The sequence below is a fragment of the Rhipicephalus sanguineus genome, chromosome 4, assembly GCF_013339695.2.
Source record: "Rhipicephalus sanguineus isolate Rsan-2018 chromosome 4, BIME_Rsan_1.4, whole genome shotgun sequence".
NCBI lineage: Eukaryota > Metazoa > Arthropoda > Arachnida > Ixodida > Ixodidae > Rhipicephalus > Rhipicephalus sanguineus.
In genome coordinates this window covers 172,098,249-172,169,786 of record NC_051179.1, presented here as the reverse complement: position 1 = coordinate 172,169,786, position 71,538 = coordinate 172,098,249, and the positions used below count along the sequence as shown (strand labels likewise).

Here is a 71,538-nt window from a genome sequence, read left to right as displayed (position 1 = left end):
CAGCACTGTAGTGGTTTCGTAATCGGAGAAATGATTCTTGGCGTGTTCTTAGGCGTCTGACAAAGGCAGAGTAGGTCAGTGAGTGAACAAAGGAAGTGAAAAGTAACAGCAAGGTCGTGTTGGTCTTGTTTCCGTCTGTCTTGGCGGAGCCGGCACTTCGGGAGTTGGAGTGAGTGAGGCGGGGAGCGTCAACTCAAGTTCGCGCTCAAGTTCGCTCGCTGCCTGGTGGTGATCAGGATGACTTCCAGGCGAGGCAGCGTAGCGGAACTGCCGTGGCTCGCCGCGTTATTCCGCTAGACGCGAAGGCGGTGACTAGTGGTTTTGGGCGCTGCTTCGGTGCTTATACTACACAATTTTGCGAACAATGATGTTGCCTGTTTCTCCTGAGGATTTTTTATATAACGCTGTCCTCCATCTCTTCTCCAAAGGTGACGGCACGTGATCCGCAGCATGGAGGCGTCCACCTTACGCGTGCGCTGAATGTAGTTTAATCTTCGTACGGACGCGCACGTTGCATTTTTTGTAGAAGGCACGACTGCGAAAGGCAGGTTACCCTATTGTGGTTTAATTCAGTTTTCTTTCTCATTTTTGTTCACTTGCATTGCCACGCGGCTAAACATTCAAAATGAGTATAAATACATGCACGAAAGAGCGTTTGAGGCAGATACGACATAAGCCATTTATCAAAAGTGTAGTTCATGACCCCATTAACCTGGAAACTGTGTATCTTATTGGCTTTTGTATTTAGACCTTCTGTCTTCTATGTAATGTGAAGGAAAGAGAAAAAAAAAAACTGAGAACTGGTATAACAATTTACTTACGTCGGCGGAGATGAGAAATCCACTGCGGTTTTTTTTTGTACACTATAATTTTATGTGTACAAGTCGTCTAGCTTAAAAACGCGAAAGGCGTTGATAATCTATTTTTTCTTCGATTTAATCTCGAAGAAAAAAATAGAGCGTGAGTGCACATTATTGCACAATTCTAGAGAACGGGAAAGTAATCTTAATGAAGTAAGATGTGATCAGCATTACCAGCTGAAAAGGCAGTATGAAATTGTCAAAATTTAAATAACTCATCGCGTTGGCTAGTAAACTAGCTGGTATCCATGTACATAGATGTTCGCTCTGGCATGCATTCGTAATGCAGTAACGTCTCCGCGTGTTGCAATTCTTATGTAGCCTGCTGTAACGCCTTTGGGCAATGCGGGGTAACCTTTGAATAAAGAATAAAGAATGAAATGGAAAATTCAGCGCTCAGAAATATAAGCTGCACGGCTATGCATGGGAGATGCTGCCAAGCGCTCAAATTATTAAGCCTATTCAATTGTTCCTGAATTGATGATTTTTTTCCATGAAATTTATGAGTATTGCTGCGAAGTTGAATATGGCTAGGTGAAACGAAAAGTAGTCCTTCCTGTGTATATATGTACGCAAGAACTGCTGACGTTTATGTGCCACAGAAAGTGGGCAAGCTATAGTCGCCACTGGTCCGCTGAATACGAAAAAGGGAACACACGGGCGTCAAACGCCAATTAAAATTTCTGGACAGACGGAAATAATAATGAAGAAAGGCTTTAACGAGTCGAAGGGATTAGCCCCGTAATATACATCGGGGCCGCACGTTTAAGGTTCGCTGGTTAACCATCTGTGCCGAGTGCTTGGGTGGGGATCTTTACCACACGTGTACGTATTCGTATTATATCTGATTATACCTGAAGTATACGTTAGGTGTAACATGAGGAATTGCGCATGCGGTCTCGGGGCACACCACACTGGTCGACTCGTCACGTCCTTGATTAAATTCTACACACATGCGCATTAAGGATATCAACGGAACACGAGATCCAGATACGACGTTAATACAGCGTCTTAAGTGGAACAAGTGGCAAAGCACGCCATTCGTTAACTCCGGATAAAGCGCGTGAATCAACCCAGTTCCACATAAGACCTATGTCTGTTACGGTTAACTCACCTCGACACTGTGTTAAGTGGAACCTATGTGGAACAAGATTAAGAGTGTAGCATAGGAACAGATAGGACGTGCGGACGTACAGCCCTTGCCACTTTCACCGGATGAAGTCATGAACTGCGTTGAAATGGATATGAGGCAAATACTTTCCCAAACCATGGAAAGTGCAAGGACTCGCCACCTAATTTGCTGCGGTGTGAAAGGTTATATTTCAGCTCCGTTACCATGCATAACGATGCTTCGCGAAGTCCTGTGCGTGCTACATAAAACTGCATGATCTAGAATTGACGTATGAGCTGAACGGCACTCCGAGGTATAGTACGTACCGAGCCTGCCTGACGGATTTGCGGCAGTAGTAGGCCGCCAGCGAGTAGCGCCATCGCTGCTGCACAGGACCACACGTTTTACGTGGTGATGGTTTGCAAACATAATACGCCGTCGTCATTACTTGCGCAGTCGGGAACGCTGAGTTACGTCTTCAACGGAACACAAGCATTTAACATACCATTCAGTAGCGCTTGTGTCACAGCCATGTTGAGACTCTAGCCGTGTGCAATTCACTTCACTCGCATGTTGCAGGTTCGATCAGCACGATCGAAACATGAATATCGAAAAGAATGCACACGTATGCTTTTCGCAACGTCGAAGAAGTTAGCCGAGAGGCGTGGATTGTGGCCGTGAATGCACGTTCTATCGCTCAAACCATTTCGCTTCGCTGGTCGAGCTCGAGCGTGTTGGTGGCATGCGGCGCTCCATAATATCCACAATAATTGTGATACATGCAATGCACAAGAGGAAGTATGGTTTTATTTTGATGTCGCTCAAGAATATTATACACTAAATACAATCAAAGTGACTTACGAGCGTGAAAGAACATTAACGCACGAGGGGACGTGAAGTGCAACTCGCTCCTCGTGAGTTCGCAGTTGGGGTTCATCGTCGCTGTCACTCTCGGTGCTTTCACAGTCTTCTACGTCCAGTGAAAAATCCTCGTCGTCAAGATGCTTTCATTCAACATCACTGCTGAAAGCAATCTGAAGAATTTCCTCCGCCGAACGACGACCACTCCGCGTCACCACGTTTACAATTAGAGAGACATCTGGGCGCGAACATTTTGCTCTCAAACCGGTCAACAAGCAAATCACTTCCAGTGTGCTGCCACCTATCAACAAACGTACAAAAACAAGCGGCGCCGCGGTGGCTATGAAACCCAACACTACCAACACACTGGCGAAGGACGGCGTGGATGGAAAGCGTTCGCTCCACGAAAGGCGTCGAGCAGACGGGTCCTCGAAAGATTGAAACGTCGCACGCACGATTCGATTCGTAACAGCGCTTTGCTGACAAAGGATAGAGGTTCTATTTTAATGTGTCGCCAACTTGAGATCGCTCAGTTATACAAGAGCAGATCGCGAGCCCGCGCGACCGCCCACGTAGTGTTATGGGACTCAAGCACAACAAGAAACACTGACGAATGCTATATGCAAGTAAAACAGGGTGAGCTTCAACTGAATATGTCAGACGATAACATTTAACTAACCTACGTGGCTACAGAAAGCCTCGCGAAGCTGATAGTATGTGTACGCTCTGGGCCACACTGATTGTAAGCGGGCCATTCGGTACATACTGATCGCCATAATAAATTCACTTGTCAGTCAGACCTGTGTCTGTGTGCTTCTTTTCGTTGTCCCGTCTTTGCGCGCTGCTTTCCACGTTGAGGACGTATTTCTGTTCGCCTGCTAGTTGCGCTCATCTGCGCTTCAGTTGAGGTTTCACCAGTGAATTTGGTCGAATTTCAGTACTCCGCAACAATTAGCAGAGGCCGCATTTTCAAGCAGCAAAGCGGTGATGGGCTCTTCGCAGGAAGGACTTCAATTCTCCCATTTGACCCGAGAGCTTGGCTCCACCAATTTAAAACTTTTTTAATTCAATTAGTTTTTTATTTACAGACAAAAATATTGTCTCTTTCCATCTCAATGCATTCTGAAGACCTCAGACACATTTCTTGAAACGCTGTGTATGGTACGGTATATAATACTTTGTCCATCTCCTGCACTACGCGGTGCATCAAAATTACGCAAAGTAATAGTACCAACTTTGGTTTCGTTCGTGCAATCAGGTTTTTGAAGCGTGTTGCATCGTGTTATATTTTAGCAAATAAAAACTCCACACCGAAACAACAACAAAAGAAAAAGAAGTGGGCAAGCAATATGCCGTATTTAAGTGTCGATATATGGAAGACATGCACTGTATATCTGCGTGTGCTCTGCTGAAGTTATATGCTATATTTATATATTGGCAGTGACCAAATGTGAACAAGTCACCGATGCTATTAGTTTCGCCGGAAAAAAGTTGTTAAACAAACTTTAGTAACGATGACGTAGTAATCATCAGTGTCAAAAAATGTTATAATCATTAATATTTGGAGTCATACCGGCTATTCGTTCATTACTTGGCATTCTGTCACAACACTTCGGACGAGACTTACAGCGAATGTCAGGCTGCACATGCTTGTAACCCTCGCGTAGAGGAAAAAAAAAACATTTAATAGCAGCAGGCATTAAAAATGTCAATAATTTTGCGCGCTGCATTGGAATCGATGCTGTAATGCAAGAATGATCATTCGACAATTTATTTTCAAGCCATGAATTCTTTTATTTTTCACCGCTGAGAAAATACTCTGCCATTTCATATTGTGGATGCTCCATACTGTTATTAAAAATATTTAACAAGCAAATATCACAGACGTGCCGTGAGCTTGATGTTTCATTATCAAGTAATGGCGAGGCAGTGTTTAGCCTTAGCCAAACCCGTATTAAATAAGGTGGTTTCGTCTGCAATAAGCAGTTAAACATCCTGTTCATCCCTTGTAGCCGTAGCCGCCGTATCCGTAACCACCGTAACCTCCACCGTAGCCGCCGTAGCCGTAACCACCGTAGCCTCCACCGTAGCCGGCGCCTCCTCCGTAGCCGCCGCCATATCCTCCGCCGAGACCAGAATGAGCTAGAAGGGCTCCTCCTCCGCTAACCTTGTTCACGTGATGCACAGACCTGACCACGAAAGCAGGTCCAGCGACAACCTTAGCAAACGCAGGTCCTCCACTCAAAAGGGCCACACTGCTGCCGACACCCACACCACTGACGCCGTAGCCACCACCGTAGCCACCACCGTATCCGAGGCCACCACCATAGCCCAAGCCTCCTCCGTAGCCAAGGCCTCCTCCGTAGCCAAGGCCTCCTCCGTATGCTCCAAGTCCACCCGCTGTTGCAGTAGCCATGATGGCACAAAAGGCGATGACAGTGCACTGCATAGATTAACGACAACATTGTTGCTTTGCGGAGTACATTAGGACGCGAGAATTCTAATAGAGAGACTCATGAGTAGGAAACAATACTTTCAGCATAAACTAGGCCAAGAAACTCGTCTATAAAATAGGCACAGACTGTAGAGTAGCATTGTTGTCATTATTTGATATGTTGGGAGAAACTGGAAATGTACAGATATATCGGCGACTAGTGAACTCCAGTGAGCTAGCCTGAAAATATAAACCCAGTCTTTCTATAAAAAAGTGCAGTTCTAAGAAACTGCGCGAGATATATTTAGCTATATGCACTATTTCTTGAAGACATTACTTGAAGTTACTTGAGTTACTTGAAGACATTTGCAACGCTAGAATTCTTCCCAAAATATTTCCATAGGCGGCCGAAGTTTGAACTGTTGTCGCACTTGATTTCTCTGAATTCATGTCGCTCTCTATCAACCCATGTTGCACAAATGGCTAACGTCAGTTGTAATAGGATCCGGGAGGCGACATACCCGCCTCCGTTCTTAGCATTCTTACCAGGCAGTTCATGTTGCGGCTGCTGCTTGTTGAGAGCGGATGACTGAACCACCGTTACTCTGCGGCTTATATACACTTCAAAGTGCTCCACCCACTCTCTCGCCACATACAAAGTGTCACGATCGAACTAGCTGCACACAGCGTGCGACGAGAAAAAAAAAATTTAAATCGGTACACCTTAGGAAGCCGCCTGTGTCCGTCGTGCTATATCGCACTTCACTAAGTGCTATATTGTCTTCTATCTGCCTGTATACTGCAGACACGGAAACAAAAGAGCCGCTCGCTCTCGTCCTGGAAGATAAGGGAAACCAATATCTCGTGTCTCAGCTACCCGGGTGGTTCTTCCTTCGAGAGGCGAGGAAGCCAAGGAGCACGTCTTGAATACCGGTGCTACATTTAGCCCTAGGCGCAGCGGTGGGGGACGTTGCGCTGTCGTCGACGTCGCATACAAATGTTACGAGAGCTGCTACACTGCACTTACTTTTCTTTTTTTTTCTTTTTCTTTTCTTTTTTTTTTGCAAGTGACCCGCGGTGACAGAGTGCTGCAGTAGTAAAAACAAAATCCCCCTATTGCCTGTGTGTGTTATCACAGTCGCCAAAAATTTAATGCGGTTGCACAGCGCTATCGCATTTTTCTCATGCAAATCTTGCGTTCATGAAATTCGAGTGGTTCGACAGTATGGCTTATGCAGCATCGACTGATTTATAGTTAACTTTGATAAGGAAGACACACAGTATTGTCACAAAGATAATATCCGAGGCAGTCAACGAGGTTGGCAATGAGATTCCTACTGATTTTAAAATGTCAATTTACGGTCACGCTCTTATTCTTATTTGCATGTGGTGGTTAATAGCTTGTTGTTGGGAAATGTGATGCACCTGGAATTCATTGACAGAATCTGCCTGTGGCATAAAAAACAAAATTGGCCGCGTATCTGCGTACTTCGCTGGAAATGTCGCCGAAAGACGATAGTCTTCTGCCGGCCGTACTGCATGAGTCCTGGTCTCATCCGCGGCTACCCGTGGTGCTGTTCCCATGGCCACTGCCAGGTGGCCGCACCATATTATCGGCAGAGGGCTTTTCCTTGCGTAGCGTCGTATTTTCAGCGCAGCCTAAGAAACACCAGTGTCTTTAGAATTATGTATCTATGTATTTTCAAGTAAAGGAACACACCATCTAATACTTACGTATTGATTTTGCGCCTCAGATATGCGTAATATTTGCTTTTTGACCGACAATGTTCACAAGCATGAACGGAGCTACAATGTGAAGATGGCTGGGCGTTCAGCAAGTGCTTAAATTTTGGCCGGGTGGCTGAATCGTGTGACAGACAGACAGACAGACAGACAGACAGACAGACAGACAGACAGACAGACAGACAGACAGACAGACAGACAGACAGACAGACAGACAGACAGACAGACAGACAGACAGACAGACAGACATTTCTGCGTTCAAGTTTCCCAAGAAAGACCATCGTCTTTACAACTTCGCATTAACACATTGTGCATTACCTGAAGACATGTTTCCTCGCACAACAATTCGCAACACTCCGACTGGCTAAATAAACGCGGTTCTCTAGTTGAATATAGTTTGATTTATGGCATATGAACGGGAATATGAACTTTGAATAGCGGAGTTTTACGTGCTACAACCACGAGATATCGTTACGGGGCAAAACATGCGAGGCATGACGTGCGTCTCCGGATTGATTTTGATCACCTGGGATTATTCGAGGTGCACCAAGCTTTGAGTGCACAAGTGCTTTCTGACTTCACCCCCTACTGTGACTATGGCCTCTACCATCACTTGAGCCTTGGGTCTTAGGAGCACTTTTTAAGGACAGCGAAGTTCTAACGACACCGGTTGTGATTTTGTGATTGCGTGTGTGTGAGCATCGCTTGGCGTCTCGTTTCCCTCTCCATTTTAATTTTCTGCACATTACACCTTCCTCCTCTGTAGGGAAGCATTGTAGGGTGCCAAGAGAGGTGCACAGTGGCGAACATCGCTGTTTTAAATCGAAATAATTACTTCACGAATCTATCTAGCCTTCACCGTCTGGGTGCTCTCATGGTAACCTCCTTAACTTGGCATATACCAATATTAGCCAAGAAGGGCATGAGTGCATTACAAACACGGCTTTCAGGTTGTGACATCAATAACAGGACGTGCCTGTACAGTACGTCATGAAACCGTTTGCCTCACTCAGATGTTGCGCATACCCGCATACCACGACGGGTCTACGATGCAGGTGATTGACTGCTTTATCACCGCAGGGACAGATAAAACCTACATTATCCACTTTATGAGACACTTTGTGACGGTTACTTAAGAGGAAGACATACCGTTCTTAATAGCTGGCCTTTTTAGCGTAGCAGAGAAACGCTGAAAAATGTACGGCACCGACCTCTAGACAGCAACCACGCGGTACGGATCGTGAATAGATGTATGACATCGACGGTTGCCTAACAACCATAATGATAGTGGTGCATGTCTATGGAGAATCGTGGTTGCAGTGGAATCCAGCCCTTTCATATCAATATAATAAGCTTTACGTGTATAGCACCGCACAGAACGCTGCTTAAGCTTCGTTTCTGTATAAGTGGGCGATTACTATGGGCGATGCTTTACACGACAGTGTAGAAAATGTGCCGGGTAAATTCAGGATATGCACACAACTACTCAAATTACATAAAGACCGCCGCTGTTGCTCAGTTGGTAAGAGCATCGGGCGCGTAATCCCAATGTCGCAGTTTCGGTCCCTGCCGGCGGCAAATTGTCTTTTCGTCCACTTTACTTTCTTCACGTTTGTATCAGGGTGTGTTCAGATAAGAACGTCGGTGCACGTCCGCGGACCCCCTTTAATTTCGCTGAAAAAAAAATATATATTGCCGCTCGAGTCCCCAAGTCACGAAACGAGTCTTAGTTCAAGGAAAAAAAAATGTGCCTTAGTCAAAAAACAAAATTCGGTAGTCTCCACTCTGCATAACCGCTTTCTGCGAATTGCGTGAAAATGGCATCTTGACTAAGTCCCACAAAATAACTATTGTAGCTGCGAGTCTGAAAATTTTTCTTTGCATACAAGTAATATGTGTTTACCAAATATTGTGATCTTGCAGTTAGGTTGCCCATGTGTTATGAAACGAAATCGGAAATACGGCACATTTTCAATCAAGCTCTAGTTACAGATTCTTTTTCTTTGCGTCTATAATATTCAGAATTACCAAAACTTCCCAGAGTGTTGTCAAACATTAATTTAACAATTCTCTAAATAAGATTACCGAGAACGATCTCAAACGCAAACCAAAAATGCATAAGCGAAGGTATGTTTCTAAAAACGAAATATTTTGAAATGCAATTAAAAAAAAGCCATATTCGATTTCCTTTAAGCTCCCCAGAATTTTGCTCCCCAGTTAGAGCATTTTGCTCCCCAGAATTTTAAGCTCCCCAGTTAGAGCACGCACCCCAGTGCGTGCTCTAACTCAGTCTGTAAAGACATGTTGCATTATTTTTGTGAGCTCGGAGTTACAAAGCCGCCAAAGTGCCCAAATAGACGCTCCCGCGCAATCACTTAAATGAGCGAGCATATACCTATTGTTGCCATTGTCATGATTTTTAGGTGTAAAATATGTTTCTCGTGTTCACGAAACATCAAATTGACAGAAAAATGTCACTGTTTCGATGCAAGGGCGAAGCAGTGAATACGATAGCAAGAAATTGGAATGTCACACGAAGAACGAGAAGCAGCTCGATACTCGCAGCGCGCCGCTGAAGCACAAAGAAGGACGCCCGAAAAGAACCCACAGGCATGCACAGGGCCAGCGTGAACTAACAACTCTCACAGTTGTTGCGTCTTTCTTCTTGAGCAACGCGCTGCAAGTGTCGACAATGGAGAATCATATGCTCTTGGACATTTCTTTTTCTTTCGAACTGTGGCGCGTGGAGTGACCCCCTGCATATCCTGCCACACGGGGGAGTCTGATGCAAGGTGTGCCCGGCGTTCTTTTTTTTTTGCTTTCCATATCACGAGTGGGTACAGAAAAGGGCCACATCAGGCCCGTAGTCAGGGGGGGGGGGCGGCGGAATATTGGCGAAATATGTGTTTTTACCAAAAAGTCAAGGTTTTCAGCAAGTGCTCCCCCACCCCCGAAAAACATTCCTGGCAACGGGCCTGGGCCACACTGTCGTGCACGTCTCAAGGGCAGTTTTCAAATTGAAAGGAAATTGAAAGCGTTGCACCTGCAAGTGTCAACAATGGAGAATCAGACACTCTTAGATATTTCTTTTTTCTTTTAATGGGACCGACAACCAATTTTTATGCTGCCCATTTTCGTTAGCGCAACGGAAAGCTTACCGCTGAGAGTGTCTAATCAAGGAACGATAACGTGGAAAACGCCGTGAAACATTTGTAATCAGAATTTTTCAATCTGCGGCGAATATGAAGTCGTAAACACAAGTGACAACCCATGCTGCAAACAGTGAGTGCGAGAGCGGTTCGTGTTGGAGCGCGGCGGTTTGCTGCGCATGTGTGCACTCCGCGCGCATGCGCCGCTGCTCGACATTGTCCACTGGTTACCGCGAAGGCGGCGCCGCTTCTCACTATGAAACTCCTTTTACCTTGTAAGCAGCACAAAATAGAGCGGGGATAGATAATATACATACTTCAACTTTGAGGACCAATTATGGCGCGCACGACAACATCAGACTACGCACAGCAAAGTGGCCGTCTTCATAATTCTGCTTCAAGGCTCTTCCGCTAGGCTGCGCCACATACCGGTGTTTGTTACTTTCAAGCACGATTTGAACATATAAATCCTACTCACAAGTAGAAAAGGATGCTGGAATCTGTCACTATATGCCACTGTCTTTTCATTTTTACCAGGATCTAATCACACGTTGTGACCAGCTGTCGGTCCCTTTCTTTTAAACTATTGTGCGTGTAGTGACCCCCTGCGTCTCCTGCCGCACGGGGCGTCTGATGTAAGGTGTATCCGGTGTTCTTTGTTACATTTTTAGTTCCACATCAAGAGTGGGTAGAGAAAAGGGCTACTTTGTCGTGCGCGTCTCAAGGGAAGTTTTCAAACTGAAAGAAACTTAGGAGCATTGCGAGATAAAAAAACACGCTCAAGCTCCTCTGACATTTACTTACCACCAGCGGTAAATGGTGTATATAAAATAGCTCGTCGTTATTTCGCCGGCGCATGCATGGGGCATGGTTGACTTGTCCCCCCCCCCGCGCGCACGCCTCTACGTGTGTGTGTGTGTGTGTGCGTGTGCGTGTGTGTGTGTGTGTGTGTGTGTGTGCGTGCGTGCGTGCGTGTGTGTGTGCGTGCGTGCGTGCGTGCGTGTGTGTGTGTGTGTGTGTGTGTGTGTGTGTGTGTGTGTGTGTGTGTGTGTGTGTGTGTGTGTGTGTGTGTGTGTGTGTGTGTGTGTGTGTGTGTGTGTGTGTGTGGCTGCGTATTCGTGCGGTTCAGCTACGCGTCTCCGTGGCCTTGTCGGCATAAGGAAAAGTGGGAGAGCCGACTTACCACCATAGTCGAGGCGCCTGCACGTGGTTTCGCGGAGTCTTCGAACGGCGCGAATCATCGTCGCGAACCTGGTGTTTGACGCGCATGGGACAGATTAACCAATCACAACATTAGAGGCTGTAGAAAGTAGGTGAACCACCAAAGTGCTAACCACCGAAATTCTGCGCGGTGGCCTCCCACTGCGCATGAATGATTTTGGACACCAACGTAACTGTGGCGAAGTTACACTTCTATCACTTTGGAGTGAACGCCTTACCGCGTACAGCATACGCTTCCGACGTTTTATTGGTTCATGTTCGCGCGCTCGCCGACTGCGAAGCTTCGGCCCAATTCCTAGGATTGTTTTTCTCGTCGCTTGGTATTTAGCGTCTCTTTAGCATCCCGTGCATGCGGAGCCAGCAGCTATGCACAAATATTTCTTTTCACACCCGGTTACGTGGATGGCGGGGAAGAGGACCGAAACGCAGTGGACGCTGGTGCGGCTGTGGTGCCTATCGATGACTTCGATGGTTGCGCATGGGCACCAATACCTCCAACATGCGAGTTATCTCGGCAGCTATTGGTCTATAATTTTTATTATAGTTCAGTACGACAGCCGCCGCGCCAATAACGTCTGTCATGCAATGAACGATACACGTGGTACATCAAGAGCTGCATTCTCACCCGCTGAGCCTGCCCTCGCCCCTAGGACCTCGATTGACTTTGTGCCTATTTGTGTACAACAAGGCAGTACCCTCAAGCGCTTGGTGGAACGGCTCATCAGCATTGGCAACGAAATGCTGATGAGAAAACAGGTTCGTCTGTCGGATGCGAACATCGAGATGCTACTCTTGCTGAGTGCGAACAAGGTACTTTAATAGGTTGCGAATACGTATCCAGCACATTATTTTCTACTCACACTGTAATATTGAATGAGCACTCTTTAAGTGCCTATGTATTGTTCCTTTCGATACGGTTTCCTGTGCAAAAAAACTTATGAGAATTTCTATTGAAATATTTGGAGCGCAGTATTCTGACTGTGCATTTGAAGAGTGACGTGGAAAGCGCCACATGTGTTGCACTTGTAATAGACGAGCACGAAAATTGAAGTTATACATGTCTGTAGTATGGCCGGTGGTCTATAAAATGTTCGTCTAGGAGGTTTCTTTAGATCCTTTTATCTACATGTATCCTGCTGCTGGCGATGTCAATTTTTTAAAATTTATGTAGCTCGATTTGAGCTTTAAATTGCTTACTTTATTTCGCCTCAGAATTTGCGGCAGTGATGGGCATAACAATATCTGGGGTTTAAAGTCCCAAAACCACGATATGATTATCAGGGACGCCGTAGTGGAGGGTTCCGCTAATTTTGACCACATGGGGTCAGGGTGTCGGAACGAAATGTTTTTCGTTTCGGTTTTAGTTTCGTTCCACCGCAAAAAGTTCCGTTCCGTTTCTGTTCCGGAACGAAAAAAAAATGTTCCGTAACGGTTCGTAACGGTATTTTTTATGGAAAAATTTGAAAAGGTAATCATTACGAACATTGATGTAGTTACTTGCCCTGCTCTTAGGAAAGTGGGACAAGGGTAAAATACGTTCTTCAGAGGAGCGGAAGTAACTGTACCACGAATTTCTACCAACTAGCACAAACCAGTATTAATTTCAAAGTCATAGTATTTATTTTCTCAAAAGACAAATACGAATTTTTCAGTGGGCTCAATGCTTTGTGTCAAGGGAGTGAGCACGATCTCAGAAGCAGCACGTCATTGAGTGTACTCTCTGATGTGCGAGACCGTTGTTCTGATAAAAAGATCGCCAGGCCTGCGCGACACACGCAGCACAGTCACAACGAAAGCTGGAAGAGCGGGCTTCGTAGAGCCCGCTGGAGAGTCTCTTGGGGCAATAATACAAGTACACATGCAAGGTACCAACTACGCCATAAATCATCCCAATTCTTCGGAAGTAGAGAAGTTCTCACTATTCTATTTTTCGCCATTCTTCGGAGTTTCGTGGTACACGCTACACATATGTAACGCATTATGTGCACTTTGCGCTGTGACTGATGATGATAAAGAATTATGGCTAAGCACTTTGCAGTGGGTGGGAAGCAGTGTGGCGGAATGGGCGCCTCCATTCCATTTCAATTCCATTGCGGGGAATTAGAACTTGCCGCAGTTCCATTCCTTTCAATTCCTCGGAATGAAAAAAACTTAGCGCATTCGGACTCTGAGAATGGCCGGGCAGTTGAATTCCATCAATGTAATTCCTCCACGTAAGAAAGACATCTTGATAGTTTTATCGAGTTAAGAATGAACGCCCCATAAAGCTGGTGTCATCAGATGCATTAAAAACTGCAAGAGTACGCAAAACAGGTTACCAAGATCGAGGGATAGTAGCTTGGTTACATATCTCGTGCAGTACAACCACCCTACTAATTCCCATAGGGGCAGTTCTCCCGCTACCTATAGTATTTGCATGGTCAGCATGTTTGAACGAATGGTGGTGTTTTAATATTGTTTATGCTTAAATGTGTTAACGCTAAAATGACGACGTAGCCTATTTTTATGCTGACAAAAGTAGTATTCAAGAAGACTAAGGAGTTTTACCACGCGTCTGGAACGGTCGTGAATATGGAGAAAACTAAGATTTGATTAATGGGAAACAAAGCCCTCTAGATCTGCTGGTATTAGTAGGAACAGTACACCTCTCGGGCACCTTGTGCCTTTGCATCGAATACGGAACAATGGGCCGCACTGCTCGTCAGCACTCTCGCTTGTCTAGCGCTCCTCGCAAGCATAGAAGCACTAGTGTGGCACTGTGGTGGAATACCCGACTGCCACGCAGAGGGCGTGGATTGGAAGGCCATCCGATCCTAGAAATTTGTTTCTCATTGATTTTTTTATATCACGCGTTAGCGGTCATGGACACCAGCGGCGGTGGACAACTATGGCGTCAAAATCAGCTGTTGTGATCTCATAACAGCTTTCGCTGTAACAAACTTCGGCGCCTACAATGCCCTCTCTACGCTGGCCTGCGTGACAGGCGCGCAAAAATTCACTTGCGTTAATATAAACATCTCTGGTTGCCACTGTTCTCGTTTTTCGCACAATTTCAACATATCTTTGCTTTGGAATTCCTGCCTGAGGTACGCGCTAATACCGTACCCTAAGATATGCTCACATTGCACGAGCTCAGTTGCTCCAGATTGCGATGTTTTTTCGTGAACCGAAAAACGATTGAAAAAATTTCGTTTTCACTCCGGAACGAAATAATAGATAAAGTTTCGGTTACGTTTTCGTTCCGGTCCAAAATATCGTTTTTTTCGTTTTTCGTTTTCGGTTTTCGTTCCGTTCCGACACCCTGCATGGGGTTCCTTAACGTGCACCTAAATCTATGTACACGGGCTCAAACATTTTCGCCCCCATCGAAAATGCAGGCACCGCTGCCGGGATTCGATCCGGCGACCTTCGGGTCAGCAGTCGAGCGCCACAACCACTAGACCACCGTGGCGGGGTGACGGGTACTATATTTTGAAGAGAAATTCAAATCTAACGTTAATGTAACGACACGTTCCAATTTTCGAAATGGAACTGTAACGAGTTCCTTTCTCATTAGAGGAACTTGTAACGGGAACTCGCTCCAGTATTTGGAAGGAATGAGGAACGAGCTGTTGTTCCTGTTTTAGAGGAACGTGTAAAACACTGCACCTAATACATCAATGCTGCGACTGGCAGAAGAGCAAATCATGGAAGCAGTGATTTTACACTGCAGGATATTGTGGCAAGCGATGGTGGGGTATGAATTAAAGGTGGAGTTCAGTAAAGTGAGCCCACTTCTAAAACACGCAATTTAAGAAGTGGCATAAAATCTGCACAGACATGTGCAGAAGTACAAGATTGAAATACCTTCTTATGCTGGGAAATGTATGTGCTAAATAACTTCTTATGTTGCCCTTACATCTATTTTGCATTTAAAATTGATTTGCCCCGGTGAAGCTTCGCTAATAGCGGAGAAGAGGATACATGAGATTGTAAATGGCTACACGATAAAGTACCCTGAGCACGCCACAACCGACAAAATTAAACTAACGATGCGATGAAAGAACCATTCCGTGGCGCGAGCACAACATTGTCAAGGACTCGCAATACAATTAATCCGAAGTTCCTTGTCGTCTTGTCTAGTTTATTTTCAGCAATAAAATTAAGTGGCTGTAATATACAGCAAACGTGAGGTCACAACATAGCATCAAACATGTTTAACCCTTATCAGTTTGCTAACACAGGAGAAGAAGAAGGCGCTGAGTTTACAAAATAACCTTGTGGCCTTGTGGTAGGACGCCTGCTTGCCACGCAAACGGCCCGGGTTCGATCCTCAATGGGACCGAAGATTTTTATTGTTTATTTTATTTGCATCTTTCTCGATTTTTCGGTCACGGACGATTTTTCGCTCACAAGTGACGTAGCGACGCCGACACCGACGGCGGCATTTCTGCGAAACGAGCTCTCTAACGCTATCGCGTTAATAGCATGCGACCGCCGCTCCAGTGATGGTGCATACTATTCTGCGCATACTATTGTGTGTGAGCTCGCAGTGAGTCACAAATGTGGCGTCCTCCAGGCGCCGCTTTAACCTCATCGAACCAAGGACGGCGTCACCTTTCCTAGGCGTTGCACAGCTTCAGGTGTATGTCGGGAAGAGCATTCGAATGTGAGGCGGTTGGTGCGGTTGTTGAAGTCGCGTTTGTGCTGCTCTTTGTTTCATCGATTCAACGAGGTTATACGCTCCGCGCTTTGATGACGTACGTGGTATTCTCGTGTTTTGTACGTGAGTGTCATGTAACTGGTTATACAGTAAGTAAGGACACTCGTAAGCATGCGCGATCCGCTGCAAATCAGCCACGAGGCATTGCAAAGGGGCCGTTCAGTGCGCTGCGCGGCCGTTGCAACGAGCTGCATTGCTGATTCTTCGCTTCCCTGAGACTGGCAACTGTCGAGCGTGTTGCATCCGTTGTTACTTTGGCCAAACACAGTAGTAAATGTGATCTACAGGTAAGCAACATTCTCTTCTGTACGTTGTTTGCTTGTGTACAGGTGTTTATGCCGCGTCTTTACCTGAATTCATGCTCATGCTTACGCTACTGTACGATATGGGTCGTGTCAGAAAAATAAATCGTGTCATGCTTTTATGCAATGCAATGTTATTGGCAGTATTTGCTCTGCGTTTGACTTTACAAGATGGGTGTTATGGCGATATTATCAAACGTCCGGACTAAGATCCTTTGTTATGATACCCGTTTATGTGAGAAGCGTCGAAGGAAAGAAGTTTAAGCTTTCTTGCTGTCGCCGACTTCGTACCTTCAACATGCTCGATGAAGGCTGCAACCACTGTGTGAAATACTGAAGGCGGCATGAACATAGTGCCACAGATCAGCGTTGCCCAGACGAGCTCTGAGTGCGCAGTAACTCGCTCCTCTCCATGGCAATCTGGGCTGTTTGCCACGTCTTGGTCGCAGGTAGATGATATCTCGTGGCGTACGCAAAGTGTCCGGTAATTCGTCTAAATAATGTCCGATAACGTCTAAATGCATTGCTATTGAAAAGGGCAACTGAGAATTAGATGTTACGCAATAAGAGATGCGCTGTTGCTTAACAATTTTTCGATAGCACGAATGCCAGCAATCGTTCAAAGTAGGAGACCAAAGGGGGACATGGTCGGTGTGGTTGGTATGTCTCGATGTTCTTAGTTTTTGGCGATAAGCATTTTTTCTCTGATGACACTAAGATAACTTTTTTTTTGTTCTCATTCTGTTCTAGGGTGGAAGCAACGTGTCATTGTGGTTAGAATAGACGAATCAGTATACATGTTATATAACTCTCAAAGCCGGAATGTTTAAAAGCACGTAGATAGAAAAATGATTTTTTTTCATATTCGATGTGTTGTGTTGAACTGTTTACAGCATACGTCTGGCCCAGGGCATTTTGGGAGGATCTGCTATCAGGCAGCTTGGAAACTTCCGGACGCCGAAATGCCTTAGGTTCGGTGCAGCCGAGGTTATCAACTGTCACGTGGAATATGCCCCTTGAGGAAAACAATTAGGTAGGAGAATATTCAAGCCCCACGTGAAATGCTAAGTATGTTCACTGAAAAATGTTAATGGCAATATTCCTGTTTCTAATCACCTGCTGTCGTGTTTCTGCTACTAAGCTGGCACTTATATTATTGTATTGCTGACTCTTGTGCCAAACAGAAGCAGGGGCGTAGCCAGAAATATTTTTCGGGGGGGGGGGGGGGGTTCAACCATACTTTATGTATGTTCGTGCGTGTGTTTGTACGTGCGCGTGTATATATACGCAAGCAAAACTAAAAAAATTCGGGGGGGTTTGAACCCCCCCCTTGGCTACGCCCCTGAACAGAAGTAAATTACATGTGGGATTAATGTGCGTTTTCAAATCAGATTTTTTTGTTTTCCGATAAACGTATTGCACAGGCTAGTATACTAGATGTTAGGAGCGCTTATGTATTGGTCAAGGGTCACCCTTTTGTTTGGGAAGAGGGGGACGGGGTTAGTGTGTGACTCACATTGCATGTTATCGGCAGTTGTGTGCAATGTGGCAATAACCTTTGCGATAGTGTAAAATAACGGTTCTCTCCTTTTAGGATCCACTGTCCAGCAAGGAGATTGCAGAATCAGCAACTGACATATTGCCTGATGAAGCATGATTATGCGTGCAGCAGCAGAGGATTTGATTGCAGATCCCGACCACCTGATTCTGTCAATTTGTACGAGCAACAGTGAAAGCAAGAAGAAATGCTTTGAATACCGGCGGCCTTCTATCACCTAGACAAGTCCTTGAAACAATATTCATAAAGGTAATCAATAAACATATGTGCACTGATGTCTGTAACGCTAACTTTGACGTCTTCTCCTTTGGAGGTCTAATAAAATATAAATTCTTTTTGAATGGTGCATGCTTTTTCTTTTCAGAAAGTTCCTTGTGAGCAGCAGTTTTGTACAATGCTTGATTTGGACCTCTCTTTGTGTGTTTTCTCTAACGTAACCTTTCCTTTAGGTACACAGTCTTGTACGCCTTCACAAGCCGTGCTCTAAAGCGCATGCTCAGGAAAATCGAACATTGCCCCTATATTGCAAAAGGTGTTTTCACTATCAGCATTGTGTTTTGCACCCACGCCAAAAAACAAAATAAAACGAACTCGTAGTTTCAAAATGCAATTACGTCTGATATTGTGGGCAGAGGTTTCTGTTTTTCGAACTATGCCACAGTTACCTGTTTAACCATTAAAAGCATATCACTGAAGAAAATAAAGAAAGCGCATTAGGGTTGCAGCAAAGGAGAAAGCCGAAGTAGTTGCACGTGTATTGTTGTGCATACTGCACGAATGTGTTAGTGGTTTGAGTGACTTAGTAGCATTACAGGACTGCAGACATTCCACGCACAACCCGAGGGACAAAAGTAAAGGACTGAAAATCACCCTCTTTTTGGCTGCCCACCGGGTTTCATCGTCCTGCTTATGCGCAAAGTGCCAGCAGTTATGGTATGCCGCGCACGTGAGTATACTTAAGGACAAGCACGACTCTGATCATCTAATAATTTCAGGGGGCTCCACTCAGTATAACCGCTCTACCCGTGCTCCACCAACCCAGGTGTCGCCTTACAAAGGGTATGTGCCTCTTTTTTCTTTCGATCTTCTTTCTGCGACACATTTCGGACCACTCGCTACACGCATTATCGGCCCAGCCAAATGTCCTCTAGCAAGAGAAGCGTGGCTCTTCCTTCTTCTTTCTGTGCACTCGTAATATTTCCTACTTCTTTCTGCGGCTTTATTATGCAGCGTACAAATATGTACACAGTGTGATGAGAACTTTCACGGAGGATGTCGTCGCAGTAACTGCAGCGCAGTTTTTATAATCATATCATATGGCCTGCCCTTACTTGAATAGACGCGCTGGAGCTTTGGAATAAGTCTGGGGCATGTCTGGTTAGAGCACGACAGTTGCGGTGTCCGTAGCAAGAGACGTACGCTTCCCTCATCGCAAGAAAAGACACAAAACAATGTCCTTTGGAGTTGGCTCGGAGCTTGCATGCATCATAGAGTCACGCCTTCGAACACAAGCATCGTGTCGTTCAAATGTGGTCTGCCACTTAAACGATAATTAAGAAGAACAGGTGATTGACAGATATTCTTAATCATGAGTTGTGCCATGTGTATCACACAAGTATCCTCTTTTCGTTCAATTACGTAGATGTTTAAGCATTACAGTTTCCATCTCTCGAGAAAACCGGGTTCCGGTTCCTTGATATGCGCTCTTGGTATTATTGTATTTATGCCTATGCATACATTTACATTTACTGTGTGATGCAGAAAACCGGACGTATTCCACATTGAATGCGTTAGACCACGTGCGAGAGAGCGAAGCTTTGATGCTGCATCGGTTCGTCATAATGGAATGTCTTCCTGCACGCCACCTCCATGAGCATTCTTTGCAGAATTTTCGGCATGTTCGTTACCGTCGATGCCACAGTGGCCTTGTTATGATCAGACTTCACGGCTTTGCGCCGCTGGGCCGTTGGAATGGTACGGTGGCATCTGCCCTGCTTCTTTGCCCTCAACGTTCCCCGAAACGCACCAGATGAGGCGACGACCCTGCCGTAGTGTCCCGAACTCTTCAAAGCTGTCAAGTCCCCTCGTCAATCGCCTTGGACACGCTTGGCTGAGTTTGACGCTTTTATAGCCTGAAGATGAACTATTTGCAGTCCATGCTGCTCTGAGGAGGCAGTCGCTTGTGCACTGCTTTGTTCAGGCTTCTGCGAGATGCACCGAACAATTGGCCGAGCGCCGGAGATTCCTCATCGGGTGCCTTTTTCACATTACGCGGTGTCTGCGACTTTGGGACCCTGCCGGCAGCTGGCCGTCACCTGCACCGGCGACGCATCGACGCAAAGAAAGACTTGCAACTGACAGCACACCTGACGTCACGGCCAATTTAATGTGCGCCACAGTAATCCGTTCATTGTGTGTATAGTTCCTTTGTGGCATGGTGACCCGACTGGGAGCTGGCAGTCCGCTGCGCCGACGGCGATATCGAGGCAAAGAATGACTGCACCTGACAGCACACCTGACAGCGCAGCCAGTTTCCAGGCATGATCCGTCGTCCAGGTGCACCGCCTCTCTTTTTCCTGGAATGCGAAGGAGGCGGCGCTTACTTTTCGTTTAATGGGTGGACATGAAGACAACGTGTTTGATTGGACTGTCCTGGACCTCATTGTTTTCTCCAGCAGGGAATCATGGGAAGGTCTAGGCTTTAAAACGCGAGCGTCGGGACGCTCCAAGCACGCTACGACGATGCTACGACAGGCTACTAGACGCCACCACGAGGCTTCTACACGCTACCAACTCATCATGTAAATAAACGCTCCTGTTATCAGCTCCGGCTCCTGATGTCGACTTCTCCCTGAAGCCTGGCTGCTCCCCGGTCCTATGGGCAGACCCCCGATCACATCAGCCTGGAAGCCACTGAAAAGTTATGTCATGCCCTTTGTCTTGCCAGTGCAGGGTAGCAAACCGGAAACTTCTGGTTAACCTCCCTACCTTTCACTTAACCTTTTTCTTTCTCTCACTGTTGAGGCTCTGATAATATCATTCAGCATTCGCATATAATATGCACATACATACCAGCCACCTACTTATTGATGATTTCAGACATTTCTTTGGGTTTTGCGAGAAGTACGTAAAACTGACTTAGCACGGCGTATGGAGAGCTGTTCGTATATCAATTTTGTCTATACTGTTCGCCGCGAGGAGCAATGTTAATTCTCCGCGCACTTTTTTTCCGCCTTCAGCTGCTTCCCTGCTTTCTCAACTTCACATTTTGTCAGTATCCACGTTTCCGTTGCTGATCCCACATTTGGAGGTGAACAAAATGGCAAATAGCCCTGTTAGAAATAGACGACTGATATTACCACATAACACATAGTTTGATAATCACGAATCACACAGTCAATGAAAGTGCACGAGTAGGAGAAAAATAATTCAAGTGTTATAATCACGCAAACCTATGACACATGTATCATGATACTGTTATAAAATCTCTGGTCTTCGTTGATATCGATGGCTTGACCACATTTTATTAATAATCGCGGTTGATCGTTATTGTAGTGCATGATAACTCCAAGTCGCCTCAAATATGCGAATGTTTTGTTAGCTCTCTCTACTAATGAGCGAAGGCGACGCGTTTGGCCTCGGCCACCGGAATTGAATTATTACAATGCGCCAGCGCGTGTGTTCCGAGGAGCACCTTTTATGTGACGCCTTCCGCAAAGGTTCACATTCCTTAACATACGTATACTTGGTATTCACGTGACGTCACGGCAGAGCAGGCTGGCGGCTGCAGCAGCGGAAAGGGCACGACCTGCGTTGGCCACTATGGTAGCGCCATATTTTTGGGGGGACGGTGCCAACGAGAACGGTGTTTCTGCAGCTCCGCGGCTGGTGATCTCTGCCTTTTCATTACTTTAAAAGAGTTGCAGTAAAGCACCATTGCTTTGCAACCATGAATGCGGGCCCCTCAGTAAAGTTGAGTTGGTACGCGCAGAATTTAGAGGCGAATGCGAAGAACCGCTACGTTAAGAAAGTGGAGCTTTGCAGTGGCGTCGATCCACTTTTGCTTACTTCGAAAGAAACGTCGTTCGATCTCGCGCTCGTGCGTAAAGTATAACTTTCGGACATCAAGGATTACATTGTGCACACGACGAGTTTCATCACCCACGAACAACTGAAGGCCAAAAAATCTCGAGTCGCATAATTACCTGACCAGCGGATTCGTGCAAAGAGCCCCAGCTGCGAAGACACGGCGATCAAAACATCGCGCGCACCAAGGTAAGACAATCTTTGACTAGGCTGACTGTATTTATGGATCGCATTGTAACGCTAACGGGTAGTGCTTGCCGATGTGTGTGACAGTGGTGTGATTAATGTTGGAAGTTTGCTTCGCTGCGCAGCGAGACCTCGTGAAACATTCACAAGTGTCTGCGCGAGGTCCTACATATTTTCGCTTCTGTACCGTTACACTACGACGCTACGCGAAAATTCCAGGAGTGCCTTTTTGCACAGCACAGTGTCAAGTAACACAGTTCTCTTCGGAGCTTAGGGAGAAGAAAAACGATACTAAAATAATTGCTTGTACACGTCATTTCCCATCGCGCTGCTGCTTTAGAAAGTGACAGTGTAACTGCACTTTCCAGCGATTATCTTGCTGCGGCATCTTTTTCTTTTTAGTTTACGAATACTCGTCACCTGCCTAAGTGAATTGCGTTCTACAAATTGTCGCTGCCAGCGAGGTAGCGGATGTTGCATGTGTCCGCGCAAGTGTGCCTAGAATGGACTACATGCATGAAAGATGCTTGCTTGCGTTTTGCTTCTGTACTGTTGCGGTGATACCTACATTAGTTTCACTCATTGTTGATGCTGCAATTTGCCTTGCTTTGTGTGCGTTTAGGTGGCCTGTGTTTTCTGCGTGCGTAAAGCCAGCAGTTAAACGACTTCATCCTTTTGCAGTTTAACCACTCTCAGGCGATTTCACCTCAGCCACTAGAGCCGTGGCTTCTAGTCAAGCAGGATGGCATGGTTAAAGCTGCGCATTGCACCTGTATGGCCGGTCTCGGTGAAGCCTGCTCGCACATTGGGACACTGCTCTTCTATTTAGAAGCAGCTTGTGTTGTGTTGCAGTGTTATCCCTACCTTCAGTGCTGCACATGTCTGGTCTTTTGGGAGGTTCTTGCTTTGACATGCGTGGCTTGGCATGTAATTTACATTACAAAAAACATGGTTGCTTAAGGCAAATGTAGGGGGCAAGATGAACTTTATTCCCAGCAGTTTCATTTCTGTTGGCGCAAACAGTGGATTTTTAGGAAGATTCCTGCTTCAACATAATGGGCACAGCACGTGCGTTATGTGCATGAGAAAACATATGGTCAATTAACGCAAGAAGGGATACTAAGGACTTAAAAAAGCGCTTTTGAAAGACAAATTCAGGTAGAAAAATGAACTTTATTTCCTGCTTTTGTCCTTACTGCATCGGTGTCTGAAACTTCGTTCAGATTTCGTACAAGTTTCAGAGGCAGAAATTACGGTCATTGAAGACCCCCGTCAATGCTTCTTCAATGGACGCCAGGTCCTGCAAGGCCACTCCCAATCGCAGCCTCATTAGTGTGAGTACAAATTCTTGGAATTTCGCAAGAGCATTGTTTGGGCTGCGTGGCACACTACTTTCGACAAGTGTGAACAGTGAAATCAGAACTGTGAAGCTTGGCAGGCCCGTGTAAAATTGCACACGGGTGTTGTCATGCTCCAAAGAAGCTTTCGACAGCCGAAGTGTGTCCAGAGAGCCCTTCACCTCCTGTAACTCGGTGCGTAGGACCTGGTTATCAGCTTCAAAGCTCTTCAGAACACTGCCTGTGATGTCAGTTTGAGTTTCAGCATCCTTTAGCACTGAAAGAAATGTATAGGCAATACATTACTACGCATTTGCCAGTCAGGTGCAGAGTGCTTGAAATGTTTGTCACATTACTTACATGAAGTGGTATTTACTGAAGCTTCAGCTGTCGAAGTGGTGGCTTGAACACCAGCTTCAGAAAACTTTACATCTGATAAAAAATGCAGGAATGTGACTCTTAGAATCCCTTGTGTTAAACACTTCCGGTTTGCTCCAACTGAACGAATGCAGTACTCACAATATGAGGCATCCACTACAACTCCAACTGGAGAACCCATTTCAGCTGAGGCCCTGCCTTCCTCGGGTGATTGCACAGATGGTGGGTCTGCAATGAAGTGTTTTCAATCATTGAAGTTATGTTCCTAAATTAAAGTACTCGGGCCATTTGAACTGTGTAAACACAAATCACTCAATAAACGTCAGCAACAGTATCATCAGCATCTTGAGCTACGGTTGAAGCTGGTACTTGTTGCAGCATGGATTGACCTGCATTGAAGTGTTGTCATTGCTATTTCACAACCACCAATTTTGTGCTCACATAATGGGCCCACTACTCCAGAGAGAGGGAAGCACCAAATAGTTTACGCTGTAGGACTGTTGGATATATGACGCTGTTTACTGCAAGCAACAGGGTAGAGGATGAGCAAATAGTGAGGTTTTGTAATTTTTGTCAGAAAGACCAACCATGCAAAAATTAAAAGTACACAACTTGCCACTGCCTGCTAGCTCAAAGACCATCGGGAACAATATAATTCCATTACAAGCACACTGTGATGTAAAATCCAGCCTGTATGAACAGCTTATCTAGGGCACTGACCTGAACCGCTGTTGAGTGCGCAATGTGGCTCATCAGCTTCCTTGTTATGTGCTGTAACAGGGCGTGCAAGTGGTGTGCCTGTATAGAATCAAGGTGCTATAAAGATACTGTATGTCATTAAAGGAAATAGTCCCCATGTATGAATAAGCCATTGTACCCGTGACAGTTCTGCACACAGCGCTGTGCTGCACGTTCAACACATTTGAAGGCTGGAGAACTCTGCTATTGCCCTCTTGGATCTCCTTTGAGGTCGCAGCCCTCTTGCAACGTCGCTGGTGCCTGAAATAAAATGTAAAGCCTTTATGTGAAAATGTCTATGCTGTAATCCTTGGCACTACTTAAAGTCATGGTTGGATCTCTGCAATTGTTTGCTATTTTCGACATTGCTGCCCCGAGTTCTCACGACATCGTAAGCTACAACCTGTCTGCTCTCTCCTGACACAACTAATCTCAAAACAACTTGTGTAAAATTGGTGCTCATCACTCGATGATTGCATAACATATGCTGCATAACTCTTGAGTTGTGTCACAAGCAACCTGAATAACAAACAGATAACCTTCAACAGAATAATGCAAGAATACGTGCCAGTCTCTTAGACTTCTGCTGTTTGGAGTGCAACATAAAATGTGGCTGCCATCAACAAGACTGTATTCACTAGCACCCACTGAGGTCTCATTGTCTCATTAATATTTTCCTTGCATGCACACCATTCACTTGCTTGGCAGTTTCGAAATCTTAAATTTGTTCTGCATTACCAGCACGGGCGGCACCAGGGTTTTTTGGCTGAGCGGCAGCCATGACAAGTGTGTCGTTTTGAGGGAGGTCAGAAGTAGCACATTCAAACATACCTTGCTTCAGATTTAGCAGCTGAGTTTCTGTCATACCCCAAGTGTAAGCTGGGTGCCCAGTCTGGGTTTGTAACGTCCATCAGGTAGGATGGCCTTCCTGCAAGTGTAAACAAGACTGTTTGCAAACACAAATTCGCAGAAAACTGGCAGATTTCTAACGAGCTACTCGCTGCGGTAGCAAGAAGTTCAGTCATTACTTGGAGTCGAGCCACAACTACACGAAAAGCAGCTTTTACGCAAATGAATTAGGCACTGTTCTAAGGGGTCGTGCGCAAGATAATTTGAAGCAACGGAATCGACAGCACAAGTGTCGCTCGTTTCCAGAACAATGATAGCCATTTCACAAAAACCAACAGGAATAATTTCTGGTGTTGGCCAACATCACTTCGAGCACGCCGCAGTGGGGGATTCTACAGTAGCTTGGGTTCATTAACCAAACACACGGGCACTTTTGCATTACAAAAACGTGAAAACGCTGCCGCTGTGACCGACAATCAATACCGCGTACTCGCGCTTCTAAGCGCGAGTTCGCGGTATGAAGTCAGTTTGATTTAAAAGAAAAACAAAAGGTGAATGGGGGAACGTGACAGGGCAGCACCCTTTACTAATGTCCATTGCTCTCCCTCCACCTGCTATCGAAATTTAATGACAAGTGGCCCCAATCTGCCACTCTAAGCGCTACAGTAAACGGTAGGATACGTCCACGAACTGCATGACATGACAATTACATTACTGCGACGAGACACAGGCGCCAGCACTACGGGGAAAAGCAATGAGCACATAGCAAATTGATTCCGCAGCTCTTGTTTTCGGAGTGCACGCGTGCCTTTTTAAAGCAATGACGCTTACACAGCTATCTTTAAGCTCGCTACCTCAAACAAGCCAACAAACGTTATGCTAACTACAAACGCTACAGCATTACTAGCGTCGAGCAACCTATGCAAGCCCAGTCCATGATATTTATGTTGCGCTATACGTAGCAGAACGACAAAAAGGCACTCACCAGAAACGAAGTGCTCGCTGCAGACCTTGTAGTGAGTAGCGTTGGTATTAATGTAACCACGGTTGAGGCGACGAAACCATTCCGCCCGACGTTTCATTGAGACCTCGAGGGTCTGGTTGCACTGCCGACGAACAACAGTCGGAACAGAAAAAAAACTGACTTTCGTCGTGTTTTCACCACAGTCAGCTTTCCGCCTTGACTCGTTGTTGCATCCCAACACAGCACAGTTAACCATATTTGGAATTATTGTTGATGACGCCTGATTACAATGCCCGGTCAGCGCATCTGTTACGCTTCACAGCAGCACGAAACGAAAGCACTCCCCCAAAAACATGGCGACAGAAAGCGGAAGTCTCACCGCGCCGGTTCGAGCGCTTCCCGTCATGCCGCACGAGAGCGCAGCGTTGCTTACGCGTGAATACCACCTATACAGACAGTGTATTAAAACAGCACAAGGAAGCACAAAAAAAGAAACACGAGGCACGCGCAGCAAGAAGTGTGAGATGGTGTAAAGCTGTGCTTCCATTGCTGCGGCACACCTGGCTGATCAAAGCGTGCGATGAGCGTAACGTCCTGGAGAGTGTCGAGGAAAGAAGAGCGAACGAAAGAGGCGCAGAGCGGTGGCCGTATAAGATCTCCTGCAAGCCGTTTTGTGTAAACCGTATACTGTCTACTGTACAGCGTAACCTCTTTTTTTACGTGAGAAGGCTCGATACTGTGAACGGGCACTAAAGGTTATTCCCGTAACTTCTATTTTAAACGTAAACTTGGGCATTTTTAATAAAGGTTAACTTTGCAAAGGTTACTAGATAGTCTATTTTATAGGTACACAAATTTGTGAAAGTGTGCACCGTTAGTAAAGGTCACCGCGCTCAGAGTGTACTCTTTCTCCTGCTGAGCGAAATTACTGCATCACCAAACAATAATGCCTCGCCATCGTGTGGTCGGTACCATAGTTTTGCCCTTATTTATACTGCCGGCATTTCACAATCGTCACTGACCATCCACTGTAGGCAAAAAAAAGCTGAGATGGGAGTAAATGGACTTGTCCTCTAGCGCACGCCCTGATGGGGGTTTTACATACTCCGTCCAGGCGGAGTAAAAAATTTCCCCCTCTTAAGGACGGTGGCTTTGGATGGACTGATGGGAGTATTTGTTTACATCCATCGGGGAGCTTTTCCAGGTAAGAATGGGAGTAAATTTTTATAACCATTGAAAAAAAATGCTCTTCGCTGTCAGACGATGCGCCAGAAAATCTTTAATTAAATTATCATCGAAGCACGCATGGGTGATCACACGTACACGAACATGCAAACAACGTTCGCAAAGTAATACAACAATCACACTGACAACCGCTTGCCACTCGCGCTTCACAACCAAACTACGGTCACCGGGTATATATAGGCACCCTATCTTGACCTCCCATGTAGCTCAGGTGGGACACTTCTTTTCCGTATTATTTAGCAACAAACATTCATGGCGTAGGTGTAAATTTGCGGTGGGCTTATAAATACCACTGAGGCACACCCATCTCTTACTATAAACCTGCCTAACATTCAACGCCTTTTATTGCGATTGCAATTATATGGACAGTCTCGGCTGGAAAATGTCCATCCCCGTCGCCGTCATTCACCGTATATGTATAAGTATGTATATATATAGAAAAGCCATAAAGAAAAATAATTCAGAAATTCTTCCCGACGCGCGAAATCGAACGGACGACCCCTGGATTTGCAGCTCGCCGCGTTAGACGTTAGGCCACGACAGCACCGTCCTTCAGCCTGCTAACGGCGCGCTATTTATATACACCATGTAATTCAGCATGCTTTCTTAGTGGCTACATAGATGGCGCGACGTGCGCGCGCCGCTCCTGCGATCGCCGTTGCTCTTTGCTCTTCGCTTTCGTGCGCTTATCTCGAGGAAAGAAGGGGCGGCCGGTGGGGTGCTTCGCTTCGCTCGCTGCAGCGGCCGCGTTTGCGAAAGGAGCGCGCTGTTCAAACAGAAATAAGTAACAAAAGTGACAATTAGTTCGCGCTCGTCTTGTGTGTGCCTGTTCGTTCGTTTCGTCCACCCTGCTTTATGTTTCAGCAGTGCGCTTCAAAGTGTCGAGCTGTGACGCATTAGTTCGCGCTCGTCCTGTGTGCGTTCTTTTCGTGCGTCCTTTGGGCTCGAGCGACGCGCTGGCAATTTCGAGCTGCTTTCCATTCTTCGCTTTACATTACAATTTATTGCTATCGCATTCATTGCTTCGCCGTTGCGGCGAAACTGTGACTTTTTTAATTAGCGAATTTTGATTATCGGCTGGCACTCTGTCGCATGGGATGTATCCGCCTTAGCAGCGCTGTGCGTGAGGCAGTAAAATGCACCTAATCATGCACGAACCCCGAGCGGCCGTGCACGAACGCTTCAGCGGCACACATTCAGCAACACCGGCGAAGAACCGCGGCGCCACGCCGATATACCGCGTTGTTGCCAACGGCGTCGCTAGGCCTCTCCGAGGATTACGGCACGGCTATACGATGAACGACAGCACGCGATCACGAAATGCTTGCTGCTGGGCAGTTTTCGTCACCGTCATTTTACACACACAATAAAAAACATTACAGCATATCCACGGATGAATGATGAAGAGCTTGGGCGAAGCTTCTGAAGCAATCAAGGTCTCGGGGTCCGCTTCTCGTTGAGCACGTTTCGCAGCGGCGTCCTTGGCGCGCACCGTCACGGGATCGGCCTGGCTGCCGCCAAGCGAGCGCCAAGCAAGCGAGCCTCTCAAGATAGAGAGGCTGCCGCCAAGCGAGCGCGGCGCCAGGCGGATCTCGAGGCGGTGCGGCCCGCGAACCGCCAGCGCGCGCGGCGCCAGGCGGCAGCCTCTCAAGCTCGCACTTCGGGATCCTGCCTACGAGCACGAGACGCAGCGGCCTTCCGCACCCGGCGCTCCTCGTCGTCCATGGTCCGCCAAACAGCGCGATCCGGCAAGCGCACTCGTACGGCGACGATCCGGGGAATGAGAGATCCCAGCGCAGCCCGCGCAGCAGCCAATCGGAGAGCAGCTGCACCGCCAACGCCATCTAGCGTCATATTGTACGCATGTCTATGGGACAGCGCCCTCTCGAAAACGAGACGTGAAATGGAGATAACGACACAGAATGCGTACAGCGCCATCTAGTATATCGTCACCCAACTGCAGTTTGCATGCATCTTCTTGGGACAGCGCCCTCTATTGTACGATAAGGGAACACTACGGGGTACGCCGGATGGATCGACGATCGACAACCGACCAATTCTCGCTATAAGGAGCTCCGCCCCTAAAACAGGTGTCCGCTATCCGCTTTAGGCTACGGAGCGATGCACTTACAACGAACGAGACGGCTCGTAGTCGCGCATCCTGTTGGTCGCAGTGCATCGGCGGCCGTATGTTGGTCCAATCTGTCTCGTATCGGCGCTTGCCTTCTCGCTAGACGTTTGACAGCGGTGGTCGCATAGCGAAAAAGAGACAATTTAAACTTATTCATTCCAGCAACTTTTATTTTCTGTGAAACATATTGTTTGCTTCACCGGCGGCGGGTGCGAGCTCGTAGAACTCGCCATGGCGACCGGTGTGGCGGTGCGAGTTCGCTACGCCGCCGGCTTGGTCCCAACGACGTAGCGAAGCCTACTTCTCACTCGTTCGAAGTTTTAGCCGATGAAACTCCGGAAACAACCGCTGACGATCGTAACAGCTTACTTTTGTTACCGATGAAATTATTCTTCGCACTTCGTAACTCGGCACGTTGAAGACAGGTGTCCGTGGCGTGTCGGAGGCTTGCATTCGTGTGCATGGGCACTGCCGCTCGACGGGAGAATAAACACGGCACAGCCAGCTCGATGTGTTCGCGGTCAGATGCTGGCATGAGTTGAACTTGTCTCTGTCCAGAATGGTTCAGCGGAAAAAATAGTCCTACATGTCTACACAAAGCACTCATCGACAATTGTTGCAAGACATCGGTGCACTGGAGCTTCGCACGCGGTAAACAGACGCGGACACGCACACACACACACGCACGCACGTCGCTGCAAAAAGTGGTTTTTGGAGCTACCATGGGGAGTTTATGAACGTGAGCAGATACTCCGTGGGGAGTATAATAAGGTCATGTAGCTTATATGCTCCCTCACTACGCAACGGGAGCATAAAGACGACATGTGCCGTATTAACTCCGCTATGAGGGAGTAAATGATGCGGGCATGGGAGTTTTCGCGGCTGATAAGCTGATAAAACTCCCATCTGGGCTAATTTTTGCTTACAATGCTCGGTGTTGGTTATCGTCTCTCAAGAATTTGTCTGGAGGCCTTGACCGTTGGGTGCTGCGTTTGCAAGAGTATAACTGCAGTGTCACATATAGGTCGGGTCGGCAACACCAAGATGCCGACGCTTTGTCGCGGTGCCCGCTCTCGCCAAGCGCCCAAGTGTCGCCTTCACTCTGTTCATCACCAACCAGCCAAGTGAGCAAGCAGACGGCCGTTAGTCCGAAAGAGTCCGTTTCCTCAGTGGACTTTCTTTCATCCGCAGGTCTGACCTCGCTCCAACAAGCAGATACATACTGCCGCACAATCATCGATCGGCTCACTTGCTTATCCCGTGCTCCCAACAGCCGCTTAAGACGACACCTTGCACGTTTTAAACTTCAATATCGAACATTATGTCGGCAAATTTACCACCCTCTCGGTAACCAATGGGTCCGAGTCGTCCCTCGCTCACTTCGTCTCCAGCTTTTACAAGCCTTTCAGGACGACGCGAGGGCTGGCCACTTAGGTTTCCAGAAGACTTACGACCGCATCAAAACTCGGTGTTTTTGGTCTGACCTCTCAACTAGTGTGGCCAAGTACGTCGGTTCCTGCGTGCCATGCCACCACCGAAAACGTGCCACATCTCTTCCCGCAGGCCCTTTACAACCTCTGCCGTGCCCGTCCGCTCCCTTTGAATTCATGGGCATAAACTTATGCGGACCCCTTCCGCTTACGTCAGCCAGTCACCGTTGGATTGTTACTGCCGTGGACGACCAAACTCGCTACGCGGAGACGGCAGCTCTTCCCTCTGGTGCTGCCTCTGGTGCTGCCTCTGAAGCCGCCGATTTTCTCCTGCGCGCCATTATTTTGCGCCACGGCTCCCCTCGTGTTCCCCTTAGCGACCGTCGCAAGACATTTGTTTCCCATGTCCTTGCTGAAGTCCTGCAAGCATGTAATACATTCTATAAGACCACATCAGCATATCATCCGTAAAGAAATGGTCCTACAGAGCATTTTCACCGAACTTTATTCGGCATTATATCCATGTATGTTGAACCAGATCACAAATTAGGCAGATTCCACGCCTTGTGGGAGTTTGGTATGATGCGAAGCAGTCAGTGAGTAGTTATACGCCGCATTGTTTGGCTTTGAACCAAGTGTTACGAGATGGATCGACGCGTTTTTGTAGGGGTAGTAGTTGTGTGCACATCTGGGCATACCAGGCACGTCAACTACACTGTCTTTTAAAGGGTAACTGTCACGAGTGAGAGCCAGGCGGCGGGAAAACGATGACGACGAAGTCCTCAAAACATTCGACGCGGCACGAGCGCGTGCTCGGAATATTCCACAGAGCTCGAGGCACGCGAGCCGTGCCTTGAAGGAGAACGAAGAGGAATAAGCTGGGATTGTCTATAGGCGTTTTTTTTTCTTTTTTTTAGGGGCGGAGCTCCTTATGCCGTGGGTCTGTCCATCCTCCGTTTGTTCGTTTTTCTGTAGTAGCCACCTCTACTTCGTGAGAAGCGCGCGTTCTGGTATGCAGTTGAAGAAGACGACGTTGACGAGTGAGATTCTCGTGCGTGTTCGCCTGTGTGTATAGTGAACTAGAACCTGTATCCTAGTGGTGCGAACGGAGGAGCCTGGCAATGCAGCGGCTGAAACCGAACGCGTCTCCTCGCCACAAGGATCGCGGCTGCACTATTTTTCCAGAGCTCCGATGCGTTCAACTATAGTGGACTCACTATGCGTTGCTCTTTTTGTTGCCACCCCGCCGTTATTATTATTTTTTTTGACAAGCGTCCAGTGCTGACAGCACTGCTCGGAGCCGCCGTTGAAGAACGGTGAGATGCCGTGAGCTGGTGTATCACTGGCGTCTGAAATATGGTAGCTGCGCCTTAGTCGAAGCAGCTGTAGTGAAATATAAAGAAAAATATAAGAGTATAATATTAAATTATAACGATTCCACTTCACCACAGACGCCGCTTAGACACCGCAGTTGTACGTCCTCACCCGAAAGCGGAGAATGTGTGCATCAAGGCACCTTAATTTGTCCGCTGCTTTCCATATGTTAACTAGCGTATTTCGGCGTCTATTAATGCACGGCACCGCTACAACGACGCGGAACGCGGAGAAATGCAAACAAGAAACGCGCGCAAGCGCCTACAGCAGAAGGGGCGGTGCGACTAGAAAACGTTGCACTGGCGCCACCTGGATTTTTCTTCGCCAAGAGGAACGCCTCAATCCTCCCGTTCGCGCCACTAGGAAGTTGGTTCTAGTTCACTATACCTGTGTGGCTTTCTTTCTTTTTTACTACGTCTCGTGTTTTCAACGACGCCGGAAGACAACATGTCAAGCCTGTAGACAATGTGAAACGGGACCCCACATTTACTGCGGTGGACGTTCTCTGTCATACCGAGGCATGGAACGCCAAAAGACCGTATATCAAAGGATACGTTCCAGTCGTGAGCATCGATGATGCATAGCGTCCTGCAGGTGGTGTGGCCGTATACGTCAAACAAACAGAAAAGGCACAAAATCTGAAAATACTACCAACGACACAGAGCCGCAACTGTGAATATGCTGCCATCGATTCTGATGGATGCATCATCATGACCATGTACCTTGCACCAAATTTGTCGAGTGGGAATATCAAGACATTCATTGACACGGCATTGTGTAATAATGACAAGTACAAGAATAGACCATTTGTGTTAGTTGTTGAACTGAATGTTGATATTACCGAAAAGAACAATGAGTGGTTAACACAACATATAGCAGCCAAATATGCTCTCACGTGCACGTCCTTTGATCATATGCAACCAACGACCATCCGAGGGACGTGTATAGACCTGGTATTTTCAAATTTCCAATTGCAACCTATACAGAAACCGCTATCCCTTCAATTCACGGACCATAAAGCCGTGATAATGAAGGGACAACGCAACCAAGCATCATCTAATTAAGAAAAATAAAAGTTTGATGTTTGTAATATACACAGTGTTTCTCACTCTTTATATGATGATTGATGGGGCGTTACACAGAAGATTCACGGTTTACGATCGGCTTCAGGCCGGGCCTCTCGACGCAAGACGCCATGAAGCTCATCAAAGACCAAGTCATCGATCGCAACACAAGGGACGTAAGAGCAATACTGGGACTGGACTTGGAGAGGGCATTTGACAACGTTCTCCACCACTTCGTGCTGAGTCAGATCTCGTGTATCGGGCTTGGCAAGTGCTTCCACGACTACACGAAATCATTCCTGACAGACAGAGAGGCTATTCTCAAAATGGGCGATCTAGTTTCGGACCCGGTCCGGCTTGGCTTCAGAGGGACGCCACAAGGGTCAGTCTTATCCCCGACCCTCTTTAATCTCGCCATGATCGGTCTGTCTAAAAGACTGTCCGAAGTCGACGGAATTAACCACACGATCTATGCCGACGACATTACCATATGGTGTACTGGAGGCAGCGATGGACGAATAGAGGCGGTGCTACAGGAAGCTATTGAAGTCACGGAAGACTACCTAAAACCGACTGGTCTTCGGTGCTCGTCGCGGAAATCGGAACTCCTGCTGTACAGGCCTAAGCGCAGGGGCCCCAAACCGAAAGGTTGGAAGCCAGTAGAGGACGTCAGCATCACTCTTAGAACAGGTGAAGGCTGCATCATCCCCAGGGTGGACTCCCTCCGGGTTCTGGGTATGACTATAGAATCGAACGGCTCCAATAACCTGACGGTAACAAGACTCGCCAGAAAAACGGACAATGCCATCAGACTTATAAGGAGGGTTGCCAACCGGCAACAGGGACTTGTGGAAGATAATCTCGTAAGGCTGGTGCACGCCTTTGTGATGTGCCACTTTACCTACGTTGCAGCCATGCACAACTGGCAGAGAGCGGAGCGTGACAAGCTCAACACGTTAATCAGGAAGGCCATCAAGAGAGCTCTCGGGCTCCCTATGTACACAAGCTCGGAGAGACTGTTTCGTCTCGGAATGCACAACACGCTGGAAGAAATTGCGGAGGCTCAGGAGAGGGCGCAATTCGCCAGGCTGTCCACCACGCGTTCCGGTAGGAACATTCTGCGGGAGTTGGGGACTCCAGCGACGGAAATCGAGTCTCGCTTCTGCAGCATTCCTCGTGAACAGCGAGGACGAATCACCGTTGTCCCCATCCCGCGAAACGTCCACCCCGAGCATAACGATGGTAGGAGACGGGCCAGGGCAAAGGCTCTTTTAGAAAGGGCTCACGATCAGGCCGGGGACTGTTGCTTCGTCGACGCGGCCCGGTATCCCGAGGGGAAGGCGTATGTGGCAGTGAGCATCAACCACGAGGGGATAATCACGAACTCGACAACGGTCCGGACGACAGCAGCCGAAATAGCGGAGCAAGCTGCGATTGCGTTAGCCTTGCTGGACAACAAGAGGTCCACGATTTACAGCGACTCGAGATCAGCGATTAGAGCATTTGCCAAGGGCACCATCTCGGAACCGGCCTTGCGGATCCTCCGGGACAAGAACATCGAGCCACACACACTCGTCTGGTTCCCAGCTCACATGGGACAGATCAAGGGAGCCCCGCCCAATCTCAATGAGTCGGCCCACATAGCTGCGCGAGGACTAGTAGACCGCGTAGCTACCATAGGGCGCGCTGAGGTTTTGGAGAATCGGGACCCGCCCACCTCGTATAACGAAATTACCAAACATTTTTACCTGGGGCGGAGACAGTACCCTCCACCACACAGAAAATTAAGCAGACCACAGGCTCTGACACTCAGGCTACTTCAAGTCGGGGCGTACCCTAACCCCGCGCTATTGCACAAGATCTATCCTGAAATACAGCCAACTAATGCATGTTCATTATGCGCAGATATCGCTAATCTCGAACATATGCTCTGGCGGTGTCCCGCGTTACACGGCGGCGAAGTCATCACGCCGTCAAAATGGGAAGAAGCTATTACAAGCTCCGGACTCGAAGCACAACTATGGGCAGTCCAACGGGCCCGCGACGCAGCAGAGAGACTTGGTCTTTCTGTTCCGACGTGGGAGCGGCCCGCAACGTGCTAGGGCGCGTTCCGAGGGACCGAAATAAAGTTTATTCATCCATCCATCCATCCCTCCGGAGCTTCACCCCACTCATCATCATTCACCACGTGGATATGCTGTGATTTTTAAATCTTGCCAGTTTATATGTAAAGCCTAAACATATCATTTTCAACTTTTTCCTTCAGTAAGTGAATTAGTTTCCTAAGCAAGGTACCGTCCGCTTCATGGCCTATTCCGCGTAGTGGGTTGCGCCAAAGTACTGAGGAACCAACCAACCAACTTCGTAGGCTCGGCAGAGGAACGTCGCATCGCCAGCAGACACACTGGCGACGGCAGCGACGGGCGTTCGGGTCTGCGGCCGGTGACGCGGGCGTCCCGAGGTGTAGCGAGCGAATTCGACGGCGTTCGAACGGGGTTCCTCGGAGATGCAGCTACCGCGCTCTGCAAGTACGGACGTTCCCGGCGCAAGACCCCTTCCGAAACAAGTCACCGAAGGGGGAGGGCACCAGGGGCGTAGCCAAGGGGGGGGTTGGGGGGTTCAAACCCCCCCCCCCCCCGAAATGTTTCAATTTTGCTTGCGCATATATACACGCACACATACAAACGCACGCACGAACATACATAAAGTATGGTTGAACCCCCCCCCGAAAAAAATTTCTGGCTACGCCCCTGGAGGGCACGTCAGCGATGGAACGCCATACGGGCCGAAGGAACCGATGACGACGTTAGGCCTAACGGGTCTACCAGTGAAGCCTTGGTGGACGACGACCTATGTTGACAGGCGACGGCTAACTCGTCACACAAGATAGTCGAAGGCGGATCACGAAGGAGATCGACGATGACTGGAATTAAGCACAGCGGTGTTGCGGCGGTGTCGAAAGAATCAAGTAAGAGCGGCACAACGAAGCAGCGATCTCGATGCTAGACTAATGAAGCTATGTTAGCAGGAGATAGGACTGTGAGAAGGATTTATTCCTTAGATTGAAGAGATAATTTAAGTATGCTTATTGTTACTTGTCTTTTTTAGGGGCGAAGCTCGTTAAGCCGTGGGTCTGCCCTTCCTCTGTGACCGGTTTGTAACCACTCGTCAACGTCATCTTCTTCTACTGCATACCAGAACGCGCGCTTCTCACGAGCTAGTATGCAGTTCTAATATGCAGTAGCAGAAGAAGACGACGTTCACGAGTGACTCTCGCGCGTGTTCGCCTGTGTGGCATTCTTTCTTCTTTACTGCGCGCGTTCTGGTATGCAGTAGAAGAAGAAGACGACGTTGACGAGTGACACACTCGTGCGTGTTCGCCTGTGTGGTGTTCTTTCTTCTTTACTACGTCGTGGGTCTGTCCTTCCTCTGTGACCGGTTCGTAACCACCTAGTTGTATGACTCACTCAGCAGGTGGCGCTAGTGTGAGTGACGTCATGATGACGTCACTCGCACGTGACTGACGCAATAAAAGGCAATCGCTCTTGACGCGCTTCCTCTTTCGCAGCGAGTCACAGGATGGAGCAGGTGGCTGTAGACAGTCGACGAACAAAAAAATATGGCAGATCCCACGTACCGTGGGAATCGATGTTATGCCAAGCATGAGCGGGATGGGGACACATTGAACGAAACGTTACGGAATGACGCTAGAGAAATATGGAAGTGGTATACGCACACTCATATGTTGAAGAGTCGCATATCTAGTATATAGCCAGTTTTCAGTTGCGTAGAGATGGCAACAGACACATGCGTGTTACCAACACCAGACGCAGTAAACTGCTATGTAGTGCTTATATTCATCAATATTGGATAGCGCGAATCCGAACAGGACAAAGAAGGAACACAGACGCACAGGATAGGGCTTCATTCAGGAAAGTTTCCTAGATATTTACACAGCCGAATGGCACGCGCAGGCGCACTGCACGTACGTTACAGTCACAGTTACAGTTGTAATGCTTATACTTGTCCGTTATGACGGAGAACGCACGCACGTTTCACGAACCCGTGTGTATGTGTAGAAGGGGTTCTTGACAGTATTCGAAGAAGGTCATCATCACGGTGAACAGTGAGTACCAGCAGCTGGACCGGACTTGTTAATCGGTTCCGTTCGTGACCGCGGTTACGAGGGGTCTAAGTTTAGTTAAGTGCGAGGTATAGTACAGCTGGCGGAAATCCTGGATGCCTCTAACGATGAAATATTTGATGCCTCCTGTCATGGAAGCGGCAGCGAGGTCTTTTGAAGCCCGCTCCACATCCAATCCGTCTTTCACGCAATATAAGGACCAAGCATTTTTGGGTCTTGATAAGTCAATGTTCAAGACACCGGTAATGATGAGAGGCCTGGTTCTCTCAGCAGATTTATTGTAGGAAGCACTGACGCCGGTTTTTGCGTAATCCCCGTGGCCCACGTTGCGGACCATGTGGACGAGTGGATGGTACTTGAGCGTCTTCCAGCGGTGTTCTGTCTTCAGTTTCCTCACTTTCCTTGCGTTCGCCGCGGTGGTGTAGCGGTTAAGGTGCTCGGCTGCTGACCCAAAGGTCGCGGGTTCGATCCCGACCGCGGCGGTCGCATTTGGATAGAAGCAAAATGCTAGATTCCCATGTTCTGTGCGATCTCGGTACACGTTAAAGAATACCCAATGGTCAAAATTTTCCGTAGCCATTCACTACGGCGTCTCTGATATCATATCATGGTTTTCGGACATAAAACCCCAACAATTATTATTATCACTTTCCTTGCGTGTTAATGTGTGTGTTCGCGGTTACTGTGATGGTTGAGACTCTGTATCACCTGTGGCACATACCCGCATAACATTAACTCTGGTTTACGGGTATGTGCCACACGTGACTGAGTGAAAGGGTTTCATGACATACGCGACAGGTATTTTGCGTTATTCATGTAATGACCAGTGAATCGTGTTCGTCATACACTGATCCCCTGCTAGGCCAATTTTGGTATATTACAAGTTATGGAGGCGACCAGGAGAGCGCCCAGACGTAGGCGGCTAGATAGATAGATACGTAGATAGAAAGGGCCAAAGTGCCCGAGGTTCGCTAAGAAATGCTTCGCATTTAATAAAAGAACCAAATAAAAGTTGATTTGTATATACGCACACAGTCTCACGTCTTTCTTAATGATGTAATGGGCGAACTTTCAGGGGAGCGTTACAATTTTATCGATAATCTCCCCCTCTCGAGCTTCGCTCACTTATCATCGTTCATTCCGTGGATATGGCGTGATTTTTTTGTATATTTGTATGCGTTTGGGGTGCCGTGACTTTGTGTGATAAATGTTGTCATGTGCCGAATTTGCGATTTTTTTAATACAATACGAGCAACGAAACTGCAAAATAACAACATTCAGTAAAGATACGTTACTTGCAGTACGCCAAGAAAAATTTTGAGACTCACAGTGACAATATTTATTTTGTAGGATCTCGGGAAAACCCCATTTTCGCACAATTCGCGAGAAGTGGTCCTGCTGAGTGGAGACAACCAAATTTTTCTGACTAAGGTAATTTGTTTTTCGCGAAACTAAGAATGGTTTCATGGCTCTGGGGACTCGAGTAGCAAAGTAACTTTTTTTCAGCGAAATTAAAGGGGATCCGCGGTCATGCACCGACGATCTTATCTGAACACACCCATCACGATTAGTGCACTACACTTAAAACAGCACAAATAGCGTCCCTATACCTTCCTTGGCTTTAGTATCTGATGGTTTTCATTCACGTTCAAAATGGTATGATCTAGATGACATCGTCATGACAATTGGCATGTATTTTATTTTGCGAGTGCACTACACCGATTTAAACATCACCTCCAGCATCCTTAGGTATGCTGGAGAAACAAAAGGAAGAAAGGCTGAATTTTTGCGTTAGACACATGATGAAGAGACAAGCTGCTTCCGTAATGCTGTATCTTTTTGCTATGGAAAACCAGAGACCAGTGAAGCGCTTACGTGAATGCGATAAATACGTTAAAATAGCGTTCTTTTTTTACGTTTTTCAAAAAGTTTCCTCCTTACGCCTACCTGGCCGCGACGCTGCCGTTGAGCTAGTAAACCTCGTCCGATAGGGAGAGTGCCTTCCTTGTGCCGCAAACGTATATAAATGGCACAGAACAGAGCTCTCAGGCATACGCCGTGGACTAGCACGGATAAGAAGCAGCACTCCAAAGCCATGAACACCCTGGTGAGAAACTGGACCTTTGTTGTGCGATCACAACCACGCAGAAATTATTTGCGTGGTTTCTGAATGCCAAAACTATTATTCGAGTAAGCAGAGCAGTTATAGCAACCATAAGCCTGCATAGTATTCCGTAATAATTATAATAGTCTAGAGAATAATCGTTGCGCGCTAGAGAAAATGGCTGCTGTAGCAATTTCATAACGGTAAAATAAGCAATGGAAAGATACGGTGGTCTGTTTAGACTACCAGCCTGCATCGAGTTCACTTACGTGTTGACGAAAATGTATGGTTTTGATTGGAATGCGATTAAAAGCAAGAAAACAAAATTTTTGAGCAAATTCTTGAGTTTTTAGAAAAACGCTTCCTAAATGTATAAATATTTTATTCCGTACATGCAAATTAAAGTGCAAGTCACGAAGATCATCAAGTTCCAATAGTTTCGCCTACTCATTATTTTATAATAAATCGCTATCAGTAGACTTCTATGTCTACAAGCCAAGCCAATGCTTTCCTGTAAATTATGTTTTGTTTTGACGCAAATTCGTATTTAAATCTTATCTCTTTAGCAATATTGATGCCCTTGCGAGACGAAACTAATTAAGCAAGGCATTCATGCACAATTTTTTCGGACTGGTTTTTAAATAAGGTAATAATTCAAATATTCCTGTTTTTTTATATTCAAGAGACTGTCCTTATACGTAGCATATTTACATGGTATCACGAGAGACGCCTCACATGTAAACAAATAAATTGAATTCGTGTATGAAGGGAATAAGGTTGCGGATAATTGTCCTTGTAACCATCCTTGTAAGTCAGGAGAGTGACAGGGACAGTGACCGGCCGTTGTGTGGTGACGAAAAGGTGCTTGTTTTAGGTCCGGGCACCTCTCTCTTGAAGTCATGACCAAGACATACTTAGCCTGGTAGATGTCACACTTCCGCTAACGTTGTCGACAGCTACACATCAAGATCCTAGCTTAATAAATGTCCATTGGTGCTATTACGAAAGACAAAGCAATGGCCTTTTCTCGTTGCTTGTGACAATGTTTTCGAATTATTTGTCCTTATGATTTGCAATTGTGTGCACTGAGGCGGATTTGCCGTCAGGGCCATACATCGTGCCTATGCGGACTCCCACTTTCAATAAAATGTCTGGTTTATATTGCCTTGCGCAGAGCACCGCCGTCGTCCTTTCCGCCGTGGTTTCCTGTGCCGTAGCCGGTGGACTCTTAGGTGGCTACGGCCTAGGTGGTCTAGGATACGGTGGATATGGACTTGGCTACGGCCTAGGAGGTCTCGGATATGGTGGATATGGTCTTGGTTACGGCGGCTACGGTGGAGGCTTGGGATATGGTGGAGGCTACGGCGCCGGTGGTGCGGGAGTCGGGGGCGTAGGTGTCGGCAGCAGCGTGGCTCTGCTTAGTGGTGGACCTCCCTTTGCAAAAGCTGTGGCTGGACCAGCCTTCCTCGTGAGAACGGTTCACCACGTCAACAAAGTGAGCGGTGGAGGAGCCCTTCTCGCTCATTCTGGCCTCGGCGGTGGATACGGCGGCTACGGCTACGGAAGAGGCTACGGATATGGCGGTGGATACGGAGGCTACGGATACGGCGGTGGCTACGGATATGGTGGTGGATATGGATACAAGGGCTGAGTGAGGTCGTTAGTGTTGCATCATATTATTCGTTGAGCATATAGAGGTTGTAACTGCAGTTTTATGCTACCTCAAGGTAGCGAGTACACCACCGCCTGCAGTAGCGGGAACAAGCGAATCACACAGTTTCGTGAATGCTTATTGATATAGCTCTTCAACGCATATCTTCAAATCATTGAATACTTTGTACATTATTCTTCTCATAAAACGAAAATAAAACGTATAGATGCATACTGCGCATGGCTAGATTTTTTGAGAACCCTTGGTTGAAAATTGCACTAGAGGCCGACCTCACGTCTACCTTCGACACAACTATGTTGTATCACATGAATAGTGATTCTGCCTGCCGATTTATGAGCTCTCCAATCGCCCCGGCCATGGCTACAGAGGCATCGGCTAATATTGCCTCTCACGGCGGTATGAAGAAGATTGGTTGCAGTTTGTTTCTGACGCACGTTGTGATGACACATGAGTCTGCGTTTGATCAACTGGAAACTTTCAGGTGACAAAAAACTTCCGTGCTCTAAATAAGGTCTTCGAGATAACACAGACCATAAATATGGAACGAATACGATGGAGAAGCGATATTGCTGTAGTACTTAACCAATCCTGTTTTATTCGGGAAGAAATATGGATGTATGCCCTCAAATTCTTCAATAGTAACAAGGATGTCAAGACCCTTAACCAAGGACCGAACAGGTTCCGGATGCTCCCTCTAAAACTTTACGGTTCCATTTCGACTTCTAGACGGGAAAAACACGTTCGGTTCAGCCAAGTCTGAAGGTTCTGTTCCGAGTTTAGGTTCAGTTCCGGTTCGGTTAAACGTCCTCATGGCAATGACATAAGTTTCTAATGCATTACTGTGCCCTACTTAGAAAAACTCTTTCTTCAGTAATATAAATACTTACGTGTGTGAATGCGTATATTCTTGCGCGCGTCAACAAGCGAAAATACGTTCGAATGTGGTTTTGACAAATGCGGCGCCTTTATAACATCAACTTGATTACTTTAAGTCACAGATACTTGCTAAATATGTCGCACTCTGATGGTAGGAAATGTTGAAAACTTCAGTCATCTAAAAATAATTATTTTCCCTCAAACTATATTGGCAGTACTTCTGCTCATTACCAGTGCCAAGCAGTCCCGATATGCTGGAAATCTGTATGGTTGCGATAACGTATCTGTACTTTACTTCTTAAGCTGATTAATTTTCCACACACAACGACTACAATTGCTGATGATTCTGCCATTGAAACACTACCGAATTCTAAACCGTGTTTCAGTGTTCATGACAGTCTTCATAAATGACTAGATATTTGTTTTGTCAGTTTATGATTTTCCTCGTAGCAAAACTCCTGTAATCATATCACATGCCGAACGCAGGGCTTCCGAAGTACTAACTTGTAATAATACACGTTGGGCTAGGCTATGGTGTCAGCCATGTTCTTTATTTAGAACACCCTCATCTTCCTCGTCTTCCCTCAGTCCTTCTCTAACTTCTTCACCACGTCCACGTACACTCCCCCTCTTTGAAGACTCATCCCTCCTGGGATGATACATGAAGACGTTTCCAACAGTCGCAAACTCCAGCACACCTTCGCCGTTTACGTAACCAACCCTCTTGAGAACGCCTTGTTGCACTGCAGTCTGCACCACTCGATAAGGTCCCAAATACACCTGCTTCGTGCCGGGAAGGCCCTTTCTGACGAGTATCAGATCGTTCAGCTGTATCTTAGGTATCCGCGTGTTGTGGCGACGGTCGAAGTTTCTCTTCATATCTTCCCGATATCGCTGGTATGCTTCCGAAGTTTTTCGCTTTTCGCACAATTGCAGGCGGTCAGCAATGCGAAGCTGTTGATCAGCAGGAAGCACTGGCGCCTTTCCGAATGCCGCAAAATACGGGCTACAGCCGATGCTCGCAGTGTGCGATCGGTTGTGATGAGCAACAGCTGCCTCCAAGCAGCATTTCCATCCGCCTTGAAAGCTTGGGTACATTGAAATGAACTGCTTCAAATCTCGTATTATTCTTTCAGCCATGCCATTTCCTGCAGGATGGTACGGCGCGCAGCGTCGCAAAGTAACTCCACGTTGCTTCGCCCACTCTTGCAAACGCTGGCTTAGAAACGCTGGTCCATTGTCTGATATCACTACTTTTGTACTCTTAAACATCTCACGGCTCTAGAGAGCAATCACACTATTCGCGTCTTCTCTTCCCGGCCGTGCAGCCACTGTTCTTGTGCACTGGTCTATTGCCACTAGGAAAGACTGTGTTCTTCCTACTCCAGCAGCCTTTTTCTTGAGCTCTGCAAATCGACGTGGACAACTTCAAACGGTATGTCGGAGTGTTGAGGCAAGACCATCTCGTCCGTTCTCTGAAGGTACTTGGCTTTGTGAACTTGACATTGATGACAAGACTGAACATACCGCTGGACGTCATCTTTCATGTGTTTCCACTGGAAACGTTGATGGATCTTGCGATAAGTCCTCCAAAAGCCATCGTGTCCGCCTGAGTGCGGGGAGTCGTGATAAAGTTCCAAGATTCGAGGCATCATTGTTTCGGGGACTGCGAACTTTCCGTTGAGGAACTGGAGTTCTTCAGTTCCCTCCCACAACAGGTTTGCGTTGATGTTTTCTTGATCAGGAATGACCGCAAGTCTCGAAAGTGCATCTGCATCCTTTAGGTGCTCCCCAGGCCTGTGATGGACCACGAATGTAAACTGCTGGAGTTCGGCCACCCACCTAGCGATCTTTCCTCTAGGCTCTGCGAGGTTAAGGATGTAAGTCAAGGCTTGATGATCCGTGAAGAGCGTGAAGCTCCTGCCATCCAGGTAAGGTCTAAAATAGCGTACGGCCATTAGGACTGCCAAGGCTTCTTTCTCTGTAGTCGTGTAGTTAAGTTGCGCTTTCGAGAAGGTGTACGAATAGTATCCGACGACCCTCTGTTGCCGGCTCCGCGGACAGTTGGCATCTCTTTGGTAAAGCACTGCACCTGTGCCATAATAAGAAGCGTCGGTGTTCAGCTCGAAGGGCAACTTGAAGTCTGGAAGAGTGAGAACTGGATCAGATGAAATGATGCTCACAAGGCTGTGATAAACGGAATCACACTCTGCTGTCCACTGAAATGGAACATTCTTCTTAGTCATTTCTGTGAGGCATTTAGTTTTTGTCGCATAATCTCTAATGAACGACCGAAAATGCCCGGCCAAACCCAGAAATACCCGCAAAGAGTGTAAGTCATACGGCTTCTGCATTTTTGCTATTCGTTCTACGGATTCCTGTTTCGTTGTCTTGGTTTGGCCATCAAATACTCTACCCAGAAACACAACTTTTCTTTGGAAAAACTCACTCTTCTTCTCGTTAATCTTGAGCTCGGCATCACAAAGTGCTTGAAGTACTCTAGCAAGATGGTTTGAATGTTCGTCCTCGTTGCGGGAATAAACAATTATATCGTCAATGTAGACGTTACAAAACTTCCCAAGAAACGGTCGCAAAACGTCATTCATCATCTTCTGGAACCAAGCGGGTGAGTTCTTCCATCCAAATGGGAGTCGATTATACTCGTAGATTTCAAAGGGCGTTATGAATGCAGAATATTTCTTGTATTTTTCAGATAGCGGAACTTGCCAAAAAGCTTTGCATAAGTCAATGCGCGAGAACACTCTGCATCCACCCGTTTCATCTATGATAGAGTCTATACGTGGCATAGGAAACGGAAAAAGCTCTGTCTGCTTATTAATTTGTCTATAGTCTGTGCAGAGTCTAAGACTTCCATCTTCCTTAGGTGCAATGGTGATGGGCGACGCGAATGGAGATGTGGATGGACGAATGATCTGTGCATCCAACATCTTTTGGATCTCGTTCTGAAGCCACATTCTTTTCTCCCTTGACATATTGTAGGGCTTTTTTCTCACCACCGTCGTATCATCTAGCTTGAATGGTACCTCAAACTTTGTAGTTGCCGTAGGATATCCTTTCAAGCATATCAATTCCGGGTAAAGCGTCTTCACATCTTCACCTGACGATGGCTTCCTTAGAGTCCTCGAAGGTGAAGTTGAAGTTGAAGCGTTGAGGCTGTGGCGCTTTTCTTCTGTAGTCACTTCTCCAGTCCAGTAGATGTTAAGGTGAAGGGCACTGATGGCTGGACGTGAAAGGAGTAATTCATAGGGCACTCCGTCCAATACCAGTGCTTGCGCAGCGACAGTGTTTCCGAGACACGATATGGTAACACAAGTCCATTTATCGTGAACATCTCGCCTTCCATCGTATCCGTGTACTTCTACAGGTCGTCCCTGTTTTACTTTCTCACTCTCAACAATACTGGCATTTATGACTGTGACGCTGGCTCCGCTGTCAACTAACGCGCTCCTTTGCTTTCCATTAACAAAAACAGATATGTACAATAGACTTGTATGCGACAAATAAACAGCTTCTCTTGATGTCATCGGGCGGAAGCCGAGACCCTCTTTATTTAGTTTTTTGTCACGTCATCTAGCTCCTCATTATGGCATGAGTCTTCCTGGTCGGTTAAAAATGACACACGCGTTGCGGTAGACTTCGAGTTTGCAAAGGGGCGTCTTTCGTCAGCTCGTGTGGTACCTGTACACCTTGCAGCAGGTGTCATGGTTTGACGCTGGGTTCCTAGGTCCTGGAGGTAGAGGTTTCGCATTCCCCGCAGAAGGTCTTCAACCGTCTTGGGTCCTCTCACTTGTATTTGCTTCTGGAGGTCCGGACTCAAACCATGGATGATAAGCGGAACCACAGACGTTTCGGGCAAGGATGGGTCAGCCAGCTGGAGCAACCGCCTTTTCTCGTAAAAATAGCTGAGTGCAGATCCAGACGTGTACTTGAATGCGATTGCTTTGTCCCATAGCAACACCTTGTTCTCGCCAAAAGAGCTGAGAAAACTTTCTTTCCACTCTGTCCATGGCTTGTTGCTGTGAGCGTTAACACGCAACTCATACCAACTCTTCGCTATTCCCGAGAGGAATAATCGCATGTTTTTCACTTTATCCTCGTCACTGTGCCAGTAGTTTTCGTTGCATGCATATTCGTAAAATGTTAGCCAGGACTCGGGACTGCTCGACTCTCCATCAAACATGTCTGGCTTCACGTGTTCGAGACTCGGTCTGCTTACTCGTTCGGTCACGTTTACAAGCAACCGCATTAAATCATTTTGCTGCCTGTTCTGTTCCTGTTGCATTGCAAGAAACTTGTTGAACAGCTCGACGGAGCTGTCAGGCAAAGCAACGGTAGCGGGCTTCGCGTAGTTTCCAACTGGAGTCAGAACAAAATTCTCATAATCTTGAAGTTTCATATTGATCCTCACTGTTCCTTTAGCAATTAGATCACTTGGAGTGAGCTTCGTTCTAGTGCTTATGTAGGAGACAAATTCGTCAATGCTCACTGCTTCCGGAAGAGCTTGTTCCTCTTCATCTTGAGGCGTTGCAGCCAAGATCCGGATGCCACCGCGTTGATTTGCTCCAATGGTGAAGTCCACCCACATCTTGACTTGAATGTCCACACAGGAACTATACGTGGCTGCGCCAATTTGTAATAATACACGTTGGGCTAGGCTATGGTGTCAGCCATGTTCTTTATTTAGAACACCCTCATCTTCCTCGTCTTCCCTCAGTCCTTGTCTTGTCAGTTTATGATTTTCCTCGTAGCAAAACTCCTGTAATCATATCACATGCCGAACGCAGGGCTTCCGAAGTACTAACTCAGGCAACCATAGACTATCAGCTTTCCCAGCTTGCTGCTCACAGAAGGACGGCATCTGAAGTTTCATTTCATCTAGCTTCACTTTATCAGCCCGCCAAAAGGCAAACAACATAGCTGAATTCTTAAACACGTGCCTGATTATCTGTCTGTCAGAGATTGTCACTCATCCCAAGCGCATATATGAGCATTCTAGCAGCGTTTCTCACCTTTTGGTGACGTCACATCCTTATAGTTTCTTTTTCTGATAATGCTGGTCTTAGTGATCATACCGCTATTTTAGTACGTTTCGCTGTGGCGTGCTTAACAAAGGCGTAAATTAAGAATGTTATTAGGTAGTGTCACGTGATCTGTGACTTACACGAACGATTTCCCTAGCACGACGGTGTAAGTCTTGGGACGGCGTCAAAGGCTTAACCTCATAAGAGACCGGGCCAATAATTTCGACGAAAGTCCAGGAGTATTAGAGGGAATCCAAAGCCAAACGAGGGCACCCGTCGTGAAAGTAGGGAGAGGTCAGTCTGTGTCACGCCTTAGCTTCTGGTGGCCTTGGTCCTCGGTTGTCAACGAACGGGCCAATAATTTGCAATCTTCGGCGTATCTGGCAACATCAGAAATTGCAGTGCATGAATATGACTCAGGCGTGTAGGGAAGCATAGCGTCCAGCGTGCATGATGCTTCGCGCCCGTACAAGAGAAAGAAAGGCGAAAAACGCGTGGTTACGTGCCTAGCGGTGTTGTGCGCGTACGTGATGAATCGAAGGACGATGTCCCAATTGGTCTTGTCTGATGCGTCGTACACTGCGAGCATATCACCGAGAGTGTGATTAAATCGTTCAGTGAGGTCATCGGTTTGCGGATGAGTAGTTTCAGTATAGGGTATGCAGAGCCGAACCACGAGACTGAAGTAACTAGAAGAATAAGAATGTGGTGGAGCACATTCGGAAGGCATTTTCAAATCATGAATGGAAGTTTACCACATGACCTGAAAAGAAAGGCACCTAACAGCTGCCTCTTACTGGTAGACACCGATGGAGCAGAAAGCTGGAGGCTTCCAAAGAGGGTGCAGCTTAAATTGAGGACGACGCAGCGAGCAATGGAAATCAAAATGGTAGGTGTAACCTTATGGGACAAGAATAGAGCAAACTGGGTCAGGGAACAAACAGGTGTTTATGACACCTTAGTCAAAATCAAGAACAAGAAATGGACATGGACAGGGCAGGTAGCCCGCAGGCAAGATGACCGCTGGTCGAAGAAGGACGACGACGAAGTGTTTACCTTGCCGAACGCTGCTCATTTCGTTTGGCATTATATTTGTGAATTTTCACAATTTCCGGGGATCATCGCTTTCCTGCGTGCAGCGATGGATCCAGACCCCACTGTACGCAGTCCGGACTTGGCGCCGCCTTCGACGTCAACCTCAAGGAAGCGCAACAGCCGAGAGGACGACACCACCAGTGACAGCACTGAACTGTACACGGCGAGTAGTGAAGACAGCGATGACAATTTCATCCCTGCAGTGAAGCGCAAAGCTAAACGGCGAATGGTCGGTGCGTCTTCGCCAGCTAGCATCTCTACCGTGAAGGCTACCTGCAGTCGTAAACGCCATACCATACTCTTTGTTCCTGTTGACTCTTCGGTCAACCTGAAGAACATAAACAGGCAAGTGATATCGGCACGACTCGAAGCCATCGTGCCTAATGAGATACAAGATATTAGACTCAACCCACGGAAGAATATCTTGGCCATAGACGTTGAGCACCCGGCTGCGCTACATACCTTGCGAAATGTTACGGAGCTTGGAGACATCAGACTCAGTGCTTACATCCCGCAGGATAGCGACACGACGACGGGCGTCATTTATGACGTCGACGTTTCTATACCGAATGCAGATCTTCCTGTGCTGATAAAGCCAGCTACTGAGGCCACGGACATATTGCAAGTATGTCGGCTTGGCAACTCCCGTTGCATCAAGGTGATCTTCAGAGGCGATTGCATCCCATCGCATGTGAAGGTTGGTCACTTTCGTCACGTTGTCCGACCCTACATTCCAAGGCCTCTGCAGTGCCATAAATGTCTGAAACTGGGCCATGTTAGTGGCGTGTGTAGCAACAAGCCAACATGCCCACGTTGCGCCGAACCCCACAAAGCAGAGGCCTGCAAAGCAACTCTCCTAAAATGCAGCAACTGCAGCGGAAACCATGATGCCTCATCGAAAGACTGCCCAGTACTCAAGAAGGAGAGGAGCATTCTGAGGCAAATGGTGAAGGATGGATCCTCACGAAAGGAAGCAGTAACGGTTGTACAAAGACGGCGTTCCCGTCGACAACGGTGCTCGAAGAAAAGAAAAAGCAGTCATCTGCCAAATGTGCCTTCACCTACGCCGCCACCGCCACCACCGCCGCCGCCACGACCACAGCGACCGCCCCCGCCCCCACCGCCAGGTGTGATTCGTCCAGAGGTGCAGAAAGACACTGAGGCGCAAAAGAGAGCATCTGACAGTGATTGGCCTGCTTTACCGCGGGCACACGTACCTACGGAACCAAAGCATCCACAGTCGACAACGGCTACGTCAACAGCAGGCAGTCTATCCGCCCAAGAGGTCCAGGTTTTTTCTGTCCTGAGGTCGCTGATGAGTGTTATCCGCACTCTCCTGGCTAGTCTGCAGATACCTGCCGCTAAATGCGCACTGCAAGTCTTGGACACACTCGAACCAGTACTTGCCGGCTTGCAGTAACAAGATGGCACACCATACAACACATCCGCCTTTCCGAGAACAAGTCAAGGGTGCTTCCATAATTCAATGGAACGCCAGAGGTCTGCAGTCAAGAATGTCTGAATTTAGACAGTTCGTTTTTGAGAACAAGTTCCCCATCATCGTCATTTGTGAACCACATTTTTCAAAAATAGCTCGACTGTCGGGCTATGAAACATTTGTTTCTTCGTCATGCATTGAGCGAAGTCAAGTTGCTGTGTATATACGTAAAGAGCTCACGTATGTTCGCCAAAGAGTAGAGCCTAACGAAGGAAATCACTACGTGTGTCTACATGTCAAAAAGAAGAAGTTGTCGTTTACACTGATAGGCGCATATATACCTCCGTCGCGTCGCCTTGATCAACAGATCCTAAATGATATATTTGCAACGACTCCAGCACCTTGGATATTGATGGGCGACTTTAACGCCCATCATCCACTGTGGGGAAGCGTCAGGACAAATCGAAGAGGCACGAGCCTTGTTGATCTTGCATCACAGCACGGACTTCAGGTGCTGAACGACGGCAGCCCGACTTATCTCCGAGGAGTAGCTTACAGTAGCTGCCTGGACTTGACATTAGTGTCGCATAGTATTGTCACGAAAGTTCAATGGTTCACAGATATTGAAACTCACGGCAGTGACCATATTCCCACGTACGTGACAGTAAGAGGCTTGGGCGGTTCTCCTTCTCCTGGACACTCAAGACGAATTGACTGGGAAGCGTATCAGATGTCCGTGGAGGACAAGTGCATGCACGAACCGCCGGAATCAATTGAAGAAGTGATTCGTAATGCGATGGAGACTTCTACGAAGATGTGTTTGAAAACATCGAGACGTACAGCACTCGACCAAGAGTTGGAGCAACTTCGAGCTATCCGCCGGCGTGCCGAAAGACGATATAGACGCACGAAATCCATCTATGACCTCAGAGAATCCAGACGCATTCAGAAGAAAATCCAGCGTCGTATGCACAAACTTCAGGAACAACGATGGAAGAGCTTCTGTGACTCGCTAGATCCCCGCAAGCCTTTGTCCCCCGTATGGAGGACTCTTCAAGGCATTCACTCACATCCGCAACAGCGTCATCCCTTCGCTGCGCTGGCACTACATCAACGTCGCTCACAGCTTGAAGTCTCCGGTGAATTTTGTGCCAAGATCGCTGGGGACATCGCTATACCGACCGACCTGTTACCACATGACGTTCCGGTTGCACGAGATCAGCAAATGGAGGTTCCATTCTCTATGGAAGAACTTCATACAGCACTGAACACGTGCAGGCGCTCGTCGTCCCCAGGTCCAGATGGAGTGACCTATGCTGCCTTACGTCATCTGGGTCCGAAGGCACAACGCTGTCTCCTGGACATATTCAATCAATCTTGGCATGATGGCGAAGTCCCCGACGAGTGGAAGTGCAGCCGCCTGGTACCTCTGTTGAAGCCTGGAAAGTCTCCGCTGGATTTGGCATCATACCGGCCCATCGCACTAGCAAGCTGCGTCGGCAAGGTCATGGAGAGGATGCTGCTGACACGCATGGAATGGTACCTAGAACATTATAACATCTATCCGGATGCTATGGCTGGCTTTCGACGGGGTCGATCTTCAATCGATAGCGTCATTGACTTGGTTACCTCCGTTCAGCAGCAGAAAGCTAAGAAGCGGCTGTCGGTAGCACTGTTCTTAGACGTGAAAGGTGCCTATGACAACGTGACCCACGAGGCCGTTCTCGAAGCTCTCGAAGCAGCAGAACTTGGAGGTCACGTCTTTCGATGGGTAAGAAGCTACCTCACAAAGAGATCCATGTTCGTTCTAACAGAAGATGGGCCTACGAATAAGCATTTCACAAGTCGTGGGGTGCCACAAGGTGGCGTGCTGAGCCCGACTCTTTTCAACCTAGTTCTGGTGGGGCTCACCGAAACGCTGCCACAGACGGCTAATATATCTCTCTACGCTGACGATATCTGCATCTGGGCGTCCGGCGTGACACGGCCTCAAGTGCGCGCAAGAATACAGAAGGCGGCAACATTGACATCCGCATACCTTCGCCAGCAAGGTTTGACTATCGCTACAGAAAAATGTGCAGCAGTGGCATTTACACGCAAACCGATGTGCTTCTACCCAGTGTGCATCGAAGGCCACTCAATTGCTTATAAGAGCAGCCATAGATTCTTAGGTGTCATCGTGGATCGCGACCTAACCTGGAGTCCCCATGTCGCACATCTGAAGAGAAAACTCATATGCATTGAGAACGTATTTAAGTTCGTTGCCGGAAAATCATGGGGACCATCCGTGCATTCAATGCTGCAGCTTTATACAGCCCTCTTTCTCGGATTTCTACGGTACAGCCTTCCTGCCCTGTCCAACACGTGCAAGACTAACATCCGTGCACTACAGAGCGTGCAAGCCCAAGCACTTCGGACATGTCTTGGCCTTCCAAGATGCTCATCGACAGTTGCAACTATCGCTATCGCACAAGAACAGCCGGTCGCAACTCATATCATCGTTGAGACGCTGAGAGCGTACATACGGCATTTGTCACGGCTACCGTCACATCATTTAGCGTGTTTGCCAGCGCGGAGGCCCCATGCTTCATTCTGCGGTATTGTGACAAAACACTACGACATATTACCACCTGGCTTCAAACCTGCGATGCGTCCGGCATCTGCGTTGTGGACTCTCCATCAACCTGACGTGTGCTTATCGGTTCCTGGAATCGTTAAGAAGGCACGCATATCACCGCTAGCCCTGAAGCAATTGTCTTTGCGTCTGTTGGAAGAAACCTACACTGACCGCAAGCATGTTTACACCGATGGCTCCACTAATTCCAACAGCTCTACCGGAGCGGTGGTTGTTCCATCTGATGACGTACTGTTACAGTTCAAGTTTTCGCACATCACGACGTCGACAGCCGCAGAACTCGCAGCGCTTCAAGGTGCGGTCAAGTACATCCTTCAGCAGCCACCTAATCGATGGGCCATCTTTTGCGACTCCAGGTCAGCTTTACAAACACTACGGTTTGCTTTACGGCACGGATTACACGAACAATCCGTGTACGAGATAAGGCACGACTACCACCAAGCACTCGAGAAAGAACATGACATTATATTTCAATGGCTGCCGAGTCATTGCGGAATTATCGGCAATGATCGCGCGGATGAAGCTGCACGATCGGCTCATGACCTAGACCAGCGGACACCCATACCACTCTTGAGAAAAGATGCCGCGTGGCGACTACAATCACTCGCACGCCGTATCACTCTTCTACAATGGAATACGCCGGGTTTTTCCAACGCGCGCCTGTATTCGATTGACCCGAATTTACAACTTCGTTTGCCATCCGGACTCTCAAGACGCGATGCAACTTTACTGTGCCGCATGTGGTTGGGCGTGGCATTTACGAATGCGTATTCGAGTCTCATTGGAATGGCCAGCAGTGCGGCATGCAACATTTGCGCCTGCGAGGAGACGCTTGAACACATTCTATGCCACTGCCCATCATACCAAGCTCAACGACGTAGTATGGAAGTCAAGCTCCGTCACCTGGACTCAAGACCGCTGACAGAAAAGAAGATCTTGGGACCTTGGCCTACGGTCTCGCATATGCGCAAGGCCACGAAAGCCCTCTTGTGCTTCTTGAGGACCACAGGACTTCACGAGCGCCTGTGAACTAACAGCGCGAGTTCGTGTTGTGTAGTTTCAAACTGTTCATCCATCCCTTTCATACTCTTCTTCTTTCTTCTTTACCCTTTCTTTTCTATTATTTCCCCTTCCCCCACCCCAAGTGCAGGGTAGCCAACCGAGCCAAAGCTTGGTTAACCTCCCTGTCTTTCCTCTTCGTATCTCTCTCTCTCTCTCTCTCATTAATAATAACAGACTGGATTCCAATAGAAGGCAACCGCGCGAGGGGGAGACAGAAAGTTACGTGGGCCGATGATATTAGGAATGGGTTAGAATTAAGAAGTTTTTGAATGAATGCTTACCATTCCCGTTAGCGTTTGTCACCACTGCGCATGCCACATACGCTATCCTCTTGGGTACTAAAGTTAAGTAACGGAAATAGCGTACGTACGAAATGAACGCCAGCTTTGGGTACCCTCTTCTAAACTGCCTATTGCCTCTGTACGACAGAGCCGATTACGCCGCTACGAATAAAGGCTTAACAGCTCATTACAGTGAATTTTCTTCTGCTTACGATCAACAGACTACTGAATCAAATTGGGCTGTTTTGAAATACAAGATATAGGACTTGATGAAACTTCACATTCCTACAACCGCTGTGAGTTAAAGATCTTGATTACATATGAAGCAGCGCATAACGACAGGCACAAAAGGAACGATAGGGACACCGCTGCACTCTCAACTAGTTTATTTCGCAGAACAACATAGTTAATATACAACAAGACGGTGTACCACGTGCTACAATGACGTTCAGGCTACATCATATTTTCTAAAAAGCACACTTCGCAATCGCTCACTAGTGGGCATGCTAGTTAAAGATCTATATCGTTGGCTTAATGTAATACAAAAACGTTAAAAGAATGAGAAAAAAAACGACTGTCTGTTCTAATAAAGCGTGGAGTTGGACCATTTTAGTAAGTGTAGACTACTTCCCGCGCCTCTGTCGCATTTTTGTTGCAAACTTGAAGTGCCTGTGTGCCCGGTGCTTGGGTGGGTGCAGGAATTTTGTGTGCGAATTGAAGGTTTCGAGCGCGACGTGGTAGTATGACGGGCTCCTGTACGTTCGGTTGCCTAACCGCGCGGAGGACAGAAAAAAAAGCCTTTTTCCGTTCCTCCTGGTAACAACAATATCTGCTGAAGGAAGGTATGGCTCCACAAAGTCGGGCGCAAGGAATATGTGCCCACAAAAAACACTCGGCTATGCGAAGTGATTTTGCAATGTTTATATCTTCAAGCCGCCTTTCACTGGGCGACGTGGTTTTATTCGTGAATATGCATGGACATTATCTCAGTGACTCTATTATTGTTTCGGCATTCTTTATGCTGTAGATTTGTGCATGGTAGGGATTGTAGCGTCACGCCCCGTATTTCTTGCAATAAAGAGCTCGGGACCCCAACACGACTGCGCTTGTTTAACTCACCGGGGCGGCTTCAACACTACAAGCTCACAACGACAGGAGCATTGGGGACGTCGTTTAAGCATTCCGCGTGGTATTTTGCCTGGATGACCACAATCCTCTTGACGAGATTGAGTAAATATAACTGCAAGACAACTGGCGGAAAAAACTAAAACCATATGCCGCACCGAGCATCTTTGCTCATCGGCCAAGGCAGAAGGAATGGAAGCCAGTCTGCAAGCGAATGAGGGGGGGGGGGGGTTCACCGCTCACAGCAAACCTGCGAAAGAAGAATTTGTTATGAATTACCGCAATAAAACGCAATTCCTAATTAAGTGCTCCTTTATTCTCTTGCATCTCTACAAAAAGCTGCCTAACTCAGCTTTTCTGGTTATAATAATAATAATAATAATAATATCTGGGGTTTAACGTCCCAAAACCAATATATGATTATGAGAGACGCCGTAGTGAAGGACTCCGGAAATTTCGACCACCTGGGGTTCTTTAACGTGCACCTAAATCTAAGTACACGGGCCTCAAACATTTTCGCCTTCATCGAAAATGCAGCCGCCGCGGCTGGGATTCGATCCCGCGACCTTCGGGTCAGCAGTCGAGCGCCATAACCACTAGACCACCGTGGCGGGGCCTTTTCTGGTTATAGTCTGGTTTTAGGGACTGTACATGTATTCATGCCCCACATTTATTTGAAATTGCATTGGGTAACAGTGCAACATACCTTGGTATCTGCGGGACATGGAGGCAGGGGGTGTAGCAAAAGGGGGATGGCTTTGAATAAGTGCATTTCTTTAAAAATCAGATAAAGATTAAAATCGCCGAGACACTAGTGGGCATGCTAGTTCCTAGATCTTGAAAGGTACTCTGGTTGCTGGCATTCCACACATGCCGTGCAACATACCTTGATATCTGCGGGACATGGAGGCAGGGGGTGTAGCAAAAGGGGGATGGCTTTGAATAAGTGCATTTCTTTAAAAATCAGATAAAGATTAAAATCGCCGAGACACTAGTGGGCATGCTAGTTCCTAGATCTTGAAAGGTACTCTGGTTGCTGGCATTCCACACATGCCGTGCAACATACCTTGATATCTGCGGGACATGGAGGCAGGGGGTGTAGCAAAAGGGGGATGGCTTTGAATAAGTGCATTTCTTTAAAAATCAGATAAAGATTAAAATCGCCGAGACACTAGTGGGCATGCTAGTTCCTAGATCTTGAAAGGTACTCTGGTTGCTGGCATTCCACACATGCCGTGCAACATACCTTGATATCTGCGGGACATGGAGGCAGGGGGTGTAGCAAAAGGGGGATGGCTTTGAATAAGTGCATTTCTTTAAAAATCAGATAAAGATTAAAATCGCCGAGACACTAGTGGGCATGCTAGTTCCTAGATCTTGAAAGGTACTCTGGTTGCTGGCATTCCACACATGCCGTGCAACATACCTTGATATCTGCGGGACATGGAGGCAGGGGGTGTAGCAAAAGGGGGATGGCTTTGAATAAGTGCATTTCTTTAAAAATCAGATAAAGATTAAAATCGCCGAGACACTAGTGGGCATGCTAGTTCCTAGATCTTGAAAGGTACTCTGGTTGCTGGCATTCCACACATGCCGTGCAACATACCTTGATATCTGCGGGACATGGAGGCAGGGGGTGTAGCAAAAGGGGGATGGCTTTGAATAAGTGCATTTCTTTAAAAATCAGATAAAGATTAAAATCGCCGAGACACTAGTGGGCATGCTAGTTCCTAGATCTTGAAAGGTACTCTGGTTGCTGGCATTCCACACATGCCGTGCAACATACCTTGATATCTGCGGGACATGGAGGCAGGGGGTGTAGCAAAAGGGGGATGGCTTTGAATAAGTGCATTTCTTTAAAAATCAGATAAAGATTAAAATCGCCGAGACACTAGTGGGCATGCTAGTTCCTAGATCTTGAAAGGTACTCTGGTTGCTGGCATTCCACACATGCCGTGCAACATACCTTGATATCTGCGGGACATGGAGGCAGGGGGTGTAGCAAAAGGGGGATGGCTTTGAATAGTGCATTTCTTTAAAAATCAGATAAAGATTAAAATCGCCGAGACACTAGTGGGCATGCTAGTTCCTAGATCTTGAAAGGTACTCTGGTTGCTGGCATTCCACACATGCCGTGCAACATACCTTGATATCTGCGGGACATGGAGGCAGGGGGTGTAGCAAAAGGGGGATGGCTTTGAATAAGTGCATTTCTTTAAAATCAGATAAAGATTAAAATCGCCGAGACACTAGTGGGCATGCTAGTTCCTAGATCTTGAAAGGTACTCTGGTTGCTGGCATTCCACACATGCCGTGCAACATACCTTGATATCTGCGGGACATGGAGGCAGGGGGTGTAGCAAAATGGGGATGGCTTTGAATAAGTGCATTTCTTTAAAATCAGATAAAGATTAAAATCGCCGAGACACTAGTGGGCATGCTAGTTCCTAGATCTTGAAAGGTACTCTGGTTGCTGGCATTCCACACATGCCGTGCAACATACCTTGATATCTGCGGGACATGGAGGCAGGGGGTGTAGCAAAAGGGGGATGGCTTTGAATAAGTGCATTCTTTAAAAATCAGATAAAGATTAAAATCGCCGAGACACTAGTGGGCATGCTAGTTCCTAGATCTTGAAAGGTACTCTGGTTGCTGGCATTCCACACATGCCGTGCAACATACCTTGATATCTGCGGGACATGGAGGCAGGGGGTGTAGCAAAAGGGGGATGGCTTTGAATAAGTGCATTTCTTTAAAAATCAGATAAAGATTAAAATCGCCGAGACACTAGTGGGCATGCTAGTTCCTAGATCTTGAAAGGTACTCTGGTTGCTGGCATTCCACACATGCCGTGCAACATACCTTGATATCTGCGGGACATGGAGGCAGGGGGTGTAGCAAAAGGGGGATGGCTTTGAATAAGTGCATTTCTTTAAAAATCAGATAAAGATTAAAATCGCCGAGACACTAGTGGGCATGCTAGTTCCTAGATCTTGAAAGGTACTCTGGTTGCTGGCATTCCACACATGCCGTGCAACATACCTTGATATCTGCGGGACATGGAGGCAGGGGGTGTAGCAAAATGGGGATGGCTTTGAATAAGTGCATTTCTTTAAAAATCAGATAAAGATTAAAATCGCCGAGACACTAGTGGGCATGCTAGTTCCTAGATCTTGAAAGGTACTCTGGTTGCTGGCATTCCACACATGCCGTGCAGCTCTTTCTCCTGAGTAAACCTGTTAGAGTACTTTCTAAGCAAAAAAGCTTAGTTAAAAAAAACCGTGTTACCATGGGGATACTTCCGAACGCTGACAAACCCAGGGAAACCAATAATAGCGCTTATTTTGCACTGTGCACTATACAAGAGCCCTAGTTGCCCGATGAGGTTTCCGAAAGTAGCAGTAAGTTTACAAACTGCCTATTTATTTTGAACTAGAAAACAAGCACTATTTGCTCGACCAAATATCACCTCTACTTCAAGTTACGCTAAATTTTAACACACGCAATAAACGAAAAAATAAATGCCCTGAATGACAGCTACTCTGGGAAACTGCCCAGAAGTTGCTTCGGAAACGCGTCCGCTTTATTTCAGCGTTTAACGTGCTCCGGGCTCGTTGAAGTTGTTGTCCCTGTAGTTCGATATTTGCAGATCATCTTAGGCCCCAAGCTTCATAGTTAAACTGTTCAACCGTGCACTGGGTTCGGTTCCAGGCGTCCGCAATATGCACGCCAGCGAGCTGCATGTCATCTGCTAGCGCTGCTCCTTGGACCCCTGAGAGGGGCGCGCGTGTCGTTGTCACTACCTTTCAAAAATAGAGAAGCCTTAGGTTGCTGTAAACATGCGTGCCTCCCAAAAAATATAAGCAGTGACCTCTACCTTTGTGCTCCCTCTCTCTGATGGCTGCAACAACTTCCAGCTGTGGATTAGTATAGAGTGAACTTTGCAGGCGAAAGGGAGGTCCCGCCTCGTAGGGAGCGCGCAATTGTCCGCCGTATCAGTTTGCCTCTTATTCTGAAAGACAATGCCCGGTAAGTTGCAGACACAGGTGGCGGAATTCATGCAAGAGAACATCCCGCCTTCGCTGTGTGGGCGTAAAGCCTTGGTGTTTGGAGACTTGAATCAGAACGCGCCGGTTAGTCCTTCGCTCCTCACCATCATGTGTGCTGAGGTCAATGTCAGATTGAAGACGCCCACTGAGGCCATCGCGACTTTGAGAAGTACGTGCATCGACCTAGCATGCACCAACACCTGGTACATGGTGCTAGATGTGATGTATGTATCCACCTACTTCGTGGATCACGAGGTTATGATTGTTCTACGCACGTGGCCGTAAGTACGCCGCGACCATATAGACAAAAGGATGACGACACCACAGAGCTTTAAAAGACTCAGCAACAACCGCTGTGGCACTCGTGTTACGTACTGTTGTTGCGCATTCCGCTCTCTTGTACCAAACCACGCAAATAAACATAATTTGGCTTTTCGCATTGCGTCATTCTTTGTAACACAACTCGGCAACACCACTTTGCAGCACCTTTCTCTGAGAACGAGTTAGCCAACGCAATCGTTTTCGTGTTCTCATCTCATAAGAATATCTCAGGGATTATGTGCAACTTTTATTATTGTTATTAACCAATTAAAATGTCACAGTTTCGCGCAAGGGCGAACCAATGAATGCAATAGTAACAAATCGGAATGTCACACGAAGAATGCCAAGCAGCTCGGAAATTGCAGCGCGCTGGTCAAGCACAAAGGACGCACGAAAAGAGCACACACAGGACGAGCGCAAACTAACTGTCAGAGCTCGACACTTCCAGCGCGCTCCTCAAACACAAAAAAGTACGCACGAAAAGAACACACAGGTATACACAGGGAGAGCGCGCACTAAAATCTGCCACAGTTGTTACTTCGTGGTGTTTCAGCAGCGCGCTGCATTCCCATGGTGGTTGAAGAGCCGCTCAAGGAATCCCCCCATAGACGCTAGCGCCAGATTCCCCTCTTGGTTTTTAGTATGAAACTCTATGGTCAGCGGTAAATTGTGTATATGAATTGCTTGCCGGTAGTATGCTAGAGTATATATGGCACGGGGCAGAATTGTCTAACGCGGCGCACTACGGAGCGAGGGTTTGTAGGTTCGAATCCCCGTTCGCGGTTAGGAAATTTTCTCTTCTGATTAATTTTTCTTCGTGGCCTTTTATATATGTACATACCTATACATATACGAAGCATTACGGCAATGGCTAAAAACCCGCCGAGAGTGTCCATATAATTGCTGCTGCAATAAAATTCTTCGTCATGCAATATTGACGGCGTAAATGCCAAAATTCTTAAACTACTAAACATGTGTGAAGTTCTGTTCTGTCAATCGTTTTTCAGCAATCTATCAACACTGGCGAAGTCCTATTGCACTGGAAAGTTGTGAAGGTCATTCCAGTCTTTCAGAAAGGTCATCGCTCATCTGCAGGTGACTACGGCTCACTGATTGCTCCAAGATCATGGAACACGTCATGCTTTCTCATTTTGCTAACTTTTCAGCATCTGTAAAGTAATTGCATCCTAACCAGCGCGCCTTTTGCAAAGATCACGCATGCGACAGCTAACTAACATTACTCCTGTATCACATTCACATCCACCTTGCCGCCGGCAGGGTCCCCGCCGGCAGCAAGTCATCTTTTCTTCCACTTTGCTTTCTCCATATTTATATCCCAATTATTACAAAAAGAATCACACCATCTCCCGCTAAAGGGGACCATGAGGTGATGCGAAGCAGTGTTTCGGCATGTAGAGCCCGCGTTTCAGAGGGGAATGGTGAGGGGGGAAAGGGGAAATGGAAAGGAGAGGGGAAAGGGAAGGGCAAGTGAAGAGGGGGATGGGAGAGGTGGAGGGGAGAGGGGGAGCCGAAGTGGAGTGTTGGAGGGGAAGTGGGAGGGGTAGTGGAGAGGGGGAGGGGAGATGAGAGTGGGAGAGGGGAAGTGGAGAGGTTTTGCGCATGCGCAGTAAGGGTGGTCACGCCGCACACCACCACCCCCACCGGATTGAACTCCGCTATAAGATGCTTCACATCTAATAACATCCCCTAAACTTTCCTTGGCAACATTGTCTGTTCGTTCTCATTAATATTGTGTCTAACAAAGAAAAACGAGCCCTTAAAAGTCATGTTTCCTTCATTCATAGCAAGGGTCTCGTTCTGGCAGACTTGATGCCTTCAGGTAGTATGCGAGGGATTATTGGTCAGCTGCAAGCCCGTAAAAAGATCACGTGCTACGTGATGCCAAAAAGGCAGAAGAAGAGTGTTCCACACTCACCGCCACGGCTGCGATCGGCGCTGACTAACACTTCTACGTTTAAATGCACATATTATCCCTATAAAGTGCACGGGGGGATGACCGCCGCCGTAGCTCAGTGGTAGAGCATCGGACGCGTTATTCGAAGGTCGCAGGTTCGGCCCCTGCCGGCGGCAAGTCATCTTTTCGTCCACTTTACTTTCTTCACAGTTATATCCCAATTATTACAAAATAAGAGCCCCTATACTTTCCTTGGCGTGATTGTCTGTTAGTTCTATACTATAAATAACTTTACAGCATGACCTCTCAGGCATTCACAGTGGTGCGCCACCTGTTTGATGTAACTTAATGCAAAAAACATAACTCATTGCTGTATATCGTCGGCGAGAGTACACGCCGTCTACTTAAAACATTAACGACGGTCCTACAGCTGCTACCAATTCGATTAAATACTTAGGGAAACCTACTATCACGCGACCTATCAATGGGCAACCATATGAATCAAAGAACTTACTCCGCAGATCGTGCCCTTGGATACATATGCCACATTCCATGGCACTGCCTTTAGGTCAACTACAGGCCTAAACATGAGTACGCATGTGCTCCACCAAACTATTTTCATTAGGGTTCTGGAGTCAGTATATAACCGCGCAACTATGTTTATTGCTTTAGATTATTCCCGATACTTCAGCGTAACCGCCCATAAGCCCAGCTAAAACTTTATACTGTCGCCCTTGGTCGTCGTATTGCACGTCTCTGTCTTTTCCACGGATTATTTTACTCAACCTTACGTGAAAAGCAGCTGATCCAACCAGTTCACCGAAGCCATCGCACAAATGATCGAAGCGCTGTGATTCCGCCACCTCCATCTTGCTTCTTGCGCACCTCCCCGAGACTGGAGTGGTCTTTTGAACGAAGTACCAGTCATTCGCGATTTTCCGCGTTTCAAAACTGCCATACAGGCTATCCAGACAGCCACACTGTAATCAACACCTGCATCGATGTCGCCGTTTTTATGTCGCCCACCACTCTTGCAATGTCCCTTACGGGACCATTGAGTAAATAAATAAATAAATGCGAGATAGACATACTACGAAAGCAGCACTCCGCCTCGGGCGTGCAGTGGTTAAGGTGCTCGGATGCTGGCATGAAATCCGCAGGTTCGATCCCGGTCGCCGCGGTCGCATTTCGATGGAGGCGAAATGCAAGAGGCCCATGTACTGTGCGATGTCAGTGAACGCAAAAGAACACCCCGTGGTTGTAATTTCCAGAGCCCTCCACTACGGCGTGCCTCATAACCATATCATGGTCTTGGTACGCAAAATTTTATATATTAATATTATTAATGAAAGAACCTGTAAGGAAAACAGAACTTCGATCTAGCCGCCGCGAGATCTCATGCCGAGTTCCACAACACAGTGCCACGCCTGATCTTTTTTTTTCCTTATTAAAAGTATGCAAAACGCTCCACTCACGCTAGGATTTGAAACATTCATAGTAAGATGCACTCCCACACAAATCAAGGGCCGAAAAAGTCAAGAGCGTCACTTAAAGTTATGCATAGCATCTCGAAAGCAAGATTGATAGAGAGTAACATTGAACAGCAGTAAACAAAAAAAAAACCATTGTCCAGGAGCAAATAAATAAGCGCGCGCTCTACACGAATGCTGCTATGCCACGACGTAACAGGCCGATCTCCCCAAAAACCGATGGCATAGCACACGAATACGCCGTTTGGCTCTCTCTTTACGTATCGCCCGCCTGAATTTCTTTTTTCTAGGAAAAGAGGTGTGCTGTTTACTACGTCGCTCATTAGACGCGATAAATATCGACGGCAACAAATGTCATGCTGCTAGCGACAGCAGCACTGTCTTCTTTTTAGGATTTATGTCGTAACTTCGACAGTATGTCAAAAGGATTCAGAACCAGAGAGAGACAATCGGCTATTACTGCCCCCTTTGACAGCCATTTCTCGCAATTTCCAGAAGTACCAGTGGCGTGTAGACAGACGGCGGGTACACTTGCTTACCCTTCACTGCGAGTATACTAAGGGAAACCGATCCCGGCGCGCGTGCAGCTTTCGAAGGGTAAATTTGGTGTGCTTACGTACGGTTTAAAAGCTTTATCACTATTACATTTTGTTGCAGCTCAGGTAAGCGAAAGTGCTTGAATTGCAGGAAACACGCACCAATGTGGTGGTATCGATAGGTGACAGGTTTTCTGGGGTCCGTCCGTAGCAAGGGATTGTGAAGACCACATTTCATTCACTTCCACTGCGCGGCAATGTGACGCTGTACTAAAGCCTTTCACACGGATGCCTCAAAACCTGTAAGCCAGGGGCGTAGCCAGAAATTTTTTTCGTGGTGGGGAGGTTCAACCATACATTATGTATGTTCGTGCGTGCGTTTGTATGTGTGCGTGTACATATACGCAAGCAAAATTAAATTTTTAGGGGGAGGGTTTGTACTCCCCCCCCCCCCTCCCACCGGCTCTTGACTACGCCCCTGCTGTAAGCACAACGACGTAACCATCACACCTACACAGCGTAGATGAAAAGCTGATAATAGGCGCGGGCACATGAACAAAATGCATAGATTCGCTGTTGCTCCTTCAAAAATAACACCCTTATTGACGCCCCATGAAAAAAAAAAAAGGAGAAAGGAAAGCTTGCTAGAAATGTTGACTAGTTTGATGGAATAATATACTTTATTCACCACATTTAAAATGGAATGAAACGAGTGTGGTATTAGATATTACGTCGTACCACTCATGCACCTTGTTCTTTGCAGCTAAAGTTGTAACTCAATAAGCATCGATCGGAAACATCGACCGAGCCGTTCGATGTTCAACGATGCTGCAACTTGCTACCGCCCATATCACCGAAGGCAGTGCGGCACTTGCGCAAACAGTACAACACCCGAATTCAGTGAAAATTTCAGCGATATTAGCACTTACCGGTCTGTTCTAGCTGGATTGTAGTGAAATCCGCACCTCGACCGAAGCGAGCCAGCTCTTTGCCAGTGACCCAACCAAAGTGTTCATGGTGAGCGACAGCGCGTACGTGTGCTGCCAATGCGACCCATTGTCGAAAACGTACTGGTTTACTACCCAGTGCACGGGAGCAGAACTGGTTCTTGCAGTAATGTGCACTCTAGAGCTCATCAACGAGCGCAGAAATCGTTTGGTTTTATCAAAACCAAACTTTCCCGTTATATAAAGCGGGCAAGTTACGTGTACTTACGAATAGCACGCTGATTCTAACATGTTTACTCCAAGCTAACGCAACAAAATTGTAACAAAATTACATAGACTCTGTCGTTTCCGGGGTCGCATTGGAAGTACACTTCGGTAAAAATGCGCTTTACCAATCTAATACCCGTGCCAAGCGGACAAGATACGTGCACTATCGGGAAGTACGCTTCGGAACCCTGAGTGACACTTCGGGTACGCGGTGGTAAACGTGAAAACAGAGCAGAATAGTAGCAAAGAAGAAATGGCGACAGACTGCAAGTGCGTTTTTCGAAGAAGTAGATGAAAAGGCGACTCTGAAACATATATGTACCGCGTAATACTAGAAGACATACACGCGATGCGTAAACAAATTGCCGTCTTTTGCCGCCATTCAGAAACATTCAGAAGTATGATTTCCTTACATTGAATTATATATAAAAACAAAGTTAATGTTTTGTTTTTTTTTTCTCACAAAGAAACGCAGCTGTCAGAAGCGTTGAACTTGTAATTCAATAGCGGATGAGAGGCATGCGGTCGAGACGCAGCGAATTGTGTTCAGGGAACCCACTCCCGACTGGAATGCAGTCTTCTGCGAGCAACATACCGCTTGTGTCGCTTAAATTTGGTAAAGCGCGCTTTAGCCACAGTGTACTCCCCGTAAGTACACTTAACTTGCCCGCTTGACACTGGTATTAACCGCGCCAGCGGAGTGTCATTTGCAGAAGAGTACCTCCGGTCGCAGTGCATTCCGTGAACGCACCGTGCTCCGTCTCGGCCGCTATTGACTTGCGAAGCTTCTATAAAAGACAGCTGCGTTTTCTGGTGAAACAAAAGCACCTTAACTTAATTTTCGTATATTATTCAACGTAAAGCAATTACTTTTCACATTTACTTTTTTATTTTCGTTACAGTGAATCAAAACACGCTCGCTATCTGTGGCCGTTTCTTCGCTACAAATTCACTCTGTTTTCCCGTTTAACGCCGCGTATCCTAAAGTGTCACTGAGGGTTGTGAACCGTACTCCCCGTAACTGCACTCAACTTGCTCGCTTAGAGGCTGTCAACTTCTGTAACGTATTCAGAGATTCCAACACATGGCGCTATTAGTTATCTTGCAATATTGTGTGGTTATTTGCTGGAAGGTAGTGCTTGTAAAAGAAACACACCTTTCGTGATGACCCACATGCTTTATGAAATAAAAGCAGCGCACAGGTCAGGCGACTCTGAAACATATATGTACCACGTAATACTAGAAGACATACACGCGATGCGTAAACAAATTCCGGTCTTTTGTCGCCATTCTAGCTATCACGCGCCAGCAAGCTTCATCATATATGCCGACACACAACAAAAATCACACCATCTCCCGCTAAAGGGGACCGTGAGGCGATGCGAAGCAGTGTTTCTGCATGTAGAGCCCGCGTTTCAGAGGTGGAGTGGTGAGGGGGAAAGGGGAGAGGGGAAGTGGAGAGCGGGAGGGGGAGGGGAAAGGGGAGAGGTGATGTGGAGAAGGGGAGTGGGAAGGGGAAATAGGGAGGGGAGAGGGGGAAAGGGGAGGAGTGGAGAGAAGTGGGGAGAGGGTGGGAAAGGGAAATTGGAGGGGAAGGGGGAAAGGGAAGGGGAGCGGTGATGTGGAGGGAAAGGAGAGAGAGGGAGTGGAGAGGGGAAGTGGAGAACGTTTGCGCATGCACAGTAAGGGTGGTCACGCCGCTCACCACCACCACCGGATTGAACTCCGCTATAAGATGCTCCACATCTAATATTTGACATTAGGCTCTTTTAGGTGAGCGTCGCTTACGCTCAGCCCCTCGCAGATGTAGCGTCCAAAGAGAGTGCAGGAACTGCATATATTTCGTGTGTTTGACGAGCGCGTCTTGCCGAGACGCGGTGAGCTCGGGTGCAAAACGACGGCAAAACCAAGTGGACGCACCTTCACGCTGCGGTCAGTTGGCTTCACGAGCGGAGCGAGAGATGCGTTCTACGTTTCGCCGGTCACACGATCGCTCTGCGCACGCGCACTGCAGTTCTTTCAATGTGTTTGTGTGTTAACTGAGTCACGCGCACTACAGTTCCTTCTACGCGTTCGTGTGCATTCACCGATTTGACTGGAGCGGGACGTCAGTGTTAAGCTAAGAGTGCCTACAGAGACAACTTCACAAACGTTGCTACAGCAAATTCTTAGGTTTAGGAAATTACTGGAGACCTACGGCCCAAATCGTCAAGTAATACCAACCGTTAAATGGATCACGTGATGGCTTCAGTGACAGTGGACACATGGCACGTTTCTTTCAACGATCAGCAGTTTGAGAACGGAAAAGCATATTGCTAAACCGCGCTACTTTTAAAATGTGATGACCTGGATGATACCGGCGTGACATTTAGTCTACGTTTGTATTTTTCGGAAGCACTGTACCGATTTTAAACACCACCTGTTCACACGCTAACGTATGTGCGAAAAACAAGAGGAATGCAAACTGTACTTCCGACGTAGACACATGATGAAAAAGCGAGCGGCTTCCGTAAAGCCGTTTTTCTTTACTACGCGCAACCGGAGAGTAGTGCAACGCTTACGTGAATGCGATAGATGCATGAGTACAGCGTTTTTCCTCAGCCCATCTTTTAAAATTTTCCTCCCTACGCCTACCTAGTGGCCGCGACGCTGCCGTTGAGCTAGTAACCCTCGTCCGATAGGGAGAGTGCCTTCCTTGTGCCGTAAACGTATATAAACGGCACAGAACAGAGCTCTCAGGCATACGCTGTCGACTAGCACCGAGAAGAAGCAGTACTCCAAAGCCATGAACGCCCTGGTGAGTAACTTGACCTCTGTTGTGCGATCAAAGCCCCGCAGAAATAATTCACCTGTTATCTGACTGCAAGAACTCTTATGAGTGTTAACAAAGCAGTCATAGCAACCCTAAGCGTGGATAGTATTCCATATTAATTATAATAGTCTAGAGAACAATCGTAGCCCGTCAGAGAGAATGGTTGCTGTAGCAATTTCATAACTGTGAAAAAAACAATCGAAAGGTACGCTCGTCTATTTAGACTATCAGCCTGCAGTGAGTGCGCTTACATGCTGACCAAATAAGTATGGTCTTAATTGCAATGTGACTGAAAACAAGAAAATTAAATTTTTAAGTAAATTCTTTAGTTTTCATTTCAAAGAGCTTCTTAAATATACAAATATTTTATTCTATAGATGAAAGTGCAATATCCAACAATTGTCCCGCTTTGAGTGAATTGCGTTCTCTACAGGCCAAGCTGGTGCATTTCTTTAAATAACATTTTATATTATTATAAAGTCTCGAGTGCAGCGTATGCATTTAACATTAGTGACGTCCTTTCTGGGTGAATTCGCAAATACTCGTATGCGAAAGAAACTGCAGTGTTCCCACGCCAGACTTAGCAGTCAAGTATTCGTTCCGTGCTTTTAAGCATGGCATTACGATAATCTAATGTGACAAAATATTCGTTTCTTCATTGCATCCTGCCTGTGAACAAAATTCACCCAGCTTCTTAATAGTGGTGCCAAGCCTGAAGGAAGCGCGGATCTGGGCGGCCTACTCTGTTTCTCTTTATTTTTCTCTTTCTTTCTTCATCGCTTACCCGCCACGGTGGTCTAGTGGTTATGGTGTTTGACTTTTGACCCGAAGGTCGCGGGATTGAATCCCGGCCGTGGCGGCCGCATTTTGGCTGGAGGCGAAAATGCTCGAGGCCAGGGTACTTATATTTACGTGCACGTTTAACCCCCGGTAGTCGAAATTTCCGCAGCCCTCCACTGTGGCGTCCCTCATAATCACGTAGCGGTTGTGGGACGTTAAATACCAACAATTATTAGTTCATCTCTTTCTTTCATTTTCTCTGTTCTCTCTCTCTCTCTTCTCTACATCTTCTTTGGCCCTGTTTATTCAGCTACTGCTTTCTATATATATATATATATATATATATATATATATATATATATATATATATATATATATATATATATATATATATATATATATATATTATATTTCTCGCTCCTTCTATCTTTCTCTCTGTTTCTTCATTTTCTTTTTCTCTCTCTCTCTCTTTGTTTGATTCTCTCCCCCTTTCTGTCTTTTTCTCTATTTCTGTTTTTTATCCCTTTCTTTCTCTCTACGTCTCTCTTTTTATGAGCTATGCTTTGCTCTTCCCGCTCCTTCTTTCCCTCTGTCCTAACCCTTACCCTCTCCTCACATTCCTCCCCCTCACTTTCCTTTCTAACGTCTTTGGTACACTATACTACGCAAGGATATGTTATGCTCTGCTGGCGTGCCTAGATATTCAAGTGCTGGCCTATGCTCGCCTTCGGGTCGTCGGTACGCGGGTTCGAATTTCCTCAGGTTGCTTGTGCCAGAGTTTTGTTCTTTCTCTATTTTATCTCTTTCTTCCTCTCTGTCATTTTGTCCCTCTTTCTTGTTCCTTGTGTGTACTCGTTGTCTCGCCCATCAGAGTTATTCCATCCCACGCCGGACAAGTCGGCGCATGGGAACGAAGCAGAAGATGAAGACTAACACAGCGCGAGCCAGTTCATGATGATGATAGTTTTCTGTCGACGGATTACAATCAACGGCTGGAATGAACAGCTCCGCTGGTAAAACTGAAGCAGTCTCATTCGCACTGGTTAATGTAGATGTTGAAATTATAAGGTTACTGCTAATAGTAACCATTTAGCAGTGCTTTTCTTGACCGTATTGCTGTAGAGTGGAGCGTGGTGACAGCACCACTGGCCCGACCGAATAATTTTCTAGAGTGTTTATTCGAGGAGCAGTTGCCCTTTTCCGAGAACGCACTGACTTAAATGAATGTGAGACTCTGAGCTACTACGGATTCTTCTTTCTATATTTGTGTAATGTTGTAACTACCAAGTCATACGCAAGAAATACTTAGCCTGGTGAGTGTCGTGCTTCCGGTGACGGTGTAGATCATATAAGACATATCATATGATATACTACAAGATTAGTAAATGTGTAATGATGTCATCCCGAGGCATAAAGTCGGGTTGTTTGCTCCTCGCCTGTCACAATGTAGTCGAGATGAAGTTCTGAAGGCGTTCACCAGGCACGTACTGAGGAGCCAAGCAATGACGCTTGACAACTACGTTCTCAATGAATTAGGGCAAAGAATACCAGCGCTCCCGCTGACCCTTGACGATATAATGGTGCCTGCTTTTCTACATTCTCTATAGAAAATAACGCCCACCTTCACTAAAACGCCTCGTTATGCATTGCCTTACGCAGAGCACCGCCGTCGTCCTTTGCGCCACGGTTGCCTGTGCCGCTGCGGGTGGACTTTTAGGTGGCTATGGCCTGGGTGGTCTCGGATACGGTGGATATGGACTTGGCTACGGCGGCTACGGCCTTGGAGGTCTCGGATATGGTGGATATGGTCTTGGTTACGGTGGCTACGGTGGAGGCTTGGGATATGGCGGAGGCTACGGTGCCGGTGGCGTAGGCATCGGCAGCAGCGTCGCTCTTCTTAGTGGTGGACCTCCCTTTGCCAAAGCTGTGGCTGGACCTGCCTTCCTCGTGAGAACGGTTCACCACGTCAACAAAGTGAGCGGCGGAGGAGCCCTTCTCGCTCACTCTGGCCTCGGTGGTGGATATGGCGGCTACGGCTACGGAAGAGGCTACGGATATGGCGGTGGATACGGAGGCTACGGATACGGCGGTGGCTACGGATATGGTGGTGGATATGGATACAAGGGCTGAACATTATTGTTACGTCATAACTATTCGCTAGGTAAATGAAGGTTGCCCTCGCAGTTTCCCTCCGCTTCAAGGTAGTGACTTCACCACCACCTGCAAGAGTAGCAAGGTTTGGCTCAGAGAACATTTTCGCAGATTACTGATGTATCTTTTCAGCGAAGACTTTGAAATCATCGTATACATTGTACATTCCTTTTCAAACCATATAAAATAAAAATATTTATAATATCTGCGGCTTATTCTTGGAAAATTAGCTATTTTTGTTTTTGTGTAATGTAATGCCTCTCATGTAACAATCACAAAACGCCTTAAAAGCAACATATCATGTACCATTAAAGTTTCACCCGTGGGGGCCAATCCGTCTCCACCGCCGACCTTCAATCTGCTAGTAATATTGTCATGAAATACCACTTTGTGTTGGGAGGACTAGAAACATTTAGGAGACGTAAAGCTGTAAATATTGTATGCAAAATATACTGGACCGTAAGCGTGGAACTAAAGCGATTGTTAATTCATTATATCAAAGCACTTATTTGACAGCGTCGTAGTCCTTTCGGAAACACATGTGGGCACAGTTGCCCTTGAGGGCTACTTTGCGCATAATTGGCTATTTTACGACCCCATCTGGCCTCAAAAATTTCAGGTGTGCTCCATGGCTACTTTCTGGCCACTTTAACACTTCTGTTTTGGCGAATAAAAGAGCCGTTTCCTTTAATATTCGCAGATATAATACACTGCTTCTAAGCTTTTTTGCCGTGTCAGCCGAGGCGCGCGCGCGTCCTCCTCTCAGCAACAGGCTTGTGCGTACCCAGGCAACCCAACGCAACGCGCTGCGCGCCTACAAATACGGATTGGTGAAGTTGCGAGTATATTTCCAAACACATGGCTAGCATGCTGCTCTCGCTGCCCGCCACCTATGCTGACGCTGCGCTCAAGTTCCTGGATCTGATGCACCGCACGTGTTCTCGGATGAAAGCTGGAGTGGTACTATGTACGCTGACTGGTAATGTGCGATTGACCTGGTGGCTGGAATGATCCGAAACTATTATGCATCTGGCAAGAACTCTCTCTACATGAAGTAAATGCAGGCGCACTGA

At 47.1% G+C, this 71,538-nt stretch overlaps 5 protein-coding genes and 1 long non-coding RNA gene across 6 annotated transcripts; 3 read left to right on the top strand and 3 right to left on the bottom strand.

The window, feature by feature from the left end:
* Positions 1-4,809: 4,809 nt before the first annotated feature.
* On the bottom strand, positions 4,810-5,281 carry LOC119391851 (shematrin-like protein 2). Its single transcript, XM_037659500.1, has one exon. The coding sequence runs from the start codon at positions 5,279-5,281 to the stop codon at positions 4,832-4,834; it is 450 nt and encodes a 149-aa protein (XP_037515428.1). The 3' UTR covers positions 4,810-4,831.
* Positions 5,282-23,655: 18,374 nt separating this feature from the next.
* On the bottom strand, positions 23,656-24,151 carry LOC119389125 (uncharacterized). The gene is made up of 3 exons (XR_005183016.2): positions 24,070-24,151; positions 23,911-23,982; positions 23,656-23,827 (listed from the first exon to the last, which is right to left on the bottom strand). It is a non-coding gene; the product is annotated as an uncharacterized LOC119389125 (long non-coding RNA).
* Positions 24,152-24,479: 328 nt separating this feature from the next.
* LOC119391850 (uncharacterized) lies at positions 24,480-26,597 on the bottom strand. The gene is made up of 4 exons (XM_037659498.2): positions 26,501-26,597; positions 25,498-25,594; positions 24,806-24,927; positions 24,480-24,726 (listed from the first exon to the last, which is right to left on the bottom strand). Exons 1-4 carry the CDS (start codon positions 26,595-26,597, stop codon positions 24,632-24,634), a joined length of 411 nt encoding a protein of 136 aa, XP_037515426.1. The 3' UTR covers positions 24,480-24,631.
* A 13,357-nt stretch (positions 26,598-39,954) lies between these two features.
* On the top strand, positions 39,955-41,625 carry LOC119390901 (acanthoscurrin-2-like). Its single transcript, XM_037658606.2, has 2 exons — positions 39,955-39,974; positions 41,146-41,625. The coding sequence occupies exons 1-2, from the start codon at positions 39,963-39,965 to the stop codon at positions 41,620-41,622; spliced, it is 489 nt and encodes a 162-aa protein (XP_037514534.1). The 5' UTR covers positions 39,955-39,962; the 3' UTR covers positions 41,623-41,625.
* Positions 41,626-48,702: 7,077 nt separating this feature from the next.
* On the top strand, positions 48,703-50,076 carry LOC119391849 (uncharacterized). The gene has a single exon (XM_037659497.1). It carries the CDS (start codon positions 48,703-48,705, stop codon positions 50,074-50,076), a length of 1,374 nt encoding a protein of 457 aa, XP_037515425.1.
* Positions 50,077-67,490: 17,414 nt separating this feature from the next.
* LOC119390902 (neuropeptide-like protein 31) lies at positions 67,491-70,462 on the top strand. The gene is made up of 3 exons (XM_049414973.1): positions 67,491-67,519; positions 69,974-70,328; positions 70,389-70,462. Exons 1-3 carry the CDS (start codon positions 67,508-67,510, stop codon positions 70,442-70,444), a joined length of 423 nt encoding a protein of 140 aa, XP_049270930.1. The 5' UTR covers positions 67,491-67,507; the 3' UTR covers positions 70,445-70,462.
* The last annotated feature ends 1,076 nt before the right edge of the window (positions 70,463-71,538 follow it).

Excerpts from the sequence above, each read along its gene's own strand:
- LOC119391849 (XM_037659497.1), top strand. The coding sequence starts at position 48,703 with ATGGATCCAGACCCCACTGTACGCAGTCCGGACTTGGCGCCGCCTTCG.
- LOC119391851 (XM_037659500.1), bottom strand. The coding sequence starts at position 5,281 with ATGCAGTGCACTGTCATCGCCTTTTGTGCCATCATGGCTACTGCAACA.
- LOC119390902 (XM_049414973.1), top strand. Across the intron at positions 70,329-70,388 it reads TCTCGCTCACTCTGGCCTCG|GCTACGGATACGGCGGTGGC; the intron begins GTGGTGGATATG and ends GTGGATACGGAG.
- LOC119391850 (XM_037659498.2), bottom strand. The coding sequence starts at position 26,597 with ATGAAACGTCGGGCGGAATGGTTTCGTCGCCTCAACCGTGGTTACATT. Across the intron at positions 24,928-25,497 it reads GCTGCTAAATCTGAAGCAAG|GCACCAGCGACGTTGCAAGA; the intron begins GTATGTTTGAAT and ends ATTTTATTTCAG. Across the intron at positions 24,727-24,805 it reads TGTGTGCAGAACTGTCACGG|GCACACCACTTGCACGCCCT; the intron begins GTACAATGGCTT and ends GATTCTATACAG.